The sequence below is a fragment of the Chelon labrosus genome (assembly GCF_963514085.1).
Source record: "Chelon labrosus genome assembly, chromosome: 20".
In the NCBI taxonomy this organism is placed as follows: Eukaryota; Metazoa; Chordata; class Actinopteri; order Mugiliformes; family Mugilidae; genus Chelon; species Chelon labrosus.
In genome coordinates, this window is record NC_140353.1 from 11,878,620 (window position 1) to 11,949,697 (window position 71,078).

At 43.4% G+C, this 71,078-nt stretch overlaps 3 protein-coding genes across 7 annotated transcripts; 2 read left to right on the forward strand and 1 right to left on the reverse strand.

Annotated features, from left to right (window-relative positions):
• Nucleotides 1–15,479: 15,479 nt before the first annotated feature.
• cmpk2 (cytidine monophosphate (UMP-CMP) kinase 2, mitochondrial) lies at nt 15,480–19,312 on the reverse strand. Its single transcript, XM_084569525.1, has 5 exons — nt 18,582–19,312; nt 18,202–18,316; nt 17,609–17,810; nt 17,204–17,437; nt 15,480–16,047 (listed from the first exon to the last, which is right to left on the reverse strand). The coding sequence occupies exons 1-5, from the start codon at nt 19,170–19,172 to the stop codon at nt 15,927–15,929; spliced, it is 1,263 nt and encodes a 420-aa protein (XP_084425651.1). The 5' UTR covers nt 19,173–19,312; the 3' UTR covers nt 15,480–15,926.
• A 1,583-nt stretch (nt 19,313–20,895) lies between these two features.
• On the forward strand, nt 20,896–23,587 carry rsad2 (radical S-adenosyl methionine domain containing 2). Of its 2 annotated transcripts, XM_084569526.1 has the most exons (6): nt 20,896–21,357; nt 21,448–21,609; nt 21,745–21,974; nt 22,060–22,209; nt 22,783–22,815; nt 23,175–23,587. In XM_084569526.1, exons 1-6 carry the CDS (start codon nt 21,030–21,032, stop codon nt 23,337–23,339), a joined length of 1,068 nt encoding a protein of 355 aa, XP_084425652.1. In that variant the 5' UTR covers nt 20,896–21,029; the 3' UTR covers nt 23,340–23,587. The 2 variants fall into 2 exon arrangements, with proteins under 2 accessions (XP_084425652.1, XP_084425653.1); XM_084569527.1 differs by lacking the exon at nt 22,783–22,815.
• A 542-nt stretch (nt 23,588–24,129) lies between these two features.
• Nucleotides 24,130–57,936, forward strand: rnf144aa (ring finger protein 144aa). 4 transcript variants are annotated; one of them, XM_084569064.1, is made up of 12 exons: nt 24,130–24,397; nt 24,984–25,433; nt 26,086–26,120; nt 26,496–29,172; nt 29,411–29,474; nt 45,971–46,121; nt 47,666–47,770; nt 48,516–48,576; nt 50,120–50,336; nt 51,743–51,890; nt 52,343–52,432; nt 54,234–57,936. In XM_084569064.1, the coding sequence occupies exons 6-12, from the start codon at nt 45,987–45,989 to the stop codon at nt 54,363–54,365; spliced, it is 888 nt and encodes a 295-aa protein (XP_084425190.1). In that variant the 5' UTR covers nt 24,130–24,397; nt 24,984–25,433; nt 26,086–26,120; nt 26,496–29,172; nt 29,411–29,474; nt 45,971–45,986; the 3' UTR covers nt 54,366–57,936. The 4 variants fall into 4 exon arrangements, with proteins under 4 accessions (XP_084425190.1, XP_084425188.1, XP_084425189.1 ...); XM_084569062.1 differs by having other exon boundaries at nt 24,131–24,397; nt 24,984–25,213; nt 25,284–25,433; nt 26,496–29,474; XM_084569063.1 differs by lacking the exons at nt 24,130–24,397; nt 24,984–25,433; nt 26,086–26,120 and having other exon boundaries at nt 26,250–29,474.
• The last annotated feature ends 13,142 nt before the right edge of the window (nt 57,937–71,078 follow it).

The following is a 71,078-nucleotide window of genomic DNA, read 5'->3' on the forward strand; positions in this document are numbered from 1 at the left end:
GTGCATTGCCCCCCGTGGAGCAGCATGGCCCTGTGTTAAAGTACATGTAGTGTGGTACGACTGGCATATGGGCACATGGGACGATATGTCATGCTGAACATAAAGGGGCCACGGTTGAGACTGAGAGCAGATGCAGTCCTCCAGGGGTGTGGCTGGCACCGGGCTGCTTTCCTTGGCCACTGTCCATTCTCTCCCACTGCTGCAGAACCTTAGGAGATGCCTTTAATATGGCTTTAAGTCCCACTGAACAGTGGGGAACCCAGAGATCCAATTTAATACCGGCCAGCTGCCCCGACTCGCCTGCTCGCAGTCTGCCATATGTAGGTCTTTCTGTGAGTTAGCGCGTGCGACTGCGTGCACGTGTTTCCATGTTTTAATGATGCATGCACGAGTGCTGTATGAGCGCACAAGTGTCTGAATGTTTTCTTATGATTTACTTCAGATTTATGATGGAAAAAACGTTTACTAGCAAGCAACATATTGCACATCTTGAGAAATGTGCCACCAAATATCTGAACGCCACTGATACCACTGAGTAAGAATTGCCCATTTTCCGGTGTAAAAGATAACAAGGAGGCCAGCTACAGGCACCAGCCACAATAAAATGGATGAAATCACACTCAAACTATGCTCGTTTAAGCCAACACAATTAGGTTTGTCTCACTTCTGGTGAGTGCGCTGTGGTGCACAGAGTGGTTCAAAAAAAAAAAAAAAGTGGCATTCCAGGAACGGAAGGGCCCCACAGTGCTCTTACTCCTTTGGGCGAAAAGCCAAACCCACCTCCTCCTCCTCCTTCTCAAAGAGCGACTGTGAGAGCTGAGGTTTGACACTGGGGCCACTGGAGACCAGCTACCCTAACCTCAGCGGTGACCCCCAAACCACTGCAGGACTCCTGAGGCCACCCTCGCTCAGAACAGGCGGATGACATTTATTGTGCCAGGAATTCACTGCTCCATGCGTGATCTCGTAAGCGGTGCTCCGACTAATGTGTGTGTGCGTGTGTGTAGTTTCAGGTCACTGTCTTTTACAGAGGGGAGCCAGCTTCGCTACATGCGTCATTACTAAAAAAGAAGTGTGGCTTACAAAGAGCCTTTAGAGCAGAGGGGTGCCATTGTTTAAGCTTGTTGACTTTCACTAGCTCCAGTCTGTGCAGCTGATTCCTCCTGATTGATACAAATACACAGTGTGGGGAGAGGTGATGAAAGACAGGCACAACTGCAGGAAAAAAAAAAAAAAATGTTTTGGGTTGAGTGTGTTTGTGCGTGTGTGTGTGCGCCTGTGGTGTGCTCAGAGTAATGATGCGCTGTGTCTGATGGGAAAGTCACATCTTAATGATGGATGGTCGATTATAGAAAGATCTCTTTGCTCGTCCCAGGCCCAATGTGCTCTGTTATTAGCATGCATATAAATGGATGATACCCAGCAGCCTCTTCACTCTCACTTGCTACCCCCATTAGATATGCAGCCCTGTCTCTCCATCAATAAAGCATAGTCATAGTGGGAATCATAGCATGTGTGTGTGTGTGTGTGTGTGTGCATGTGTGGCTACGCGAATGTGACAGACAACAGCTCTCAGCTCGCGTTAACTCTTTAAAGACTTGACCAAGTGTCGCTAACATCTCCCTCCCCTATCAGGTGTCATAATGGTTTCTTTCTCAGGCCTGTGAGTGTGAGTGCATGGGTGAGGAATGAGTGTTTTTCCAGACTGTGATTCTAAGCCCCCTTTTCAGTGACGTCAGGGGTCCTTAAAAAAAAGCCTTGCATTGTTAAAAGACTGAAAACTCATTTCGCAGGAGGAGGGAATGTTGTGTTTAAGGGCACGAAGAGAGAATCTGGTTTCTGTAAATTTGTTTTCGCTGTATGTGTGATCCTATATGTGCAGTATCTTGTGTGTATCCGTGCGAATATATTGTTAGATATTGGCAATATTGCTCCTCAAGCCTGTGACTGTGCATAGTAATACGCATACATTACAGTGTGTGTGTGTGTGTGAGAGAGAGAGTGAGAGAGAGTACACTTTTAGCCAAAAGGCATTCCCTAATTTACTACCTGGCAATCCTCAGTATGGCGGAAGCACGCCATCCAGGGACGCATAAATCTCCCTAACGTACAGGTTATTGCACTTTTTATGTCGAAATTCTGCTCGCCATTGAATGGTACCAACAATGTTTCCTTTAACAACACAATCTGCTCTACACAACCGCCGTTTGTTTTATGGACTATATACATTGGAGAGTTACACTCTCGCGAAGCAACAGACAGGACACGGGGAGATATAGCTGAGCATAATGAACTGTCTCCCTCCCCAATAATCCATAAAGTGACATCAGTGCCATATTTAAGGGGGGGAAAAAGTGAATTATGTAAAATGCCTGCCAGTATTTCCCACCTCATATTGCCATGGTAAATCATTAGAGAGCATCATTGAGATTGCTGCTACAAACAAGAACGTTTCATAAATCTCCGTGTCTATAATTGTGCATATGCCAGTATGTGTGTACGAGCTTCTGTCATTAGGCTATAGTCTCAGAAAACTTCTTTAATGATGCTGATGTGTTTTTCCTTTTGGGCCAATTTAGTTTTTGTTTGTTTTTTGCGACCTTTCGCGTGCCTCACAAGAGCAACCAACAATCTCTACCCTGTAAGCTTTGATTGAGGCATCACATTAACACATTTTTTTTGCTTCCCAGACCACTCTCGAGAAATGATTGGGGATGAATGTAAACAGAAAAAAAAGCTAAACCCCCAAAGTAATTGACAGCGATTGAACTTTCCTTCACCCGCCGTATCTTTCATTTGTGCAGACTACAATATCTGCGGCGCTTATCCGGGCACTTCCTGATGTGTGAGTGAAACGTCGGTGGCTTGTCGCTGGAACTTTGACACCGCTCTCAGCTGGACAAATATGTGGGATGGGAACATAGCGAGGGGGTACGTCATTGCAAGTCATTTGTTACCCCTTTGGAAATGATGTCGGGACATATAGCAGGCTCCGGGCCTCTTTGGTTTGCAGCCACCAGCAGCAGCAGCAAGGAAGGACCTCTGTTTTGCGCGCATGTCAGTGTTAAATGCGCACACTTGCGGCGAGGCAACTGCTGCTCGGGCAGGTTTTTTGAGCACGTGTCGGAGCAGGACGGGAAAAAAAAAAAGACAGAGGAGGTTGGAGAAGAGAGGGATAAGGGGCGGTGAGGAAGGTGAAGGGAGGGTGAGGTGAAGGGCAGTAATGGGGTCAGCCTCAAAGGTGAGGGCTATAATCCATCAGTAACCTTTCCTCCCACACACCATACGGCCAGGGTATGCATCTGTACATGTAAGCACACATAAACACACCCGCACTGACATGCTCGTGTAACCCCGGCATCAAACCCCCGGCCCGGCGTCTGTTGTTTGATGAAAACCAGAATGCCCCACCAGATCGCACAAATCCCCCTTTAACTTTCCAACAACTTTAGCATTATAGACCAAACTGTGTCTGTGTTGACAATATTTAATGCCCGGGGATTATCCATAGGGTTCAACAAAGATTTTAGACCGCCGCTGTCTCACTGTGGGTTTACACAAGCTTTTGATGGATATCCCTGATTCTATTAAGCAGCTGTGTACTGTAGGTGTAGTTGTACCCTCTGGAGTGCTGCATCACTTTTTAGTGCGCTGTGGTTTCATGTTAATTGTACCAGTCTTCATCTAGGTGCCAGCTGGAAAGGATGGAATATCCCAAGCTGTCATCAGCAGCTTGTTCTTAAGTCCCAAAACCCAGAGTGTTCATATTCAGTCAGCTGCCCTTTAATGCTCAGCTGAAAATGCTAAAATGTTTCCTTCTCGTTTCTTCAGTCGCTAAATGAGATGTTCAACAACTACACCCTACTGAGATCTGTAAAGTAGCGACGAGGAAGCCAGAGACATAGCGGAAGACCACAAGCCCGCAGTTTAAATTAAATTTTTAACACAGAAGCTGAAGCAATACTTTTTCCGTCTGACAGTGAATTAAGGAGAATAAGACTGCATGATGCTGTTGGAATAATTCATTCTTTTGTGGTTGCCACATTGCTTAGAGGGTGTACAGGCATTGAAACTTGGCTGGCCTCACAAGTGAGAGGAATGAGAGCTTTCAACCTCCGGCCAGGTTTTGCCTGGAACAAGGCAATCTCCTTCGCTCACAGAGCCTGCATTTTTAATGAGAACATCTGCTCCGGTGGCCCGCTGGTGGAACCCAGGCTTGCTTAATCACACAGTCGAGCCCCTCAAGTCCCTCGCAGTGGGATCTGCTCAGCCCAGTGATCAGACAGAGCTCCACTTTGCACTAGAGCAAAGTACTAGCTGGTAGAGAGGAAGGGAAGCGGGGGAAAGGGGGGGTAGAAGGGACACAGATGAGATATTTGATGCAAACTTCATCCGTAGTGGAAGTTAAGATGAGACAGTCAAAGAAACAGCCAGAGGCCTGAAAGTCTAGTATGTGCAGTCTGTTTGCTACAGGTGTGCGTCTCACCGAGAGGCCAGAATGATAGGGAATATTTTCAAATAGTATGTCTCTCACTTGGCTTGATAACCGTGCCAAGGTGATGTCTGTCTCTTTTTCAGTGTAACCTCATTGTTCAGACTTAGACAGACTTTATTGATCCACATGGGAAAGTGCTTGGTCACAGTAGCTTAGTTGCAAATAATAAAATAAAATAAAATAAAATAAAAACTCTTGAAAAATTACCCATCTAGAAAAATATTGTTTTATAAAATTTTAAAAAATGAATTAAAAAAAATAAATTATAATAAAAAATGAATTAAAGAAAATAAATAAAACAGTATAAGCAAAGAATGTCCAAGATTTCCATGTGTATAAATGTACAAAAAATGGACATAAATAAATAAATAAACTATATAAATACTATATATATAAATGCACTGTATGCATAGGATAAAAGATTAAATAAGATGCAAGTTCAGACTTGTGAAATCAATCTTGCCGTATGACTTTTGACTTTTCTTTTCTGCCCTCTGTAACTACATCCTCTTTTCAACCGCACATCCCACAAAACTACACGGTGGCTGTACAATTTTATTGTGCGAAAACAGAGGAATAGGAGAAGAAGACGTTAAACCACTCTTGAATTGTTTTCGGTGTCTTTAATGAGACGGAAAAGCTGTTAGAATAACGCTTGCGGTGACTGAAACATGTTGAGTAAGTAAAAAAAAAAAAAAAAAGTTTTTCCAAATTTGTCTGCAGTAGTGTGAGAATGGCCCGAGGGTCTTCAAAGCTTCAGTGGAAACTGGGAGGCAGCGTCATCTCAATCTCCACAGATCCTCGGGGAGCTGTGACAGCACAATATCTGTTACGCAGAGAAGGGCCAGATAGATTGATTTTAATCAAATCGTATCTGCCAGTGTTGTTCAAAATGCAATAACCAAAACATGAAGTTTGCTCTGATGAACAGACAACTCTGCTTTCTAACACATCAGAGGAAAATAAGGCGTTTTTCTTTCTTTAGACGCATAATATAATAGACTGAAATCCAAATTTAAAATTAAATCTCTGCTCCACGATGTTGTCAGGCTTTTGCTCTGATGAATAGGTAAAAAAAAATAACAATAATAAGATACAGACTCAGAGAACTTAGGTACAATTTAAGGCACATGTGAGCAGCAAGAAGAGACTTTTAAGGAAACAAAAAAACGTCCATAGAGGAATAAAGTGAATAATTATGAAGCGGATAAAGTTGCTAAAGTGCAGACAGGGTTAGTGTAAACAGTAGTTACAGGGATTATATATTTACACGTTACTGCATGTTATTGTAACACGATTAAAAGGAAATTAAGTCACTCATCTTCCTGATTAAGGGGAATGCTTTGCTGGCATTAGATCATTCTTGATTAGTGTTTACAGTGGAAGGAATTTGGGAGCTTGAGTGTGTGTGTTCAAATGTGTATCTTTGCACATGCACAGTGCATCTGCAGGAGTGCGAAATAGTTCCCAATTGCCTGTGTTTATATCAAAGCAAACTTTAATTTGCAAATCTGCATTTGCACAGGCGCGTCCGCTCACACGCTCCTGAGCGAGTGTGTGCGTGTGACCCTCTTAGCACGTTGGAGTGCGGTGAAATATGAGCTGCTGAGATGCTACGAGACTGCTAGCCTCTGGTTGAACCTCCAATGAGGCCCACCTCTTGCCTCCACCGCCACCAATTAGGATAGCCCCCGTAATGCAACCTGAAAGATGCACTGAGCCTGGCAGCTTTATAAACATCCTCCCCGTACGACTAGCGCTCACAGCCTCGTCTTTCCAGTTCAGCTTTGTGTGTGTGTGCGGGCGTAGGTGTGCGTCAGGCGCGACTGTGTATGTGTGCGTGCGCAGAGTGATAGATCCTCCCTCCCAGGGATGCACTCCCATTCTGACAGTGAGTGTTATAGTTATTGCTCTCTCTCCCCCTCTCTCTCTCTTTCTCTCTCCTGACTACATTATCTTATCTGATTACTCTCTCAGCCGGGATGCGCAGACAGACTGGAGACTGCAGTGTAATATAACATTGCCTCTATATGACTTGTGGTTGCTACATGAGATATGCCACCACACACATCATACCACCGGTAACATCAGACTTCTGCTTGCCTCCGAGGCCCGACAGCTTCATTGTTATTAACCGTACACAAGAACCGAAGCACAGACAGCCCCGGCATATCAATGCTGCAGCAAAACTCTGTAATTACCCCATAAATCAAAGCAATCTCCGGCCAAGCTCTGACCAATTTGTCTGCAAACTTAGATTTAATGTGTGCACTGAGCTTGTCTTGCCCCCTGACTTGTGTACACCTCTGAATAGGGAACTTGCGACGGTGTGTAAAGAACACCATATAGCGATGAATGATGTCTCTTCTTCTAGCGTTCTCCATATTTTCAGCTGAAAGATAGCTTTCCCAGCTTTAGATCATAAAGTGGCAGTGAAACTGTAGCCCGCCATCAGTATACAGCACTATTAAATAATCCACAGTGTTTTCAACGGCCTGTGGGGACGACGCAGAGGATGGAATAAACATTAGAGTCGGGAACAACCCTCCAGTAAGTCTTTTTCCACCATGCGAACAGGTGTGATCCCTGCCTCTCTGCTTTCAAACAATAGTTAGACGTAATAAGAGACATCAAGCTTAGGATTCTGCTACAGGCTGCAGCCGCACATTCTCTTGAAATATATCCAAATCGTGGCCGCCTTAAAGCCGCGCGCCGCCCGTGAATACCGTCTGAATTTTAAGTAAACTCAGCAGCTTTGAGTGTTGCTTTACTCACGCAGCTGAGTCGTTGCATCAGGCATACTGTAAAGCAGAGGAGTTAACTTTAAATGGGCCGCCGTGTCGCGCTGATCCATCCCTCTCAGAGCGGCCTGACGAGCTTGAGGTCAGAGGAGGAGATCAGTCGTTCAGGAGGGCAGAAAATCGAGGTCAGAGGGAAAGAGGAAAAGGGAGTGTGTCGGAAGATAGGAGTGAAAGTGATAGAAAGACGTCGCCCTCACACACAGCTACAGTGTCTCTATCTGAGATGCTGAGTAAACCTTCTGAGACTTCTGTACTTGTCTGTGATCAAATATTCCACACTTCAGAATCTAGGCACACAGTGAATAATCTGTTCTTTAAGGTCAAATTACACTTCTGGTAGTGCTGACTACAGACAAACAGGTTCAGAAGGTTTGTCAATATTCTTATTTATGAATCATTTTTCCCACCGTTTCTGTCCCTCCTCGCTCATTTCCCCATTTGTTTGTGCTCTAGCTGTGGACCTTGCTTTTTTGGCCGCTTCTCCTTGCTTGCACAACACGAAAGAAAGATGGCAAAGCTACGAGACATAAAAGAGCGATGTGTTAACATTTTTGGGCCAAATAAACATGGTGTCGTGTAACTCCTGGAGAGCGGGGTTGGGTGTCGCTGGGCTGACACGGCCGTAAAAGAGAAATCCAATGGACCAGTGAGTTTATAAATTAAAACGCTGCACCGTGCGCATTAATCATGCCAAGATAGAGGGATATTACACCTTGAGGGTGTTTTGGGTTTCTCCCTATTTGTGAAAATCCGTTAGTGTAGGAGTGTTGATGTAAAATGGGTTTTGCTTACATCTATGTCTTACACTGGATTAGCACTCCTTTTTTCATATATACCGTTTTCCACTTCAGAATGGAATGGCTGTCACAGAGATTTCCTCCCCTGCGTGCATGCGGAGTTCAGCGCATACATCTGTAAGATAGACCTAACCTTGTAATACTATCTCTGCCTTTTGTTGCTCGACTTCCTTCAGGGTAACCCAGGGGTCAGTCTTTGTCAGGTGGTTTTGAGATTTACCAGTTGCAATTGCCTTTAACTCTTTTGTGAAGATGACTCAATTGCTTTTGATCTAATACCATTCTTGCAGAGCTCTTGTGGAACGCTCTGCCATTGTGATGCAGCACAGCGCAGAAGCTCGATTTGCTCCATAAGCGGACTCTAAAGCTGTCAACTTTAAAACTATTGCCGCCATTGCCGCGTTGTAGATGCAAGTACAATTGCAGACCAAAAAAAGGAGCAACTTTCTCGCTAAACAGCAAAACTAAGAGGCGCAGTGATTACAGTGCAAATGCCCCTGAGACACACTTGAGTTTGGAAAAGAAATACCAACTCCCTTGCCTAAATATTTCACTCCTGTAAGTGTTTCTATACGTGCATGTGGAGCACAAAATGCATGCATGCAAATACGTAACTACTTTGTCTTCAGGCGAGATATACATTATTTTAAATTAGCTGACTCCTCCGCGGATCCCCTGGAACATTTTAGAAAATGATTTTTTAAAGACAACAACAAGTCATTAAAATGAAAGATCATTTTAAATTCGCTGTTTATTCTCCTCCGTTGCGGCGCCGTGAGAATGCTTTAAATTAGGTGGGGAGGTGAGTACCTTCAGGGGCGCCTCAGTGTGACTGTGTGTGTGTGTGAGTGTGTGTGGGTTTATTACACTGTCTATCTGTCTGTCTGTCCCTTAATCAAATTAATGTTAATGATGCATCAGTCAGAACTCCTACACAACTTGACAGCATGGTGAATATTTAATAAGTGTTGTCACTGTATATTGCCATTAATACTAATGACTTCATACGGTACAAATGAAGGATTAATTCTGTACAAAATGGCATGCACATCGAAGCTTAGAACCTCCAAGGTGTTTGGTGCCAGTGTCGTCAGCTGTGGGATAAAATCCACTGCATTTATCATTGGGATAAGGATGTGACGCTGTATTTAGTGTTATATTTAGACTGACTATATTTTATAATTGACTTCAATCTAATAGGCAGTTTAGGCTCCTATGTCAGTTTGATGCCGTAGCTACGCTGACAGCCCAGATCCTAACGCTGTAGCCTGACGTGCATTTCCTCAGAAATGTCACTACGTGCTGCGGCGACGCAGATCGCAAGAGCTGTGATTGGTCCAGTTGGTAGTAGCATGTTTCCGCTTTAGTATTTCCGGCTGCTTCTCCATCAGTTTTCGAATTGATTGTTTTGCAAACCCATCGAGGAAAGGTTAACGGGGGAGGCTCGGAGATACAAACATTTGTAAGACTCGTGTTGGCGAAAGTTTCCGTCGCCATTGTTGAAAGTGAATCAGGAAGCAGAAACGAAAATAAACCCGGCTGGCAAAAAAGACACAGCGCCAACTAGCATTTGGGTGGCATTGTTACAGAGCAAGCCAGACTGACGAATGCACAAGTATAAATGCCTCGCACCAGCGTCGGCTACGTGCATAGGTTACGGCGTCTATGTCCCGCAGTACCTTAAATGAGCCTTAAGGTCTTACTTGTGATATTATATGCTATAAGTAATGCTGTATTTTGTCCGTTACAAGCAGTAAATAAAACCATACAGTCCCTCTCACAAGACAACTCCTTGCAGGAGCACAAATACCCACCTCAGTCAGATAAAAACAGGTTGTTCTAACTCAAACATGATGCTGCATCCAATGGGCAGGATTAATCATCTCCCTGAAAACAGAGCTATAGTGGGCTGCTCCATCTTGGCCCGGAGGAGACATCAAACGTACTCTCCCTGCCCGCCTGCCTACTGTTTCCCCTGGAGAGACAGAGATGGGTTAGAGAGTGGAGACTGGCCTCTGGTAGTGCAACTCTCTGTGGAGTCCATATTGATTACACCTGCCACCGGCGGCTAGCTAGAGCTGTGTACTCTGACAGCTGGCAGCACAGGGCGAGATGGATAACTGCTCCAGCCAGGCTTTAGCCAGCTACATCATCACTTGGCTCTGCAAAGGGTGTTAAGAAGGCAAGAGGTTTTTTTTTTCTTTCTTTTTTTGATTCTTTCTTTACAGTGCGGTTTACCTGAGTGGAGATGTTCCTCTCATAAATCTTGTTTTCTGAAATTCAGTCCACTCGTTTAGTTTCTGTCCACGAAAGCAGAAAACAGATATGTAGAAGCATGCACGTAAATTGTTTTAATGACCGCAAATGAAGATGTAAAAAACACGAAGCCCTGAAAAAAATCCATAATATCCATTCTCCACGCCGTATTCTACACACAGTTGACCACATCCTTGATTATTAAAGTTTTCTTATCGGCGATGGGCAGCTTTGAACGTGCTTCAAAGTGAGAGATTTATGAAATAATTTCCGCTCTTGAAGCAGCCCCCGAGGTCTGCTCACTAAACTCTGTTTACAAGACAGGAGGAGTGACTCGTGGGAAGAGTTGGGAGGTGAAGCCAGAGTGAATCTTTCTCCCCTGTTAGTTCACAGTCCCTCTTGTCGGCTGCTAGGTACACGGAGTTGATTATGGAGATGAGCAGCTATAAACTCAATATTTTCCATGGTGCAGTGAGAAGACTGTAAAGTAGGCAAAAGCCTCGGCGCTCACACAGGAGAGCCATAGAGTGAGCAAGCTAAATGGGTGTAGAGGGATTCAGATGGCTTAGTCAGGATAAGGAACTGGGATCTAGGGGTATGTTTCTTTTATTTGTGTCTCTGCTCCTCTCCCTTCTTCTCTCTATCTCTCTCTCTGTTTCTATCGCTATGTGCTTTCACACCCCAAAGGCCTTATTTACAGTACTTTTACTTCTCACATTGCAGTCTGTGACAACGACAGTGAGTAACAAAAACTGAAACGTAAGCCTCTCCAAATCCCTGGTCACCTGGTTTGAGAAAATGCAGTCATGAATTCCTAATACAACTTAAGCGAGCCTTTGGTGCGCCATTAAAACTAAATTGGTATACGACATGATCACTTTTACAGAGCTGTCCCGCTGAAGTCGAGCAAACATTTGCTCTGCTTAATGATTTATATTCCTCAGTATTATTCTCACTTTCTTTGCCAGTCTAAGCATTGTAATTTCTTCCTCCCCTGCAAGCACAGCTTCCCCCATCCGCCATGCATCTGTCTTTGGTAGTGTTCATCAAAGACCAGTGGTTCCCCCGACGCCGTTACACGAATCCAGGATCAAGTTGCTCTACTTTTATTTATGTGCGGTGCTGGGTGTTTAAATATCTTCCCGCGATGTGAGAGCTTATTCGTGTTCTGACCCAGCCATTATTTTTATGGCGGGGACCGCGAAAAACCACACCTCCGCGTCTCAGGAGGGGCTGAATCAAAAAAAGTAAGACCAGAATGAGAGAGAAAGGGAGAGGGAGTCAGTCAGTTTAGGTATTTTGAGAGTCAGTCATAAACTCGGCTGTCAAGCGAGCGGCTTCTCGGCTGTCTGCTGATGCCTGATGAAGTAGGAGACATGCCTAAGCATTAATGGAACTGAAACAAAAATAAACCATTCTCAAGTATAAAAAGAGATGCACATACAAAGCTGCGCAGAACTTGGCAGCGTTGCCTTTGATTTATTCCTCTGGGGGAAGAGGAACGGTATATGTGTGTTGGGAGAGGGGGAAAAAGGAACATTCCAAGTTTGCCACAGGAAATCAATTTATTTGAGAGGGCAGCCAGGCTAAAAATAGGGACGCCTCAAACAATAGTGTTGGAATTAATTGCCCAGATTTTGTGAGGAGGCAAGGAAGGCTCTAGAGAGCCGAAGTTTGTTCTGAGTCGTGTTTTCATATGTGTGTTATGGAAATATTAGTCTGGTCTAGTTGTCATGTTATTTTGTTTTTGGCATATTTCTGCTTGTCTGCAGCTGTCAAACAGAACTGAGTCTCAATCATTTTCCTCCCCAGTATGACGACTTACCACTCGTCAACACAACTGCCAGCTGCCTTATTTGACAGGATGATGATTTATCACAAGTTCTCCACAGCAAATAGACAATAACTGTTTTGTCACACTCCACCGAGTTCTAACTGGGTTTTGGGGAGTGTGTGAGGGAGTGCTGTAGGGGCCTTATGGGGGCTGATGTGCCGTTTTTAATGAGATCTCACAGCAGTGTTTAAATATTTAACCGTTCCTGGTGAAGCCTCCCCAACAGCCGCCAGGCAAAACTGGTGAGGTTTCATGCAATCATCACACACTATACAGAACCTATCCCCTGAAAACATCAGAAAATAAGCACAACCTGAATATATAATGGCATTATGAATACGCAGCCCGCTGTGCCTAATACCCACACCTATCGACAGAGACGCTGTCTTTGCCCCTGCAAATAAGCGTTCAGACGCCATGACAATGGGTGAGCCTGATGATGAAAAGCTGTTGAATTATACATCTGTTTTTTGATGGGGTATTTTCAAAACTTTTTTCTCTCCCCCAACCCCCAACAAAGTAATTCCCCTGTCTCGGCCTTGCTTTTGCAATTTTCACCTCGTTTTGAGTTTTGCTGCGTGTTTTTGAAAGACGTTTCACCAGCGATCAGTTCTCCCGCTCCTGCACCCTCCGTGTTTTTACATCCCACCACCCATCATTCACAGCGAACGGCGCTCGAGCGTCTGCCACCACCTGCTGTGCCCATAGACGTGGAGGTGGTGGTGGTGTGTATGTATGTATGTGGTGTGTTTATGCGTGCAGTTATGGAAGTGCGGGGGGCTGGCAGAGTGTAGAGAGAAAATTTTTGTGTGGAAATAAGGCTCAGAGGGAAGAATAAGAGGGGATAAAATTTTTATTTCAGCCTGATAACTCAAACTCAGTGATATAATCTGATTACTTTTCCTTAATCCCATTTAAATGTCTTTAAAGTATGAGCAGGTTATTTTAGTCCCTGATTTTAAATGCCCCTGTAAACACATTTTGGAATTTAGTTTTTGCAGTAACTCGGTTTTAATCATTTTTAATCCAATTTTGTGTAATTCCCTCGCACGCCAAAACCTGCCGGTCGTTAGGGAGGCTGAGGTTGTCTTTAGGTAAGACCTTGGATGGCGTTTGAAGCTTCTCGTGGAATGCTTTATTCTGTATTTGGGGGGGTGGGTGAGGGTGGTATGAGGGAAACATGCTATACCTGCCAGCTGGAGGAATCTGCAGGGACTTAAGCCCACAACATACACAGCTTCTCCCGTCACTCTCGCCACCCCCACCTCCTTTTTCAGTCTTCCCCTCGGCTCCTGTTCCCCCTTTTATCCCTCCCCTCCCCCGCCGCAGACAACCCGTCCCTGTTTAACTCGGCTTTCCCAAAATCCACCATCGCATCCAGCCACTACTCTCAGGCTCCGCTGATTTAAAGGAGCGTTATTAGCCCGCGCTCACCTGCCCATTCACTCTGTAAAATGTTGTTTATTTGACAAGGGATGTATATAGATGTTGCTGTAGGGTCTTTAGAGTTTGGCAGACACTTGGTGCCAAATCATATGCATGACTCCTCTTGCCATGCCGCTTCATGTGGCTGCCAAGTGAGGTTCACTGGGGTGTTTGCCAGGGGACCCAGACTACTATTCAGAGCCCCCACTCGACCACGCTCGCACATAAAAACACCTTCCTTGATGCCCTCACTCCCTCACTCCCTCCCCCAACCTGTACCAGCCCTATGCCCTCCCATTCCCCTCCCACCCTTACCACTACAGTCTCCATACCACACTCATTATTAATGATCTGAGGGACAGCTTTCATTTGATCTATTACTTAGGATGGGACGGCGGCTGCTGTGCTGCTGCATCCCTGCTGGATTTTTAATTATTTCATGGAGGGCTTTCGTCCTCTTCGCTGCTCCTTCTCTGTTGTGCAGATGAAATATTGAAGTTGAGGAGTGTAGTGCAAAGTGGCCCCATACAGGGTGGTGTGTGTGTATGCGTGTGTGTGCACGTCCACCCCTCCGCTCCCCTGCTTTTGTGAGTATACTTGTACGTGTGGACTTCAAGTGCAAGGCCGAGCTTCTAACGCATTAATCGTCAGATGGATCTTAGTTTCCCGCTACAGTGCGGCTCAGACTTTTATCTTGCAACCATGCAGCGGTGAAGTCACAGATTAGAAGCCGGCTGCATTAGTCATTAACTTTATTTCTCAAACCGCAACTTCGGAACGGACATTCAGTGTGCTGTTATGGTTAAGGCCGCCGAGTTTATCCTGGCCAAGTGACAAAAACAACAAGGAAAATAAATGAAAAATCGCAAATGTTTCCCACGAGGAAAAACACTGTGACAAATGTGAAGAGAATTATTTCACTGCATGTGTAATGCACTGTGATTATGGGTCATTAATGTCATATTACTCCCGTGTTGTGGGGCAAGTAATGGCATGATATCACTGTACACTTTTTGTTGCCAAGAATATCAACGCTAACGACATCTGACAGGGAAATGTGGCTGACACCGCAGGCACACGCAACTTTGCATTCAGGTATGTCTGTCCTAATGGTAATCAAAATTCCACAAACTCACCGGGCAGCTTGCGAATTCAGTAAACTGTGCTTGGATACCTCATGCAGGAATCCATAGTCCATAAACATAATGACACCTTTGGTTGGTTTATGTGGCTACATGCAATGGTACGATTTGAATCCACGGCACCTCTCCGCGCAGTAAAACACTGAATCGCTGGGACTGGTAGTAGGAGTAATCCGTGCGCTTATGTGGGGGGAGCAATGGAATGACATTGATATACAGCGCTCCATTAATTGCCATATGAATAGGGTCTGCATTGGTTGGCGCTCTGCTGATGCATCACAGTAAAAGAGATGGGTCACTCTGTCTTCCCCAGCCCGCAGCTTTGCCAAGCTCATAATTACTAAAACCCCCAATTAATCTTCCCATCACACAGGCCAAATATACACTTCCTCCCTATATAAATGAGTTACAGTATATGCTCTTAGTAAATGTGCATGCGCTCATGAGAACATCAAGTCCAAACAGCACTGTGTGATCTCACTCAATAGCTGCACTGTGAGACACTCAAGCTATAAGTACAAGTGGCCTCAGCTGTGTCTGTATTCCACAGCTGAACTAAAGGAAATAGCAATCTGCAGTGCCTGTGTAAAGAAGCAACATGTTCATATAAAGTTTATGTGCACTTATGGAAGCACGCCAGAGCACAAGCATGTGGTGCACACAGTTAGCAAAGTTGTTTGAGACGTTTGTAGAAGACATTATCGCTCAAGGAGAGACCACAAACAGATGTTGAACGTGATTTTCTTTTAATCTGAAACATTTTTTAACAAAATCAAAGTTGCTGGAAATAGAATGGTCTGTGCACTTAAATGAAATGTAACTCAGCAGTGTTTATATGGATGTTTCTGTCCATTTCCTCAATGTCAGGCCAAATAAAAGTACAGCTACAGTACATTGTGTCTGAAGGTTTCACAACAGGAGTTGAATGCACACTTCTTGAAAATACTTTTGTGTGTAGAGTGTCTACATGAATATGTATTTCTGACTGTAGCATGTGGTTCTGGCCCCTGGCCATTCAACCTTTACTCATTGTGAACAGAATCTCTTCTCCACAGTCCAATCTGGCCTCCATGCCTCCAACTATCGCATTCACAACACCTTACTGGCACCCAGTGGTGAAAGGAGGAACTGCATCCACTTGATGCTTGGCTGCCAGCAGGGGAGATGGAGAACTGTTTACAAGTGGCATTTGCCCCTAATTAAAAGCAGCACTTGTTGGAGCACTTGGTCTGCGGAAGGACTAGCATCCACAGTGACGCAAGCTGGGCCGCTGATCCTCCGATAAGCCTCCTCCACTCTGCACAGACACACACACACAGACATTGGTCAACAAGTGAGGAAACTACAAATATAAACAGGACAACTTTGAGTGTTGTGATTGCTCGCGGCTTTGCTGCGCAGTAAGGTGTAAAATAAACTACATCTGTGTGGAACAACACAGATGGCCCAGGGACGGCTATTTCCTGAGACCGGTGAAGAACTGTCCTTGTGTTAGTGATTTACTCACTCCACAGAATCTCTCATTCTTTCAGAGGCAAACCATCAACTCCCTCCATTTTCTAATTCTGCCGGCCCAACATCTGGCCGTCCCGTGTGGATAGGCCATTATGTCAGGATGGAGGATGAATGAAAGCAGCCATCGACCTGTCTGAGCAGCGACTAACTGGGCTGAGTTTTGACCAGCTTAATGGAGCACAGCAGCTCAGCAACTAATCACCTGCTCTTTCTCATCAGCTGCTTCTCCCGCGGGAGAGTAATTGATTGTTAAGTGTTTGATGGATCTGACTAAGACTGAGCCGACCTGACCGTGAATGTACAGTACAGTCCGTACCCATCTGTGCTTTCACAGTGAAAGAGAACTTTTTTACATCAGAGCGTGTAAAAGAGTTGTCCACGTATGCCGGCTTTTCTCCCGTCCCACTCCAGGTCCAGTACAGTAGCATCATCAGAGAGGACCTCAGTCAAATTAGTAAAAAGTTATGCATGATAAATCTATTAAAAGAACTATATTTATCTTACACTGTGTGACTACTATACCAAAATATTAATTTATATTCAGGGACACAAAGTGTGAAAAGGGAAAATCCCAATCTCAACCAATTATGGTGCAAATTTGTGATATCTCGGTCCTTAAACAAGTACCCATTAGTATCAATACAGTTCAAGTAATCTCTTAAACTAAATAACTGTACTAGCGTTGAAAAGATATGGTGATTAATGGATTAGTCGATTGCTAGAAAATTAAATGTCAACAATTAAATCAATTAATTGTTTAAGGAGAAAATGGGTTTTTAATTTTAATGATTAATTGCGTACTTTCAATAACAAACTGACAGATTAACTGTTTGTTTAAATGATCATCTGTTGCAGCCCTGCCCGTTATTTTAAATGACAAACTCAAACTTGTGCGTATTCAACAAATATATTATGTACATGCACTAAAGCGATCTCACCTGAGTCTGAAAAGCCGGTTGTGATCCAGCTCTTGCTCCTCGTCTGTCTTTCCTAGACCTCTGTCCCTCAGCCTCCTCTTCCTCTCCTCGGGGTCCAGGGTGAGTGAGACCACCAGGCTGGGCTGGAGCAGGTCACTGGGCCACCGGTACACCTCCGATCCCTCTCCCGGGAGGTTACCGACTGGGCCGCTTACTGCTGTGGCGATGGCGTAAGCGGCTGTGCTGTGCCAAAATCTGCGGGCGGGTAATGGATGGTGGATTTAAAGGTGAGTGATGGATGACTACCATTTCAGATACTACGTTAAATATTGAGCTGTACGGTTGTTGATCTCTGCGGGATCCACAATTTCTCACAGGAGAAAAAAAGGTTACAAAACTTTGCCAGAACATCTCTGTTGTCTTTACCTGTCAACAATGACAGGTGCCTTCATGCCCTCTTGACTGATTTGTTCTGCTGTGATGTAGTTCCCCAGAGCATAGAAGGCCCTGCGGATGAGGGGCGGCTCCTGGTCAAAGCGGGCTCTCCAGGGGGACAGACACTGGGGAGGGGACCTCAGAAGGGTGGCCCCCAGGGTATCCCTCAGAGACTCGGTCAGAGTGGTCTTACCTGTGACGGCGAGGGGAGGTGGAAGAAGGAGTCACCACACAAACAGAGGAAGGACACAAAGTTCGAGCACATTTTCTGAGCACATAAGGTACAGTTCATCCTTTTTGCTTCATTAAATCAAATAAGGGACTGAATGGAAACTTGAAAAGTTGACATAAAACTCCAATAGTTGAATTTTCTTGAGGTTTGCAAACAGTATTAGATGAGCAAGCTACTCAATAAACCATTTTCATAGTGATGTAACTTCTCTGAGGTCATGACACATGATATTCCATTAGGCGAAGCTCACTGGCAGATAATGGTTTTAGCAGAGAACAACCGGCCATCACTTTAGCAAGACATCTATACATCAAACTGATCACATATTTATTTATGAGGTAATGGCATTAACCTGTGGCATCCAGGCCCTCTATGACAATAACAGGGAAGTCTGGTTTATTTCTGGCCTCCGCTCTGCTGGGCAGCAGCTCCAGCACAGGCTTCGCCTCTGGGATGATGTCACCACACTGCAGGACAGACAAAATCAGTTTGCTGCTGTGAGAGGAGGCAGGAGGGAGTCGTAGACTGCCGTGCACGTGAACACACACACTGCTGTGGGCCACCTGGCCCTGAGAGATAAATGGAAGAAACAAGCCCTTTGTGTCTATTCGTATTCCCTGTCATACCTTCTTCCTCCACAAGAGTGCGTACATTTGCCAAATGGAGTTACGCTGTATTTCTACACTGCTCCTCAATGCAATTATAAAACTGTTCTTTGGAGTTTTTACTCACATTTTTTAAAACATCATAGGCCTCGTTAAAGCTGTAGAAAACATCAGAGTTGATGATGTTAAGAGTAGACGGGTGGTACTCTGGCGCTGCTGATGGTACCACGTAGTAATCATTTGGCATTTCCATCCCTTGGCTTTCTGTATCCGACCACAGGTGCTGGGTCCACTGCTGGCCATCTTCACCTCGCAAGTATGAACACACCAGCACCGGGTCGTGCCGTGTTAAATCACTCAAAAGTCGCTCTATCGGGGGCGAACTCTGAGAGCTGCCTTTTAAGAAATAGCCCCTGATGAGAGAATCCTTGACATTTGGCAGAAACGAGGACATGGGAGACAAATGACACTCCGGAGGCAGGTCTCTCAGCAACTTGTCTTTCAGCTCCCCGTAGAACTTGGCTCTTTGGATTCTGTCCCTGCTGCAGACCAGCAGAGAGTAACACCTGTCATGGTTTTGGACTTCAGCGAACACTCGTGGCACTTCTTCTCCCCGGTGCTCTTTTTGAATTGCAAAATAGAGAGGGGCTCCATCCAGCTCCACTGAGAAAACACGAGAGGACCACCGCGGAAGAAGGGACATTATGCGCCTCGCCATGTTTTGCTCTGGCCGCGCTCGCCGCTGCGCATGTTTTTGCCATAAGGCGTCGGTCGAGCTGAAGGGAAAACGAAAGTAAGAGGAGAAACGAAACTTTCCTCTTAGTCAGAAATGCTGTTGCGCCCGAAAGGACACTGACTCAGCTGATGCAGAGGAATGCTGTCCTTGTTATCGTCCAAGTTGCGTTTCTCCAAAACAAAAGCCGATATGTGTTCTGGAAAGTTGCAGTACTGACAGGGTTGTTGAAGAATGTTTTCAACAAACTAAGAATGCATTCAGTGTGGGCACGGCAGACTTCTGCAGAAATGCATTTGGCTGCACCTGAGCAAGTTGCAGCGTTTATAAGTGGTGCAAGACGCACACTACCCTTAAGTACCCCAACAGCAGTGTAAAAATACTCCATTGCATGTAGAATTCCCACATAAAACTATCATACTTAAGCAAAAGTGCATAGTATTAGTAGCAATATGAAACTACAGTATGAATGCATGCCTTCTTAAACCTACATCTGTACAGTGTGAAAGGCCCCTCATGTTGTTTTGCATGATGTCTATTTAAAGCGTCAATGAGTCAGCAGTATGTTGACAATGCAGGAACAGCAAAACAGTCTGAGGAGGTGTGATATGGGTGATGGGAGATGAAAGAAGTACAAAAAAAAAGTTTTTACTTTACTTTATGTTTTCTTCTAATCTTTGATTTTTGGTGAGATGTTGAATTGTTGTTGAATTTGTTGATTTACTGAAGCTGCCAAATAAATATAGTGCTATGGAAATATAGGTAGCAGATAATGCACATGTGAAGTACTCGTGCAAAGTATAAGTTCCTCAAAAATGTACTTAAGTGCATTACTTGGGTAAATGTGCTTCCAAAATTGGCAGTCACACAAATAATATCATCACCTTCACAGCACTGAGTTTCCAGGAAACTGAAACTGATGTAGTGAACTTGCACACTACATCAGTTTGGTGTGGAAAACAAACTGGACTGGACTGGACTGATAACACTGGTGTAAACACGAAATGGGTGAACAGACTCTGTGCACTGATGGCACTCAGTCCTGCCTTTGACGACTCCGCATTGGCATCAGCCGCCTGCCGTGGTGGGGTCTGAGCGGCAGACAGGGATAGACTCACCAAACGAGCCGGGAAGCACAACTCTGTCCTGGGATGCCCCCTTGACCCAGTGGATGTGGTGGGCGGCAGGGAGGTGATGTCAGTGCATTTATCCGTAACAGACAACATGTCCCACGCATTTATCCATAACAGACAACATGTCCCACCCAGTGCATGGGACACTGAGAGCGCTGGGGAGATCCATAAGTGACACAATGTGTGTAGGAGACATACTTGCAGCTGATGTCAGACTCTTTAACCAAGCCTGCTCCCAGTAAACCACAGACACTCCAGAGCTCAGTCACTTAACAAATGTCAACATTTACTGTGCAATACTTACTGGTATTTATTTTATACTAGTTATTGTTTATACTTTTTATATACTTTTGTATTGTTCGTGCTTATTGATTTTCCCCCATAAGTTACTGTTCTATCTCCTCTGCTGATGTAACACTGCAGGTATCTTATCTCATAGGCTATATCTCAAAAAGTTCAACCTAGTGCTTATTTGAGCCACATGACTTCATTTGTGTTTATTGCATTTAGATAGTGTGTCATTTCGCCTGCAGGACCGCGTATTTCCATCCAGTGTTGAAGTTAGGTTTCGTTTTTGATGTTTGGAAACAGAAACTGCCGTGTCGTTCGCTTGACCAACTCTCCACAGCTATTTAAGACGCGCCCCGCAGCTTTATAGTTAAAACGTTACCGAGCACGGTGCAAACACTGCAGGTGTAATTGTCTGAAAATGCAGCTCTCTTCGGTTATCGCGTCTCCGAGGCTGCTTTTGCAGTTCTTCATCAGTACCATCCAGTGCGTTATTGCGAGCGTCTCTGTAAAAATTTCCTATTGGACGAGAGGAACCTGCAAGGGAGCAAACTCATCCGTGGATTCCGTAGCTGCTGACAGCAAGGATCAGAGCGAAGACCAACTTGCAACGACCCCGACGAGTGTCAACTATCACTTTACGCGCAAGTGCAATTACAAATGTGGATTCTGTTTCCACACAGCAAAGACATCCTTCGTCTTGCCTCTGGAGGAAGCCAAGCGTGGCCTCAAACTTCTGCAGGAATCAGGTAAAGTGGACAAATTGGTAGCTTTATTTGTGCCAAACCTAATACATGCTGTTAAGTTATTAAGTTATTTATTTACATATATATTATTAGGAATGGAAAAGATCAACTTCTCTGGAGGAGAGCCCTTCCTGCACGACAAGGGAGACTTTCTGGGGAAATTAGTTCAGTACTGTAAGCAAGACTTGCAGCTCCCCAGTGTCAGCATCGTCAGCAATGGAAGCATGATCAAAGAGAAATGGTTCCAGAAATATGGTAAGATGCCAAATTGGATAAATTTATTATGACATTATTTTGCAAAATGCATTTTTGCAGTATTTGACATATATTTAATGTGAGGGGGAAAAACAAATTAGATTTATGCTGTTTTTCATTTGTTTTTCCTTCCAGGTGACTATCTGGACATCCTCGCCATCTCTTGTGACAGCTTCGATGAATCGACCAACCAGCTGATTGGCAGAGCCCAAGGCAAGAAGAGCCACCTGGACAACCTATTTAAGATTCGCAACTGGTGCCAGCAGTACAAAGTGGCTTTCAAAATCAACTCAGTCATCAACACCTTCAACATCGACGAAGACATGTCGGAGAGCATCACAGAGCTCAACCCCGTCCGCTGGAAGGTACAGATTGAAATAGAAAGTGTGCAGCCTTTGTGTATGTGTGTATCACCTCGAACGTACTCATCCTCTCATTCTTAACGTTCAGGTGTTCCAGTGTCTGTTGATTGATGGGGAGAACGCCGGAGAGACAGCCCTGAGAGAGGCAGAGAGGTTCGTCATCAGTGACCAACTGTTTCAGGAGTTTCTGGACAGACACAGCAGCGTCTCCTGCCTGGTTCCTGAGTCTAATGAGAAGGTAATAAAAGCTAAAACAAGGGCAACTGGATCTGTAGGGTTTCTTGAAGACGCCTTGCCGCATCCCGGTAGCTTCTTCCGTCCTAAAGACGGGTGGGGAGTTGGGGTTTAAAAGGGAACACCTGTCGGTGTTGCTCATCAGAAACTCGCATGGCTAGTGTCTGTCAACGACCAGATCCTTACCTGTAGTCGGCGGAAACGGTTCGATCCTGGTTCAGGTCTCCAATGAATTGTCAGCCTCAAGGTGGGAATGGAAGCGACTCAGGAAGGCAACAACATACCCACTTTAACCAGAGACGGCAGATTCTGGGTCGTTTGATTACCGTTCATTGGAGAAAGAACCCGGCATCAAACCATTTCCTCCGACTACAGGCAAGGATCTGGTCGTTAATGGACACTAGTGATGCTAGTTTCTGATGAGCAACACCGGTAGATGTTCCTATTTAAACCCTGACTCCCCACCCCGTCTTTTAAAATGCAAGAAGCTCCTCAGATGAGTGGCAAAATGTCTTCAAAGAAAAACTACAAGCCTAATTTCAGCTTTTATAGTATGTCGTTTCTGTTGTCTCCACAGATGAGGAACTCCTACCTGATCCTGGATGAATATGTAAGTGTTTTATATTGTTTTTATAAAAGTTACTCTGACTGATCCATTAAATTAAAGTAAAAATTTGAAGTAAAAGCCTTTCAGTCCACATTTGAGACATATATAAATGTGATTGAACTGAGCTGGGACCATGCCTGCTCCCACTGAACCACAAACACACCAGAACTTGTTATTTAATGTCAATATTTGTTTTGCAATACCTGTGTTACATCTCTAGTGTGCAATTACCACTCATTGTTTGAATATCCAACCCACTGACTTTTGTATTCACATTTTGCACTCATATTGTGTGTCCCTGTTCTGGCAGTGCTTAGAAGTCATGAAGCCCAAACTTATTTCGCATTTCTTTTGTTTATTAGATGCGTTTCCTGGACTGCCGAGAGGGAAGGAAGGACCCATCTAAATCCATCCTCGATGTCGGCGTGAGGGAGGCCATTTGCTTCAGCGGCTTTGACGAAAAAATGTTTCTAAAGAGAGGAGGAAAATACGTGTGGAGCAAAGCCGACATGAAGCTGGAGTGGTGAATCTAGTTTTGATTCACCTCCGTAAAGTATTTGTACAGATATTACTGAAGGATTTTATCTTTATTTATGCACTTTTATAGCTCGCTTTTTGCTTATATGTGGAAAAAAACAAGTGTAACAACATGTTGCATACATATATTATATAAAGTATAATGTAATACAGCTGTTTTTTTGATTTAAGAAAAACTTGAAAGTGTTCTTCTATTTTATTGTGTTTGATGTGGAAAAATAAAGTGAATTTTGTCCATGATTGCCTCCGTGTTGCTCTGTTAAGCACATAAAAGATTTCTGGCGATAGTTTTATTAAATGTTTTCCTGTTAGTGTAAAGCAGAAATGACACGGCTTAACTGGTCACACCGGCTTTTGCAACAATTTCCCGTAAAGGAAGTCCAACTGTGGCTTGAGAATAACTTTGACAATAGAAAGAGACCTTCCCATCAGTTTGAGCAACAACTGATCTACCTATTCCCATGAGTCCAGTCCGCAGACACCACATCATGCAGTCACCACAACAACCCAGACAAGTCTCTACGTGCTGCCTCTACCTGACACTGACAATGGTGATGTAAAATTTTTGCAAACATAACTCTGTAGAATGTCAAGAATTCAAATCAAAGACAATTTTGCATGAGGAAGCCACGTTCAACAAATCTTTCACCTCTGAGTCATTAACATTTAATTAAATTCCTTTCCTGTGAAACTAAAATGAAACTTAATTTTTTCCACGAGTCTGCATACCAGTTGAGTTGAAGAGCATATTTCTAAAGGGCAGGTTCACTGCAGTAAAAGAAAAGTGCTTCACTTGTTGAGTGTCCAGATGTCAGTCTACAACGTTACTGCTACCATCCCAATTTGCAGCAAATGGAAAAATAAAAAGTAGTTTTTGATCCTTTAAGGGAATTGTATCTGAAATATTATATGACAGAGCAGCAGCATTCATTCCACCTTGAATTAAACTTGTTTATTGTGATGTCTGTGGACTGCCCAGACTGACAGGGACGCTCAGTCTGGAAAGAAATGTCTTTTTAGATTTTTTCCAAGTGAAATTTCCAGTGCAGTGAGTATCAAATACTCCATATAGAGTTATTTTTTTTGTATTTTTCATTCAGTTCAGCTTGTTTCCAGAAAGAATTTGTTAATTTCACTTGAATTTTTGTTGTTTTACTTTAACTTTTATTAGTTTTCACGATCAACCAGCTTCCACTGAGAGGACAGTCATGTAGACATGGTGGTCTTAATTCATACCATTCTCATTCAAGCTGTACAACATGTCCACAATACCTCCTTATTGCACAGTATGATTCCAACTAGTTTACTTTTTATTTATTTATTTATTTATTTTGTCCAGGTTTTTATTATTATTTCAATTGATAAAAGTGTTGATGTGGTTGTTGTTGTTTTCATTTTCAGTTTTAGTTAATTGTATTAACCCTGGATTCTATTAATCTATTGTATTAGGAGATTATTTGTTCATGATCTCAAAATTTACAAAATAATCTGCATGGGTAGAGGGAAACGTGCTAGTACAGCATTTGGGCAGCAGGTTGCGCTCCTGCTCCTGTGAGAGGGCAGCAGGTGCAGATCTGTAAGGGGGAAAAAAACTATTTAGATTTATGGTGTTTCTCATGTGTTTTTCCTTCCAGGTGACTATCTGGACATTATTGCCATTTCTTGTGACAGCTTTGATGAATCAACCAACCAGCTGATTGGCAGAGCCCAAGGCAGGAGGAGCCACCTGGACAACCTATTTAAGATTCGCAACTGGTGCCAGCAGTACAAAGCGGCTTTCAAAATCAACTCAGTCGTCAACACCTTCAACGTCGACAAAGACATGACGGAGAACATCACGGAGCTCAACCCCGTCTGCTGGAAGGTACAGATAGAAATAGAAAGTGTGTGTCTTTGTGTATGAATGTACTCATCCTCTCATTCTTGATGTTCAGGTGTTCCAGTGTCTGTTGATTGATGGGGAGAATGCCGGAGAGACAGCCCTGAGAGAGGCAGAGAGGTTCGTCATCAGTGACCAGCAGTTTCAGGAGTTTCTGGACAGACACAGCAGCGTCTCCTGCCTGGTTCCTGAGTCCAATGAGAAGGTAAAAAAAGCTGAAACAAGGGCAACTGGATCTGTAGGGTTTCTTGAAGACGCCTTGCCGCATCCTGGTAGCTTCTTCCGTCCTAAAGACGGGTGGGGAGTTGGGGTTTAAAAGGGAACACCTGTCAGTGTTGCTCATCAGAAACTCGCATGGCTAGTGTCTGTCAACGACCAGATCCTTGCCTTTAGTGGGAGGAAACGGTTCGATCCTGGTTCACGTCTCCAATGAATGGTACTACAACGACCCATCGTCAGCCTCAAGATGGGAATCGAAGCGACTCAGCTGCCCACCTACAACTGAAGGACAAAGGACGCTTCTTCGAGGACAACAGCGTACCCACTTTAACCAGAGAAGGTCGATCGATGGTGGACCCTTCTGGGTCGTTTGAGCACCATTCATTGGAGAAAGAACCCGGCATTGAACCGTTTCCTCCGACTACAGGCAAGGATCTGGTCGTTACAGACACTAGTGATGCAAGTTTCTGATGAGCAACACTGGCAGATGTTCCTATTTAAACCCTGACTCCCCACCCCGTCTTTTAAAATGCAAGAAGCTCCTCAGATGAGTGGCGAAATGTCTTCAAAGAAAAACTACAAGCCCATTTGGCTAGTTTCAGCTTTTATAGTAAGTATGCCTTCTCTGTTGTCTTCAGAGATGAGGAACTCCTACCTGATCCTGGATGAATATGTAAGTGTTTTATATTGTTTTTATAAAAGTTAGTCTGACTGATCCATTAAAGAAGTAAAAGCCTTTCATCCCACGTTTGGGACAGATATGAATGTGACTGAACTGAGCTGGGACCATGCCTGCTCCCATTATTTGATGTGCAATACCTCAACAATAAATGACAATATTTGTTTTGCAATACCAGTGTGCAGTTACCACTGATTGTTTGAATATCCAACCCATTTAATACTGACAGGTATTTATTTTACAATGGTCTTTATTTATACTTTTTAAACTTTTGTATTCACATTTTGCACTCATATTATGAGTCCCTGTTCTGGCAGTGTTTAGAAGTCGTGAATCCCAAACTTATTTCATATTTCTTTTGTTTATTAGATGCGTTTCCTGGACTGTGGACTGCTGAGAGGGAAGGAAGGACCCATCTAAATCCATCCTCGATTGTCGGTGTGAGGGAGGCCATTTGCTTCAGCGGCTTTGATGAAAAAATGTTTCTTCGCCGGACTTGGGAGCTCAGTCCTGACATTCTTCTACAGATGTGTGGTGGAGAGCGTCCTGTGCTCCTGCATCACTGTGTGGCATGGCAGCTGCTCTGCGGCAGAGAAGAAGGCTCTGCAGAGGGTGGTGAAAGCTGCACAGAAGACTGTGGGACGCAGTATATCCACTACCACGGACATCTACACCTCCAGATGCAGGAAAAGGGCCATCTGCATCAGAAGAGACACCACCCACCCCGCACACACACTGTTTGTCCCTCTTCCCTCAGGCAGGAGGCTGCAGAGACCACCAGACTGAGGAACAGCGTCTTCCCGAAGGCTGTGAGACTGCTGAACGCTGGAGGACCCCTGTAGCCCCTGCCCCCCGACAACCAACCACAGATACATTTTGCACTGAATGCAAACATTGTGCACAGACTCTAGTAGTGCACAATTGTCACTTTAATTCTACTGTACATTGCTCAGCTGTATATTGTTGCATTTTCTATTTTCTATATTTATATTACTTGCCTTTTTTTTTATATACTATATATAGTGTAGAGCAGAAATGAAACGGCTAATCTGGTCTCACCGGCTTTTGGAACAATTTCCCGTAAAGGAAGTCCAACTGCGGCTGGAGAATAACTTTGACAATAGAAAGAGACCTTGCCATCAGTTTAAGCAACAAGTGATCTGCCTATTCCCATGAGTTCAGTGCGTGGACACCGCATCATGCAGTCACCACAACAACCCAGACAAGTCTCTATTTGCTGCCTCTACCTGACACTGACAATGGTGATGTAAATGTTTTGCAAACTTAACTCTGTAGAACACAGGTGTCAAACTGATCCGTGAAAGGGCCATGTGGCTGCAGGTTTTCATTCCAACCATGCAGCAGCACACCTGACTTGGCTCAATCAATCAACTGCCTTCACGCAGTCATTTCAGGTGTCTTCTTGCTTGATTGGAACAAAAACTTGCCAGCCACACCCACTGCATGGGTGCTGCATGGTTGGAATGAAAACCTGCAGCCACATGGCCCTTTCACGGATCAGTTTGACACCCCTGCTGTAGAATGTCAAGAATTCAAATCAAAGACAGTTTTGCATGAGGAAGCCACGTTCAACAAATCTTTCACCTCTGAGTCATTAACATTTAATTAAATTCCTTTCTTATAAAACTTTTTTTTTTATTTTCTTTAACCGCAGGTTCACTGCAGTAAAAGAAAAATGCTTCACTTGTTCAAGTGTCGAGATGTCAGTCTACAACATTACTGCTACCATCCCAATTTGCAGCAGACAGAAGAATAAAAAGTAGTTTTTGATCCTTTAAGGGAATTGTAGCTGAAATATTATATGACAGACAGCTGGGATAGGCTCCAGCAGACCCCTGTGACCCTTAACAGGACTAAACGGGTATAGAAGATGGATGAATGAATGAATATTATATGACAGAGCAGCAACATTTATTCCACCTTGAATTAAAATTGTTGACGTCTGTGGACCACCAAGACTGGCAAGGACTCTTAATCTGGAAAGAAATGTGTTTTTCAATTTTTTCCAAGTGAAATTTCCAGTGAAGTGAGTATCAAATACTCCATATAGAGTTTTTTTTTTTTTTTTTTGTATTTTTCATTCAGTTCAGCTTGTTTCCAGAAAGAATTTGTTAATTTCACTTGAATTTTTGTTGTTTTACTTTAACTTTTATTAGTTTTCACGATCAACCAGCTTCCACTGAGAGGACAGTCATGTAGACATGGTGGTCTTAATTCATGCTCCAGTGCTCCAGTGCAGTGAGCATCAAAGACTCCATATTGAGTTCATTAGTTTCTTTTTTCATTATTATTTCATTGTTAAATTTTTGTTGTTTTACTTTACTAAGTTTTATTTGTTTTCACTATCAACCAGCTGTACAACATGTCCACAATACCTCCTCATTGGACAATATCATTCCAATTAGTTTACTTTTTGATTAACAGAGTTTTGAATTTTATTTATTTATTTGTCTAGGTTTTTATTATTATTTCAGTTGACAAAAGTGTTGATGTGCTTGTTCTTTTTTCAGTTCATTTTCAGTTAAAGTTAATTGTATTAATTGTATTAATCTATTGTATTAGGGGGATTATTTGTTCATGATCTCAATATTTACAAAATAATCTGCATGGGTAGAGGGAAACGGGCGAGTACAGCGTCTGGACAGCAGGGGGCGCTCCTGCTCCTGTGAGAAGGCGGCAGGTGCGGGTCTGTCCTCTAGGGGGCAGCGTAGGACAGCAGAGTAGAATCCTCTCTCGCAGACAAATGGCGTCCCTCCAGTGCGAAGCAGCTGATTTCATACCGAGCACGGCAGCAGGGACGGCGGAGAGGTAAACACGCCGCCCCCGGATTCTTCCTGCAACGAGATACTCTGTTTGCTTTTTGCAGGATTTGCGTAGCAGGCTGACGGCTGGACGTTGCGCACTCGTCAGTAATCGAGAGCGGAGCGCTGTTCCGGCGTCCAAACAATCCCACTGTCAAGATAAACAGACCGGAGAGTGTCAGCTGCTGCCCCGGGCTCCCCGCTGCTCTGCTTATCTATCTACGGTGTGTGTTTTCGCTTTTTCGTCGATGCTTGTTGGTGTTGGTGCTTCACCAGGGCCCGGACTCAGGCGCTGCAGGCGACAGTAGCGGGTCAAATGTTTCCACCCCGACGTTTCAGGGATACATAATGAACATGGGCATCACCCCTTCAGAGATATCCTCCTCCTCCTCCTCCTCCTCCTCTTCCTCCTCCTCATCGTCCGCCTGACTGGTTGGCCGAGTCCTCGTTAATCCAATTCAGGAGATCATCTTTTCAACCCTTCCTGAGGTTACACCATCAAGACGGCGCTGTCTCAGAAAGCCAGGTAAGGGTGTTTTTTTTCCTGTTTCGTGCGTGTGTGTGCGTTGATTCAACCAGTTACTGTCGCACATTTTCTCCATTCTTTCCCCAGCTAGGTATGCTTACCTGGCTTGCAGCCAGCTTGAATGTTGGGATGACTTCCCAAGTCTAATTTTAACTCTTTATCAGCCTGCTTTAGAGTAAACAGCTGTAGTCCTTTCTAAGCAAACCACTGTCTGTAGGCTGTTGCTCCAAAATGACACCGGTGATGTATCTATTCTGATTTTATTTATAGATCAGAGTTATTATAAGGCTTTATTATATGATCTGAGGCTTTCCCACAGCCTCAGATCATGTTTGTCTCCAGTCAACAGCTGCGGAGGGTTTTTATCTGAACTCCATGCAGAACGTCAGCTTTCACTGAGCTCTGAAAGGTCACTCGGTGACCTGCTATTTCCATTTTAAGCAGCAGGTCCCCCTCAGGGTACAGCCAGATTTTAGACATAGCTACGAAAAGAGGCTCGTAGACAACCTGAGCATTCCTGCAGTAAGTGTTGACCAAGGCCCTGAGGTGTGTGTTCGCGGTATATGAATATATTACAGATGTCTGTGCTACCTGTACACGGTGTCCTCTCCTCACTCAGTAAGGTGAGCATGTTCGTAGAGACTGACAGTGACCATCTGAGGCACATTTTCCTCTTGAATTAAACAGTTTTCAGGTGGGGTGGTCCAAAAATAGTGCCAGCATCCTGCCGCTTTAAACATTATGGCTGTAAAATGTAATTTTGTGAGTGCAAATGATTACAGTGTGGTGCGATACATTCTATATTCAGTATATAGAAATGCATACCCTGCCATAAACAGGCTTTTAAGCTCACTCCCATCATGTGTTATTGATTCTCTCTCAAATTTCACTCCAACGCCCTTTTCTCTTTACGCACACAAATACACAGCGAAGGAATGTTGCATATATTTGGCTTGGCGTTCCACAGACACAATGTTGTGAAGCACTTCTTCTCAGGAAGAGCTCGCTGCCATCAGGGAATAAACGCACTGCTCCCTCGCTCCCGCTCGCTCGCCACAGATTTGTTCAGCAACAAGAGATAAACGCGCAAAAACGCGCCTTCCCAGCATGACCAGCGGCGGTCTGTGCGCTCCCAGAGGAGGGCGGTGATGACTTTTTGCTCAGCAGTGAGAAGGAATGGGGTTATGATGTCCAGAACTCGGTGTGCCGTTCAAGTCGGGGGGCCAAAAAGACGCGTCCCCACACACATGCTCGGGGAAACGTATACGTACACAGGCATGCACACACGGAGGGCACTCGGTCTCTTTATATAGACGAGCTGGGCCCATGATTGTTTCTGGTGTGCTGTGCTGGCTTCACGCAGCACAGGCCGTCTCCCAGTAAAGACTTCATGTTTTTCTAAGCTCCTCAGAGGTCTGGCTGACCTTGGCATTGCTATGTACTGAAAAATATTACTGCTGTGTTCTTTCAAAAAGAATGTGTCAGTGCGGCGCTGAAAATAAGGTAGACCTAACAAAATATTCACAGTCTTACATTGGGTTGGGCCTTTTTGCAATCTTTAAATGTTGAAGGTTAGGTTTTAAGCACTGATCATGGATTATTAGTTCAGTATCGATGGACCTAATAGATCCCTTTGACACATTTTGGCATTTCAAAGCAGGAATAGAACCGGTTTATTTCATAACGTTAATGGTGGGTGTATTCCTTTATAAATATTGGCTCACTGAGTGGAACAAATTTGTGATTTCCCTGCTATGAAGCATCAAAATGTCCGCTGTGAAAAGTGTCCACAAACCGAGGGAAGTGACTGCAGCACCCGTGTGGCCTATTATATGCGTTATTCTCAGGAATGTATGTGTGTGTATGTCTGTGCGCCGGCGAATACCGTCCAGTTCGTGATGTGTTGGGTTTCATTTTACGGTAATCCCAGAAGTGTGTCAGGGGAATAAACAAGAAAGGCCTGCATCAATCTGAGGCAAGTTTCCATGTCCGGAAAAGGGGCTGTTGGCCTGGTTTGGTCCGCTCTAGGTCACAAAGCAGCACCTAATGTTAAGGAGATTAGTTTGCCTGAGATGGACTTGAGCTGCAAAGTGATATCCATTTAGTGTAAATATACCCGAGCAGTAATTAAAACTCAGTCACTGTCGGTTCGCTGTCGTCTGTAAAGTCTTAGTCGAGAGGTGTCACTAAATTAAAGAGGGTCTGCGAGGGCTTGACGAGCCTACAGCTAAAATGTGATTAGGTAACTGCTCTTTTTAAAGACGCTTAGCTGTCTCAGATGTACGGTACATTAATGCGATGCGGTTTTGTTAAGTCACTCTTTTATTCTTGTAACATTTACATTTCGAGAGAAGAAGTCATTTCAGTGTAATCTGATTTCAGGGGTTGTAGTCTGCCTTTGTGCTGTCGGGTCGCCAAGGATTATGCAACAGCTTAAATGCCATTTCAGCGGGGTGTTTTAAGTGAGCGTTCAGGGAGGTGTGCTGGTCTCCAGGTGTACGGTGTGTGTGTGTGTGTGTGTGTAGGGCTGGGGATTGAGTGTACACAGCAAACAGTCAACAATAGCATCCATTGAGTCCTAAATAGCTCCTGAAAACGCTGTTCATTGCTCAGAGAGCACTTCACTCCTGTGTGTTATGGCTTGCATCCAGCCAGTTAGGATTGTGTCGGGATGAGACGGGGATTGTTATGAGGGCATTATGCGATGCTTGCGCCTTGTGCCGGGCCTCTCCCAGGCGACCGCTTAGCATTTTGAACTGTTCCCTTAGGCTCAGTTCTTTCAGACAGGTAGGGCTCGTAAAGTGAGACGCTGTTATGTAACGCCCCGCAGAATCTGCTGACCGTCTGGCGCTTTCTAAGATTTAGCATTTCAGTAATGTGTACGTTGCACATAGTCCTTGGGGTTGAGTGAGTCTCACACCAGTGAGCAGCATGGCATTTAATCTGGAAAAAGAGCTCATCTGTGTGTTGTTGTTTGATTAAATGGTAGTTTTTTATATATATATATGAGCTCACAGTTGTGTGTTGGCCATACTATTTTGGGTTTTGAACTTATTTTTTTCACATTTTTCACTGTCTCTACGGACAAAGCACTTCAAGGACTTGTGCCAGATTTGTGCCAATTATAGCGAAATCAGCATGTGACCCGTTTTGACCTCAACCTTCAAATAACTGGAATTGAGAATCATTAACAACCGGAGTCAACGGCCGGAGTCGATAAGTAAAAGCTGAGTCAAAAACCCAAACAATGCCCAACCCCAGCTGAGATCCTACCTCATCATCGTGCTTAGCACATATAGTGAAGTTTTACAATTTTAAGCGTGACACACGCATTCACAGGTCTCTTTCTTAAGTTAGCAATTTGGAAAAGAGTCGGGAAGACACATGGCGTCGGAGGAGGCAGTAGTTCCGCCCACGGTTTTCTTAGTCGAACAATAAATCACGTTCCGTGTTCTGCAAAGGACACAACTAACACTTCAGTTCGCGTGGGAACAAGCCAACCCTGCGCTCTTACTACGTCTGTCTTTCTAAACCGACGCTCTCCACCTACATGTAGAACACATTCAGGCTCGTCATCTGCTCGGACTTATTCTCAGAAATGCTGGAAGTTGCTCACTGCAGCGTCAGGAAGTAGGGGGGCGGTGACCGCGGAGCGTCAGCAGCACGCCAAAAACTGGTGCAACCTGGCATTTCATGAAAACATTAACCAATGGCACGTGGGAAGGAAAGCTGATAAATAGGACAGGAGGCCATGTTGGGATGGATTTAAGTGTGGCTTGGCATGCTGTCATTCATTGTGCATGAAATCTAAACTTCATGCTAGCCCTTTGTTTGCTCATAGAATGAGACTTGGAACTAAAGTTGTAATCTCAAGAATTTAGGCATGTTTTCACACAACTGTCCAGAAGCATGTGTGGTTATCACGTACAGCTCTTCATCTAACAGCTCACTGTGGCTGCTTCTGATTATCATTTTTGCACAACTTAAACATGATCTGCTGCTGACGCATTGTCGATAACCAGTCGGGGTTAGTGCTGCCTGTGGTGAAAAAGACTTTTCATTTCCTGTTTCAAAATAAACACGCGCAGTCATTACAAGGGTCAGAGTTAACGGTGCAGTTGATGGCAATGAAATACAATTGTGTTGCATTGCACTATACATCGTTTTTGTTGTTTTATCCCTCCTGATTAGGTAAGGACTTTAAATACATTACAGGAATGACACACATTTTGCTGTGTAGATGTAAATATACTGGAATGTCCGACCATAAACAATCTCAAATATAGGGTTCAAGTTTATGAAAATCCTAAAGACTAGAACTTGGGTATTGTGGCACGGTTAGATAGCTGTTGTTTGACTTTCTGGGCTGTAGTGGTACATGCAGGTATTTTGGGCCGTGCAGAGTGTTTGCTCAGTCTGCCTTTATCATGCCGTGGTCTTTAGTTTTGGCCTGCTGTGTCAAGACTTTAAAAGAGACCGTAAGACTACACCTTTGTCAGGTTATCGGAAAACAACAGAGGTTATCTGTAAATCTGATAACCGTTTCCTGCCTGGCTTATCATTGTTTGACAGTATTATCCGACAGTGAGTGCCTCTAATATGGTAGCTTTACCAACAGACGAAAACTTGAAACCCAGTCATACTTTTTATGCTTTGCATTCATCAAAGTTAATGGACTGCTGTTGGAAATGTGCAAATATCAAGCTTGTAGATGTGACACCATGTTGTTTTTCTTAGTCTTTTGATATGTAAAGTCACACAGAGCCTTTGAAGGGGTTTTCTTTCCTGACTTTTCGTGGGTTCACATCCTTTGTGATTCTGCGGCAAACCCAACAACAGGATATCGGAGCATTTCCTAAGGTAGTGTTTTGGGGCTTCCTCCTTCTCATTCCACTGCGGCAGGACCAAGAGGCTGCATTTGCAGCTCAGCAACAGCGAGGAAGGTGAGAGCTGGATGGAAGCGAAGAAAGCGAGAGACAAATGTGACAAAGCGCTCGGTGAAAGATGATATTTGTGGCGCAGTTGCCACGGAGAGACTGCAGAGAGTGGGGATGGTCAAGTGGGTGCACGAGATCCTGGAATGACACCGACTCCGTGTACTTTTGTTTTTGTCTGCATTGCCTTAACTCAGCAATTACTGAAATTGCTTGTGAGTTGTTTAGGGCACTGCTGGTGAGAGTGTCCTCTATACCCCACAGATTAGACTGTGAGTGCCTCTCTGTTGGAGAGCTTCTCTCTCTCCTCCTGTGGCCATGAAAACTCTATTGTCCAGCAGAGTGACAGCAGCCCTCATCGGGCAGCAGTCACGCTTGTTATTTTAACACTGGCCATGTAGTTTTATCTAAAAAGTACTTCAAGTTGATATGACATGACTCCATTTGAGTGTCTCAAACGGACACTAAACCACTCTTAGCTGAAATGGCACATTTTTACTTGTGCCCCTGGTTACTGCAAACCATGCCGTGGTCTTTTCAGTTCCTCTAGCCTCCACATGTGTAGAAACACAGTATTGTGAAATGGCAAAGTGGATTTGTCCCCAGGCCGATGTAGTCTAAAAAAAACTACACTAGTACAATCTGTACTTGAGTCTGAAGACATGCCATGCACGCACTGAATATTCTTCTTATGACACGTAGAGGAAATCAATGGCATGTGCCATGACCGAGTTTCTCGTGATTAAAGGACTATACTGCCATGTTTTCTTTTAGTTTCTTTTCTTCTTCTTTTTTTTTTAAATCGACTTCATCCAAAGAATATATCCCGCTTATGTCCTATTTTGCCGGAGTTTGGTATTATTATTCCTTTTCTTAACTTAGTACTAAATAGTAACCATGATTTTTAACATTAATATTCCAATTCATTTTCTCATAATGGAATCTAAGATTGTATAAAACCATCTCCAACTTTTGCCGATACGATACTCTGTGAAAGAAGTTAAGGTCGATGCAGTGTAAGCCTAATTAGGAAATGTGTTGTCTACTATATAGTAAGGCTTAACTTCAATGGCTTGTGCCGCATCTGAGTCATTTATCTGAGAAATTTGGTTACACGGTCTCAGAGGGCAACGAGAATGGAAACCATTGCTGTTTTTAGTTTTATAGGTGTATGTGCGCGTGACGGTTTACAACATGCAAATGATAGCTTCTGATCTGAGGAAGCCTTTATTGAGTTCTCGTCTGAAAAACGGATGAGGATGCAAAGACGACACAGAGGAATGCCAACCAACAATCAGATAAACCTCAGTGGATGCCGGCGTCTCGCTGTTTTGATACCAGAGTTTCAGAAAGCAGGTCTGATGTGTTATTTCATGATGCCTGTGCATAACAGGGACGTTTTCATTTTTACAGTGTGTGTGCAACTTACTGGGTCCCACTCATGTGACCAACAAAATTACAGAAATTTCAGTAATTATTTGGACTGCAGTGGGGTGAGCATGAGTGCTGGCGAAAATTTAAATCAAATTACTTCAAATTCAGCAATGCAACTAAGAAAACGTCCAGTTTTTCCCAGTGTTTTGACATAGTCAGTGGCAGGTTAGCAAGCATGCATTTTCTTTTTGTTTCAGAAACACTTCCAGAAACATACCCAAGAGTCCAGTGAAGTCACTTTCAGTCAGCGTGTGAACACAACCTTTATTTGCTGGTTTTCAGCTGCACCCCTCAGTGGGCGGCGCATCCTCGTGTTCGTTGGCTGTATTCATGACAATTAAGACTTTGTCCGTGTAGCGAATCCGTTCAGCCGCCATTAATATACTGCAGTGTTTTTCTCACATTTGGATTCACATTGGCAGGTCTTATTATTAAAGATAAATTGATGTTTAAAAACTGTTTTTTTTTTCTGGCAGAAAAAGCCAAACATAATGATAAAAGCTTAAGCCATTAAAGTTATCCAACAATACTGATGGAGGGATTTTTGCCAGCGGATATTTGTGGGGATCCTGCTTTGGATCAATGTACAAAGAGAATCCTGGATGTCTTTAATAACAAACTGGAAGTAACTCCCCACGTCAACACAAATGTTCAAATCCATCCGAGCAGCGCCATCAGAGAAATGTTCTTTCTCGGATGAAGCCGAGAGTATTGTAATTACTTGCCTCTATGAATAGCTATAAACGACGCTAAAAAATTGTTTTGTTGATATCCACAATCGTGACCCGAGAGTTGAGTCTGATTATTCTCTCTGCAATCTAGTTATAGTGCATGTAAACATAATGGCTAAAGCCGTAAAGCTGTGAGTGACAGCACATTGCCAGCAAAGTCGACCCTTTGCCCAGGCTCTCTGCCTCTGTCAAGAGGAATAGACTCAACGTGGCATGCCTGTCGTCTTCACTTAGCTTCTTCGATAATAATTTGAGCCAAGATGGCTTTCTGGAGGGGAGAGCGAGCTTATTGTCACTGCCTTGTTTTAAGCACTTTGGCGGGATATGACTGCCTGGAACAACAACGTCGCTCCAGATGTTAGAATTACTCCATTATTGTTTGTGCTGTGAAGAACTGTATGTTGTCATTTGTTCAGTACAGTCCCGTCATGCTGCTGTTGCTTTGGACAATAAGACTCTGTGGGCAGAATTGCCCTTTGCCTTAGCCCCCGTCTGAATGCCTTGCTGTTTGCTCACAAGTATGTCTTTGAGTTTCCAGTCTCTTGTGAGATCAGGACAGCTGGATGTGTTGATCTGCGTCCTCTCCTGCAGGTACTGGGAGATCATCTGAGTCGGTGAGAAATGAGCTCATTCCCAAATGCCGTGCAAAACGTTTGAGGAGGAGTCCAGTGAGGAAATATTTCTTCAATGCAGACAAATTAAAAGTAAACATTTTACGACTTGAAAACACAGAAGATTTAAAATTCTACAGGATCTCATGAATATTAATGCTCACTCATTAAGCACTGCTAAAGACTGCTTGCCTAAGAGTCCACTTAGGAGGCTTACAGAGATGTGGTTCTAACGTTTTCATACCTCCAATCATTGGTCTTTCCTTTTTGTTCTTTTACCTCATTTCACTTGGGATGACATTCTTTCCTTCCAATTTTTTTTGTTTTGTTTTTCAGTCTCATGTCTTGTTCTGCGTTATTTCTCTCTTTATCTTTTGGCATTTTTGCCCCCCCCCAAAAAAAAAAATAATCCTCAATCCAAAAAGAGTGTCACTGTCACCACGTCCAAGTGTTATGGAAATTATTATCTGTTTTTTTTTTTTTTTTTGGATAAACCATGATCTGGATGACTGAGTACCTTCACAGACGTGTGGTAATTATTCTGTAGAGGCTGGGACTGACTTAGCCTGGAAACCAGTCCAGTTTTCCCCTCCCTACAATTTACTTTGGGGTGAATTCTTGATCTCCATTGGGAGCTGATTATGCCCCGGCAAATACATCTTCCGGGACAATCAAATCATTTGGTTGTAGGACTATGCAATTTTTTCTCTGTACTGGTTGAAACTCAACCCATAATGAAGTCCAAATGGCGTGTTATCAGGCTTATTTTCTGATAAGGAGTGAGCCTGCCTATGCCAGGCAAGGAACTGATTTAAAATTTATCAAGATTAATTAATTTTTTTTATCACTGCTGCAACACTAGAAGGCATTCATTGTACAACCAAAGCAGCAAAGTGAGCACAGTGCAGTCTAACCAGTCCCTGCTCTTACAGTAACTGTTTATTCTGCACAGAGAGAAGATACTAACCGTAGGGTTGTTTGCAGCAGGATTTTGGCAACAGATCAAGTAGACATGAGACTTTTTTATTTTTTTCTTCATGGCATGACCACTGTCAGTGTCTCTTTAGCCCGAACTGCAACATGGACTTTGACTTGTTGCTAGACACCATGACACACATACACACAGCGTCTCCACACCCCTCACAATGCCAAAATACATTTGGGTGATTGTGTAACTCCTCAGGGCATGGAAAAACTAAGCCTATCACCACTCTTAGCTACCCTCTCAGCTTTCTCCCTCCACGTCAAGGACAGACGGAGACTGTCCCCAACCGCTGTCCATCAACGAAGGCATGTCACACTTCGCTCTCAGCAATTGGGCTGCCCAAAAATAAAGTCTGTGTGTGTGTGTGCGTGCTTTGGGTTATAAATGTGGGTTAGTTGATGGCTCATTGAAACATTAACACGACACAGTCATCCCAGGTGCAGGGTGCATGGCAGTGCACGGTATGAGTTAAAGTGTTGTTTTAGTATTATGTGATGTAAATCAGCCTCGGGCCCGTGCACGCTCGTGACCTACATTGTGCTCAGAAAAGACGATGGCGGGAAATGACGCATCTTAAATAAAGTTTGTTTTAAATGCTGCTTTCAATATATTTCCTGGTTTTCCTAGAATAATGTATGAATAATGCAGAAACTGTTGGTTACTATTGAGGCTAGGACGGAGTTTGTGCCTTTAAACGGTTCTCATGGGCAGAAGATGTGTTGCCATGGATATAGCATTGGGACTTGATAGTCATTGGTGTTTTCCCAGGTCCATTGTTTATCGTTGGCCTTCTTAAAAAAAAAATTGATTTAGCAGGGTTTACTTTGTGTTGTCCACTGCGGTAGTTGTCTAGCGTAAGTTTAAATAACTTCAGTCACGTTCAGTATTTACCAACCACGCTTTAAAGCTGTCACCAGGAAGTGACCTTGCAACGCCACAAAAAAAAATTGTGTAGCACAGCAATGTGCAATGTCGCCTCAGAATGTGACAACTCTGTGGTGACTATGTGTCGATGTACAGTTGGGGAAAAAAAATTTCCCTTCATTAATATCTAACTGTATATCTAACTAATTTACTCTCAGACACCACCGTGCTACAGCGCTTCAGTGTCTGCATGCAAGATCCGTTACAAAACCTTTTGACTTTTCATCCACACCATATATTAATGTGTGCACAAAGACAGAACTGTAGATTTATAAAACTGCGCACCTGCACACGAAGTCTATAGATCCCAGTTACAAGCTGGAAAATATCTTCACTTTGCCACCCATTCAATTTATCATAACGGTCAATACCAATCTCCGACCAAAAACAAGTGTAAGCATCACACGACTGGGGACGGAGAGATTTATTGATCACAATGACATTATTGGTTGAGCTCACTGGTCAGATGCTCTATTTGTTCCTTTATTGGTTTGTAATAATAGTTTCGGTGTGGCTGGGAGCTTATGAGCAAATGGTTGGTGCAACATTTGATCTAAAATAGAATATTTGTTTTCATTTAGGTTTACTTCAGGCATGTACACTCACTAACAGACCTTCTGTTCCGTGGACAACAAGTGGCAGTCGTGCAGCCTAAAGTCATACATGGGATTCCTGGAATTTAAGCCTATATTGCATAGAAAGATACACCGATCAGGCATAACATTATGACCGCATTCCTAATATTGTGCAGGTCCCCCTTGTGCCTCCAAAACAGTTGTGACTCATCAGAGAATGGACATGGACCTTCTCAGGGTGTTGTTAGTGGGGGCCTTTTGGTTCTATGAGTTGAGGGGAGGGGCCTCTGGGGATCAGGCTTGTTCCAGTGCATCCCACAGATACTTGATCAGTTTGGGATCCAGTGAATTTTGAGGCCAGGGCAACACCTTGTGCTGTTTTTCATGTTTTTTTTTTTAGTTGTTCCTAAACTGTGTCAGGCTGCATCCTGCTGGGGATGGCTGGTGGGGGTGTCTGGTCTGGTCTAGGTGGGTGGTACATGGCTAAGTAACATCCACACGAATGCCTGGTCCAAAAGTTTCCCAGCAGAACATTGAATTGTCACAAGATGGTCAATGTTATTTACATCTCCTGTCAGTGGTTTTAATGTTGTGGCTGATTGGTGTGTTTCACCATGTTGCTGGTGTTTCTGTCCTTTCTTGAAATGAGCATTTAACAGACGTTACAGCCAGCACTGCTGTCATCTTTCTCTGTGAAATGAAGCTTCTTTTAGGACAGTTTCATCTTCTGCACCATGACTCATTCCTGTCTCAAGTTTCCAGCAGCGTAAACCTACGGGTTTGACATCAGTGTTTCACGATGCGCAACTGTCACAAAAGCATGCCAGCGCTGATAAAAAAAAACGATGACATGATCACAGTGGTTCAGACAGTTGGGAACCGGTTCTCAATTCCTATCCCTACGTATGACCCGACACCCTCCTCTAATCTCTCGGGGTTTGGGAATGCAGTGATGAGCAGCAGCGGTGGACAACAGGAGGATGTGACATAAATGAAACTTAAAGGCCCCGTTAATTGGCCACAGAGAACAGGGTTGGGGGAGGAAAGTCAGGAAGGAACAGGGGAGGAGCAGACGGCAGGATCACCGAGTACTTATTACAGACACATGAGCTCCCTCGGGTCTCTGAACACAGGCCGGTCTGGGATTCCTTTTTCATTACTTAACAACAAATTAATCTGCTTTGCACCGTACTCTGATTTCAGAAGACCGAGTAGAAGTTAAATTTAAGGTGAAATGAATCGGATGCTTTGCGAGCACACACAAAATCCGGTGAAATACAGCCACAGGAGAGAGTCCAGTGAGACCACAAAGAAATGATTGTAGCCGTATGCCAGACAGAAATGTTGACAAGACTAAACTCGAGACATGATCAGGTTTCGCTGATAAGGCCGGTCGGGGCGAAGGTTTGTTCGCGTCAGCTAGTATCACATCCAGCCTCCCGTTAAATTAATTTAGCTGTGGGCAAAAAATGACACAAGTGATTCCACTGTCCTGGCTTGTCCCGAGATATCAGGTGGAATGTTTCCAGCATCATTCTGGTCTTTCTTCCATCTCTTGCTGAACACAATGCAGTCTTGGCTGTTCGTCCTTCATCTCACTCTCTCCTACTTCTCTAATTGGCCACCAGCAGATTCATGTAAATGAGCTGAAGGACATATTTGTGCATGTGTTGAAAGGATGTCCACGTGTGTGAGGAAAACGAGGTGCAGGCTGCTCTTACTCCCACAACAGTTAATAGTTGTTGGCTTTCTTCCGCACTAACCTTAGGTGAGATAGAGTATATAAATAGAGCCTTACGCAATACTTTAATGTGACATAATATAATTACACACAGTGGAATCTGTCAACCCTGGTGAAAATGGAGAGTCGAAGGATTGTTTTTTTTCCTACATTCTTTCAGCGTTCACCCTCCTCCATAGCAGCAGATGACAAGGTAGAGATTTTACACACTGGTGCATTGAGACTTGTTAGCCGAGTTTAGTTCCTAATGAGTGTAAAGCCTGCATTGGTATGCAGTGTGAGGCTTCATTTAGTACATTTTATTGAAAATGTTCTCTCACTTGCAGTCTCTCCATAAGGGTATTCAGGTGAGAATTAGCATTTGATTGTTTTTTCTTTTTACGTGCGAGGTAGCAGCATTTAGACGGATGCAGATGGAGAAGAGAGTAGCAGAAAAGAACACAGATGGTGCCGTATTAAACTCGTTTGGGCTCGTTTTTATGGAATCAAATTGCGTTCATCTTTCCGTTTTTGACTATGCACGGTATTCCTTTCACCATGCGATGTTTCATCGTCACCAAGACATGTACATGTGCAATATATATACACTTTTTGGAAGACTGCCTGAAATGCGGAGAATAAGAAAAATCGCCATGCATTTGCATTCAGCATGCAAACATTTGAACGCGACGCCTCAGCTAGCTTCTCAGCAATATTTGTCAAGTCTATCACGAGTCATATTGTCATCGAATTATTGCACAGTCTCACATTACATTACTTACATTTGCAGATTTTTCCCCATAATGTGCAGAGTTTATATCAGTGGTAATGGAAAACTCTTAAAGGTAAACTACTGTTATTTCTGGCATAAAATACGATTGTTTACTCACCCATATAACTTTTGTGTCATTTGTAGTCAGTCGGGAGATATTTAGATCTGCGTATATCCATATAGTAGGAGTGACTGGGGCACCGAAACGCAGCCTCTAAATAACACATTGTCTGCCGTGAAACTCGTTCTTTTAACCAATATGCAATTTTTTTGCAACATGGCTGAATATTTTTCAAATTCTGAGTTTGTGGAGGAACCGTAGCAGTAGCAAATTTCAGGTAAACAAGCTGACTGTCGCGGGTGCGCGCGGCACTCAGAGATGACATCATCCAGGTCAGTGGTTAGTAGGTCAATCTACAGACCCCAGATGATTAAAAAACAGATAACTCCGGACTCGACAGGGAATAGCACTAGCGTATGACAACAAAATATTGGTGAAATGAACGAGTTTCGCGGCAGATAATGCGTTATTTAGAGGCTGCGTTTCGGTGCCCCAGTCACTCCCAATATATGGATATACGCAGATCTAAAAATCTCCCAATTGACTACAAATGACACAAAAGTTATATGGGTGAGTAAACGATCATATTTTATGCCAGAAATAAGGTCCAGATTGTAAAAAACAGTAGTTGCCCTTTAAGTTTTTGTGTGCTGGAGTTGATTGCTATTTCACACAACATGTGATGGATGTCATCATATACTTTCTGCTGCAACAAGAAATCCCTTTCACTTATAGCTCCAGAGTGAAGAACATTTCCACCCCTGTTATGCAATGGATTGTTATCGAGTGTGTGTATGTGTGTGTGTGTCTGTCTCTTGAATATGGAGTCATTACAGCATGAATGCTGCTTAGCCAGTTATTAAGCAATAAGCGAAGCCCTTTCAGGCTGATGACTGACGCGTGGTGACCACTGCTCAGGACAGATGTTTGACTTCTGACTCCCACTTTATTGACTTTTAACTCTCTGACCTGACCTTTTCTCTGCTCTGGAAGGATATATTTGAAATGAGGAAGCAGAGAGCAGGAGTGGCTCCCATGCACAGCCCCATTACATGGTATACGCTGTATGTGTGTGTTTGTGTGTGTTTTCTTCAGTGATAATGGACCATCTAGTTAATAATGCAGCAGAAGGATCGTACTGCACCACCTTTTCTCATGAAAACTCATTTATCCTTTGTCGCTCTCTCTCGCTCGCTCCCTCTCTCCTCCTCGGGCCATCTTTATAGAACTATTTCATTTGTCCCCATCGACCCAGTCTGTCAGCATTTGCACAGCCAATATAAAGCCTGGGAGGAGAGAAACAGATTGAAGTGTAAAAGCACACACTATATAAGAAAGTCCTGCTCTGTGCAGTGTGGATTCATGTGGTAAATGAAATCTATCAGTTTGTCATGTAAAAGCCAGGACTGTTGTTGCATACTTCCGACATTGTGTGGAAATTTAATTGGCCCATCCCTTTTCTGCTGCTGTTTATCACGGTCCAAGTAAGGTCTTAAACTCTTCCATTTCACTTGTTGAACCTGCAGAAAGGTCAGACATGATTTATCAGCAACTCATAGGCGACTCGCTCATTAGTAATCAAGTAAATACGGCACATCATTCAGTTCCACTTTTGTCTAATATTTAACCACCAAAGGACGCGCCCACACCCACACATTCCCCAAGGGTCATGTTTGTACATCCTTGGCTCCATTCTGATGACAAATTGCCATTTAAGCTTTTGTTAGAGTTCAGCCCGTAGGTAATAGAGCTTCTCCACTGCTCTGTGTTTGGTCAGCGCGGTGGATTGTGAACAGATGGATGAATGCCAGTCGATTCGAGTGAGTCAGACATGAGGTGCATCTGATTTTTCTTATTTGTCCTCTCTGTGTTTCTCACTTGGCAATTTCTTCCTCTGTCCTCCCACTTAAGACACGATGTGAAGGAGGAAGAACTGAGACAGCCCAATTTTATTAAACGAGATGTTACTCCCCAGTCCGATCATTTAACATCACTCACTGGTAACAGGTGGCCCGCTGGGGAGTTTTTGATTCCTTTTCGTTTGCACAAATTAGGCGATGAAATATTCTGTATATTAACACTTAAACCTGCACGTTCTGACAACCATTTATCTCAGTTAATTGGCCTTTTTAACAATGAGATCTGCAGTTAATCATGCTTACTGGTAGTAATTTCTATTGGAAACACATTATTGAATTATCCTGATTGTGGTGAGGCCAGCTCATTATAACAGATCAGAAAGAGAAGAAATTGGGTTGAGTATCTGGTTTTCCTTTTTAGCTTTTCACTTGGGTATACGGTACATGGTGGTATTTCTGCTACAAAAACTGAGTTACTGGGGATGCAACTCACTAGCGCGTATAGTAATAAGCGCCCTTCCTTCATAGATTCTATCTCGTGGATGCAGTGAAGTTTGCTGCTGCGGCGGAAACCGATATATCAGTGGGATTCAGGTGGTGGTGGTGGTGGCAGACTGGTAATTGAACAAAATCATGTGGCTAATGAACCGCTTTTGCCGTAGGAAGAAATCATCCCGAGGCTCACATTTATCATCATACTCCAAAACGGGCAACATGCCACCACTCGCTGTCGCCATCTTTCTCAGCTCAGCTGCCTGTTCCACCAGCAGAGACTGACCTTTGCCGGCGCCTCAACACAGCATCGCCTCATCCCTTTTACAGAAAGAGGAGCGCTTGTTTTGTTTCCGGCCGTGCTGAAAATCCAACCTTTGGGATTTCTAAGTGCCGTGGCATATTAAAATATCTTGATCTCGCTAAACCTTTGAGAGACAAGTCTGCCATGAGACAGTTTCAACAATAACCGATCCGTGTCTGCCTCATTTTTTATTTAATTGTGTCGGCATGTGTCATCTGTGGGTTACTATTAGCAAGCAGCCTCATGAGGTGGTTCTGTTTTGGATGAAACAGCTGCATTTTCCTCCTCCTTAAAAGATATGCTGTTAAGGAGAGTGGTGTGAAGTGATGCCACATCTCTGCTAAGCCAGAACGCACTGCCTCTCTCTCCTCTCTGGGTAGCACGTTTACGCGGCGCATGAGTCCACGGAGCAATCATGTGAACTCTTCAACCCCTCTCCTCCTGCCTGCCGTCCTCCTCTGTGAACAGGCAGCTGCACACGGAGGCAGACTGCGAACTGCGACTCCTTCCACGCTTCTCTCCCTCCCGTGCACGCACCCTCCACCTCCAAAAATCCTCCTTCAGCCGGTTGCTAAGCAGCGCAGGGAGAGCTTGACGGCGTTGACGTCGTGTGTGTGCGCGGGACCACTTCCTGTAAACAGCCGAGCGGGTGCTCTTTGCTCTCAGCGACGGAGAAGTAGAAAGCCCGACGAGACGGCCTAATATAACCCCTTTTCTGACTCTCACAAAAGAGACGGAATGACGTGCAGCGAAGGAAAAAAGAAAGCGTTACTTCATTCCAAGTGAACATTTCACAGGGAGCCGAGAGAGCGGATGTAGATAACTGCAGGAGTTTCAGGGGCTTTTGAACTGTGTTCCTTTTAATGCCAGAAAGCATGAGGCCTCAAATAAAAATGAGCACAGCTGACAGCGGCTATTTAGGCAGAGAGCTGCTGTAATTTTGCAGACAGCAGGCCTGTTGGTGTGCGTTCACCCGCGCTGGACAAAACGTGCAATTCATTTCTTTTGTCCCTAGCAATATTCTTTGTCTAATTTTGCGTCCAGAGTTTAATTAAACTCATCTACCTTTCCACTCTTTGCCTTTGACGTTGCAGCTCAGTGGCGGTCAAGATGACGACGGCACGGTACCGTCCCACGTGGGAGCTGGCCGTGGACCCCCTGGTGTCGTGTAAGCTGTGCCTTGGAGAGTTCCCACTGGAGCAGATGACCACCATCACACAGTGCCAATGTGTCTTCTGCACACTGGTTAGTTTTCTTTTCACTTGGCGAGCTTCCTTGCTGTCAATGGAATATGTTAAAAAAAAATTAAATAAATAAGTGAGCCACAGAATAACTTAAGAAACCTATAAAGTATAATGAAAGAATATTGATTTCACAGAACAGTACGTAAAGCTGATGCGGAGAAAAAGCCGCAGTCCTTTCGCATTGCACTAAAAAGAAGAAATGTCTCAATTACACTACGAAATGTGATTGTCCAATAGACCTAATAAAAACCTTAAAGGAGTTTTGCTGAATTGAAATCTGTAATGACTTTGGGATCTATTATAAATCTCTCCTGTGAAACAGCTGAGACAGGATTTGTAAAAAAAGCCAGTTTATTCCAGAGATGAGGAAACAATGCCCAAGGATGACCGCTATAAATAGCTGCTACTTCCTAGAACACAATCTGGGTGGGGGCATAATTATCAAAGTTCAGTTTGCAGTACAGTTCATTCCAGAGGTCGACCACAATGTAAGCACAATTAGAGCTGAATTACTCCTTTTACATACCAGTTGATAATGAATATAGTTACTGTGTAACAGTTTTTGCATACATTGAAGAGTCATGTTAAGAAGCTGGCAAGTAAATGACTACAGAGTAATCTTCCCTAAAAGACCTGATAGTGGATGTTCATGGTTAATTTAATCGATTTTACACAAAGCATCTCGCTTAAGCTTGGTTCATACTCCCGCAATGGGTCCAAGCAGAGCCTACGCCGTAGGGGGCTACGCTGGTGAAAGCATTTATACCTTTGGGCTGGTGCATTATATTGTAATTATGCCACTAAAACACTAGTTGGTGACTATTCAGCTGTACTTCTGTGTACATCACACAATGATGATTGGAGCGAGCTGGGATGCTTATGTTGGAACTGGAGCTAAATAACGTCGATCAACAGTTTACTGAAATGACTTCAGTGTAGAAAGTAGAGAAGACAACTGAGCAAACGGTTTGTAAGGACACTGAGACACTTAAACGAGGAAATGCACGTTGGACCAATCACAGCTGTTGCCGTCTGTGCTGCCTTCGTGCATAGTTACAATTTTAAGAGAGGTTTAGGTCAGACCAGGGCGTAGGAACTGGAGCTATGGCGTGGAAGTGACATGCGACAATAAATCTGGATTTAGAGATAAACTGAAAGCAGGACAGTTATCTTTAAATATGTTCGTGCAACATGTTTCAGCAAGCTGATTAAATTCAAATAGTCCCTCTTTGTGTGCTGGTTTCAACAAAATCCTGAAGCAAATATCTTAAATGCTAAACGCTTTTCACATCTAGTTGCTAAGTTTGTCTGATAGAAGCTACAAAGTCACAGTTCATGCATCATCACCACTTCATCAGTTGGTAGTATAAAAAAAAATTGGATTACGGCAGCAAAACTGTCCCTGCACAGTCAGACAGCAAACAGTGATCAATACGCCGGTCAGTGTGTGTTTACCAACTTATCTGGCGCGTGGTCTGTTAATTTTGTTGGACAGACTGACTGGAGTCTGCAATTCACCCCGCTGTTTTGTCCGTTCCTCCTCAGTGCCTGAAGCAGTATGTGGAGCTCCTGATTAAAGAAGGCCTTGAAACTGCAATTAGCTGTCCAGACTCTGCCTGCCCCAAAAGAGGACACCTGCAGGAAAATGAGGTATTGATTAAAAAAAAAAAAACTTTACTTCAACTTCTCTTTCACTCTGTGATTGGTTTCCATTATTACAACATCAGAACATCGCCTGCAGCACAAGATTGGATTTGTCAGTCAGAGCAGCAATTTCCACAAACAATGGACACCAATTATTGTTTTCACACTGGTGCACATGTGAGGAACATGTGAGGAACTATTAAAAGCATTTACAAAAAAACATTCACGAAGTCAACCTGACTACAGTTAATTTAACACCTTTATAATTCCCTAGAGCTCCAAACCTGCTCAAGATGAGCGTTGCACTCCATCTGCTTGTGTCTTTATTCCATTATAATGAGTGCTCCTGTTTTCATAGCAGAAGCCAGTGTGACGGCTAATTGTTTCTCCACGTCCAGTGAGTTCAGCTGATGGGCAAATCATGGTTCAGCCCACCGCAGCCTCATGTTTCTTATCAGTTATTGTCACTGACCTTTGATGGGACCTTAGCTGTTCCTGTCAGTCTTTCCACTCTGCCAGAAAAACCTTCAGCTTATGACAAATCCCACGTGTTCGTTTCTTAGCATATTACGAGTACATTCAGCCACGCAGCAAGCTCTTGCAGCGGTCTCGTAGAAATTAGATTTTGACATTGTTCTGGAAGTGAAATTTTCCTGGGATTGTGTAATTGCTTTGTGCAGCATCTGTCTATAAATACACACAATGACCTGCTTATTTCCCTCCTGCTGCTCCTTCTCCTCTCTCCCTCCAGATTGAGTGCATGGTGGCCACGGAGATGATGCAGAGATACAAGAAGCTCCAGTTTGAAAGGGGTGAGTCAATAGTACGTCAGCGATGGCTCCCGTGTTCTTAAGTGGGTGATGTGTGGGCAATTACTGTCAATCGCAGACACACGTGGACCCGTGCGTCCTCCAGAGATACTGTACTTTACGGTGACTTACAAAAGGATGACGACAATTATGTCTTGCACGTGTAGCTGAACTGCTGCCGGCTCTGTGTGGAGGCAGTCATCCGCCCCCCTGCGGACATTTTTGCTATTGAATTACACCGTGGGGTGTCCGTGGAAAGCCAATAGAAAAGATTCAAGCCATCCGTGTTTGCCCATTAAATTTCGGTCTTCAGCGCTGACAGGTGTTGTCGAGCCATCTGTTTTCTTTGCGAACACGTTGCGGTGTACAAACTGGCCGGTTTCTGTTTACGGATTCAAGACCAGTAACTGTATGTGACCCACCTGCAGGGAATATTTCTCAACCCTGTTAACCTCATCATAGTCTGGCACCAGCTCCCATCAAATAAACATAAAGGGGAAAAGCCTCCCATGTCTTTGTTTTAAAACTCTGATGGAAGTCAATCTGTTATCACAGCAAGACACCTTCATTAAGTCCTCTTATGTCCTCAGTGTGTTGCTACATATTGGATGTCAGCAGTTTACACTGTAATAAATGTTAACTATCTGATGAAGGGCTTGGTTATCGTGGGGTCTAAATATAATGGCTGGTCTGTGTTGCTTTATTCCATGCTGTCAATGTAGACATGCTAATCAGTAAAATTAGAGTTGCGTCGCTACCAGAGACAGCAGTAACCAAGCTGTGCTATCACTCTTTGATGGTACTCACCCTGCAGGTTCTCCACCTACGCAGAAACACAAACTGTACCCAGACCATGCAAATAGCACCTGCAGGAATAAATGCATGAACATGAAGACAAACGCATATTTATGAACACAGATTGGGTGCGTGTGCAAATGAATAAAAAAAAAAAAAAAAAAACTTCTGAAGGAGCTGTTGATTCAGCCTGGATAAGGGCAGTCAGCCGTTTCATCGATGTCCCAGTCCAGTCAGGCAGAACGGTTGCTGTAGCCGTTCCATATTTCTCAGGCTGAGCCAAGAGTGCATGTGGAATGTGTGCTCATAGTTCTTGGCAGAGATTTAAAGAGGAAGGTAGGGCAGGATACAAGGGCAAGTGCATTGTGCTATATGGAACTGGCAAAATCACTCATCTTAAAAATTAGTATAAATAATCAAAAGTGTTTAGAGGAGCCGCGGATATGAGGTGACAAATGGATACAGAATCGATGAACAGTTCTACAAATGAAATGCTTCAGTGTACCCGTACACAAAATATGATCCATGATCAAATATGTATGAGGCTTTCACCAGTTTGCAAGGTTACCCTCCATGTCAGATGTAAATTGATTGTGTCTGTGTAACCAATACTCGCCACAACCCATTGGAAAAATGTAACCCAGAAAACTGCCCCAAAGAAAAACACTTTAATAATTGGTATTTGATTTGGCCGAGCTGACCCAATAAGAGAGCGACTGTCCGTGACCGAGCACTTCTTCTGTGTAATCAGAGGTGCTGCTGGACCCGTGCCGGACGTGGTGCCCTTCCTCGACCTGCCAGGCAGTGTGCCAACTAAAGGAAGCGGACTCTCCAGCTCTGCCCCAGCTTGTCCAGTGTGCTGTGTGTGCTCTCGAGTTCTGCTCCGCCTGCAAGGCTAACTGGCACCCCGGGCAGGCCTGCCAGGAGAACAACCTGCCCATTACCTCCTTCCTACCAGGAGAAAATAGGTACTACTTTAATTTGTTTCTGTTTACTGTCAACTGTAATTTGTGTAAAGCACTTGTCCACCGGTCTTCCCCAACATTTTATGGTCCATAATCATTGGTTGCAAAACCCCTATTGTTTACTGGACACAGAATGTAATTTCTGGAACATGTCACTCTAGTCATGAATTAACTGCATAAGTGGTTAGTAGCAAACTTAAAGGTCCCATCCTGTACCCCTTTTTAACAAAGTAATGTATTTCCTGCATGTCCCCAGTATGTGTTTTTTAAGTTTCAGCTCTTAAAAACACACAGATCATTCGTTTTACTACGCTTTTATATCCCTGTTTTCTTAGCCCTGTTCAAACGAGCTGTTTCAGTGTCTGTAGCTTTAAATAGAAATGAGCTGCTCCTGTTGCCCCATCACCTTTCCTGGAATTGGCCTGTGCCTTTTCTTTCTGGTGTCAGGAATACCAACAGGAATACTAACGTTGCTTATCCCATCATGTGATCTTAAAAGACTGCAAATGTGAATGGCTTGTTCAAACACACTCGTTATGATCGATGGAGAATAGAAACTTATAATAGGATGGTCTTTACTCTTAATTTTGTATCAATTTTGTGTTAGCGTCAGCCATTGCTAAAGCCCAAATTAATATTAAGACATAAAACTACCTGCTGAAACTAAACTGCAGTGAAGCAGCCTGAGATGGGCCTATTTCTCATTTTAAGGATACAGCAAGTGTCCGACGATAGAAGAAGGCGTCCCGGAAACATCAGCTGACCCATTTCTTGGCGATATCCTCTTACTGCGGAAATGTCATTAACTCTGCAGAGCTTTCCTCTACCTGCACAGGTTCAGGGCTGAGCTCAGAGGCCACAGTGGAGGGAGGGTTTTTAGAGGATTAAAAGGTCTGCTCTTAGCTGTGAAGAGCCTTGTCAAGTGTGGGAACTACCCTTGTTCATTTTAAGTACTTAATGAAAGCCAGATTCAGACGGTTTTATTGGTGCTTTGAGGAAGATCGCTGAAGAAAGACTTAGTGGACTTTACTGAAGTTGAAGTCTAAATGCACTAATTCATTCTTCTGTTTTGGCCGTATTCAGGGTAGTGTTGTTGAGGTGTCTAAAATGCGCTATAATACATTTAAGTTCGTGGAACTGACCTTATGATTAGGCCTCCACTGTCAGATTCATGCTCACCCCCCGATTTAAGGAGTCGGCACAGGAAAAATGGCAACAGGCTGATTGACCGCAACAGGAATGGAAGAATAGGCTGAGAACAAGTTCAAGGCCTTTTAGTGATTTAGATTGTTTTTTAGGTCGCTTATTGGCTCCTGAATCAAAGAAAAACAGCGTGCATTGACTTATTTTGGATCTTAATTTATGAATAATAAAAAAAAACTAATTCACTTTGCTTCTCGTCTTTGCAGCTCTTTCTACAAGAATGAAGAGGACGATGCACCAATCAAGCGTTGTCCCAAATGTAAAGTTTACATTGAGAGGGATGAGGGCTGCGCACAGATGATGTGCAAGAACTGCAAACATGCCTTCTGCTGGTACTGCCTGGAGTCTTTGGATGTGAGTTGAATGTTGTTTTTTTCGCATGCACTGGAAAGAAACAGCAAGATGATAAAATTTATTCCAACTGGAAAAAAAAACTACAGATCAATAGTTCATTGGCACACTGTATAATCTGTGCGTGTAGACATTTGTCTCTTCTGTGACAGCAATATCTTCCATTATCAGGAAATTGTAGCTTAACCTTGGGAGCTGATAAGAATGGGATGAGCTGTATTCCCCCCCCCCCCCCCCCCCAAGTAAAATTCATCATAAGACTGATGAAAATGACAGCCTGGGCTGAATTTAAAAACGGGTGACTTATGAGCTGTAGTGCTTTATGTAATCTTAATTGTGTGAGTGCAGACGACCGGATCACTCAGGTCGTGTAAAGGGCAATTTTCCATGAACGGCAACCCGTGTCTTTCAGACTTCTAATGGCCAGTCTTTATCTGTGTGTGTTTATGCGCCAGGATGACTTTCTCCTGATCCACTATGACAAAGGACCCTGTCGAAACAAACTGGGCCACTCCAGGGCGTCTGTTATCTGGCACAGAACACAGGTGAGAACACCCATCCTCCCAAAGGCGTGTCACGCTCAGCAGCAGCATGTGGCCATACACTTGTTCCCTGGCTCTGCCTCGTACTCGCCTTCGGTGACGGACTGCTATTATCTTGACAGCTCAATAGGAAAAGGACAGCTTGATCCACACGCAGCGACAAGTCTGGTGGTCAGCGTCCTGCTGTTAAATCTATTATGTGCACCTTTTTTTTTTTTTTTTTTTTAAACATTTACATAACCACTGTCCCTCTTCACCTTTAGGGAACTAAATAAAATGACATATAAAGGATTGGATACGACACGTAATCCCCCACATGTGAAATTGCATATGAAGGATTAGAGAAGACCTGTACTTTCACACATGTGATAATGTGTTTAATTTTGCCTGACGCAGATTCTGATCCCAAAACGTCTCCTTACTATTTCCTAGCCAAATAGTCTATTCATGGATTGGCACGTCGCTTTGTCCAACATACTTGTTAGTTTGTCAGCATTAGCATACACATTGGCATCTGTTGCCTAGTGGGGCAGGCTGAGTCATATGATTACAGTTCAGCTGGTGGAAGCCAGCTATTGCTTCGCTGCTCAGTGTCTTTGTCTCTCCCCTGCTCTCCTCGTTTCACCAACCCCTTTGCTCTTTCACATCTAAAAAGCCTCCCTCATAAATACCAGATGTACCAAGGCGAATCTATCCTGCGAGAAAAAAAAAAACAACACTTTCTCTCCCTGTCTGCATCTGACGACATGTGGTCTATGTTTCCACAATATCAGCATTTAGAAGGAAGGCCGTAGACCAAAGCATGAAAGGGCGGCATAGAGATCCCTTAATAAGACCACACTGTGGTTCACGCTGCTTTCTACTACAGCACTGTCTGTTTACTAGACTAGGCTAAACTAACAGCATTGATGCAGTATTTAATAAGGAGCAGACCCTGCCTGCAAATGGTCCCCCCAAAAATGCACAGATTTGTGCTCAGAGCAAGAAAAGCATTGTGCTATTATAAGTCACTGCTGCATGTGACTGCTTGTTATGTATTACATTTTGCTGGCCCTGAATTTGATGGTGTCTGGCTCCCCCGTGTGGTGAATCAAGTAACTTGCGACGCGCACACAAATATAGAAATTTGTTTTTGCATTGGCACCATTTTATTCTTTCAAAAAAATGCAAAAAATGCATATAATGGTCCCTCAGTTATTTCCTAATACATATATGAGTTTACTACTGGTAAAGTAATGCTACCTTTGTGCCACTTGATTTGAGAATTGCCTGAATTATGTAACTACGATGTTGGACTTTGCTTGGAATAGTTTAATTGTGTGACAAAAAATTATGGTCGATACAATACAATTGTTTTTCCTGCTGTCAATAAAAAAAAAAAAAAAAAATAAATCTTTACTTTGCACTGCGCAGTGCAACACGTTTTTCAGTCCCTGTTGCTTGCAGAAGTTGCTTATCCTCCCATATTTTTTGAGAGTGACCTGGAGTTGTGCTTCCTCCCCAGGTTGCTCCAGTTTATGTCATGATAACTGGACAGTTAAAGTGGTGGTACATGGAGTTAAAAAGAGAAAACCTGATTTAACTTAGCAGGAAGACCAAACTGTCCAGAGTATATTTAAGGGCTATGTTGAAAAAGGTTTGGGGTTTTGTGAAGCATTGAGTGACCTCTGCTGGCCAACATGGGTCATTGCAACTGCTTGACAATCGACTTTCTAATTTCTTATGTACAATAAATATATTGAGATTTTTTTCAGAGTGCTGAATTTTACAAGTTTCTAATTATTCTTTCTTTGTCTTTCTACAGGTTGTGGGGATCTTCGCTGGCTTCGGCCTGCTCCTGCTAGTCGCCTCCCCTTTCCTCCTCCTGGCCACCCCCATCGTCCTCTGCTGCAAGTGCAAGTGCAGCAAAGGCGACGACGACCCGTTGCCAACCTAAACTCGCCGTCGGAGCGGAGAGCCGCTTCAAGGATGGTCCATCTTTCTTTGTCCTTTTCACCCCTTTGCATTCTTTTCCTCCCACCAGCTTTGAGAGCTTAATTTTTTGGGCTGAGCCTGCAGCAGCCCCAGCCGCTTTGGGATCCATTGCTCTGCATGAGGGAGGCATGGTAGAAGAACGACCCCACACGTTGGTCTGAAGAGAGGGTGCAGGGCCAAAGCTCAGACTTGTCGAGGGACCACAGTGTCCATGTTGGTGGATTGGGTACGTGGAAGATTACGCCACTTATGACTGTGGTTATTGGTGGGTCATTACAAACAAAGGAAAGATCTTCGTTTAAGAAATGCTTTTCTCCTGAATGGACTATGTCGCGCGGGAAGCCACCTTGGAAAGAACTTTTACTCTATCGCTCTGTTTTGTCGGTTTGTCGTACGCAACAAAAGCTTTTCCCCCCCCCGACCACCACACCCGATGTAGCCCTACAGATTCAGTCAGTAGCATAATAGAGTTGCACCACGCATGTTTGGTGTTCACTCGACTTGCACATAGAAACATGATCCCTTTGTCATGTTCGCGACTGAGGTAGAGGTGGGAGACTGTTGTTGCTCTCAGCTCAATGTACAGCACGTCCTCTCGATGATGTCAATGTTTTATAATCTTGCGCTTTTAATAGAACTGTGCTCAGAGTAGTGTCTATGTGTTGTACTTGTTGTTTTCCAGTTGTTAGGCAGACATATTAAAGGGGATTGCCACTCAAATCTAAAAAAAAGAAAAAGACAATGGTTTGGTTAACTACCAGCTTACATTTTATACCCTAATATTATTTTTTTCATTACTGATACTGTCTTTAATGGATTATTCTACATACGCTTCCAGATATTCATTTAACTGTTGCATTACTTACAGATCTTAACACAAGTTTCCCAAACGGAGTGGTGCTCCCCTTTAATGTGAGCATTTATTTAAAGTTTATCAAAGGACCTTGTATCCACATGCTGTGGAACCAAAAGAGATGTCACTCCTCTAACTCTCAGTCCCTAGGTGGTGGTTTAGCCAAATAGAAATTAATAGCCTTAAATTGAGAAGAGCCAAAATCAGGCATTTCCCTGAAAAAAAGAAAAATGTCAAAAGTCAAATCCTAATAATCCCAGGGAAAGCATGTTTAGAGGCATTTTAAAGCATTACAGTCAGTCAGTGAAGCCCTTTATATCCAGATGATTCTATGATGTCATCCATATGCCACTCTGTTAATAGCCATACTGTAAAGAGAAAAGAAAAAAAAATACTGTCGTAAAATGATGTTCTTTGTGAGCTGGGGCCTGTATTTTAAAAGCCTCTTTTAAGCAGGAGAGCTGATCTGCACCAATCCCACCATCGTCCTGAATGATCCCCTTTCTGAGACCTAGCCAATCCCCTTTGGCCAAAATTGCAAACTTGCATATGTTAGTGGTCCAAGTGTCCATGTTTTGTTCAGTTAGACCTCCGACAACAAGCAGCTATTCCTTGCAGGGACGTTAAAAAAAATAAATAAAAATAAAAGCCTATAGAGTAAATACAAAAGAATGTTCAACTTTTGGGCACATGAATATGAAGCTGCTCTGTACTATATCACTTTATCTATGCAAGTTTGTACATTAGCATTCTTACAAGGTTATCCGTTGGTCGTAATGTCTTGAGAGCTGCAGAATGTCACAACACATGTGCACAACATGGCTTTAATTTAATCTGGGAGGTAGTCACTCTATTTGAGCTATTTTTAAGGTTTGCAGGGCAGAATATGGCCAATGTTTCTTTTGTCTTTGTTCTCTAAAATTTCTTTTAAAAGTCCAACAATTTTACAAAAACTGTCCTTGATTGAGCGAGTAAAAAAAAAAAAAAAAAAGTGATAATTTTAACAGATTGTTTAATTCGGTGAGGTCAGTCCCATCATTTGCAGGATTTGCAACCATGCACTTCCAGCATCTTCGATAAGCCATTTACTTTGTCCCTTCGCCTCTGGTGTCATTCAAGCAGAGTTCATGTAGCATTTCATGAGAAGTGTTACCAAAACATTAGAAGTTAACCTGAGTAGCTAATCCAAGCTAAACAGTAGCTAATCATCTGAACCTGTCTTCATAAATACAGCTCTGATATCCACTATAAGAATCCTCATTAGTAGCCTTAATTTTTAAGTACTTTACTTGTAGCTTGTGTTGCTATCACTGACTCCACCTCCTTTATGACAAGCATGATCATTTAATATGAAAGCCAGTTCGATTTTCTACCTTTCCGAGGTTCAGTCTCTTCCCCGCAAACTCCTGAAGCTTTCGTTGTTTTTATGACAATCGTGCCAAGCAGATTTTTCCTGGAAGGGATAAGGAAACTGAACTGTTTTAAAGTACGTGCATTTTGACCAATCCATCCGTATTTGTAATGTATGAACAGTTTTTAACAGGGTGGGAAAATATTTTAATGCTTCTTTATGTAAGTGCTGCCCTGTACATGGGTTTTAATTGTTTTACTCCTTGGTAGGATCTGTGACGTGCGTGGCATGGTGTTTGGATGGAGGCTGAAACGGGCTTTTTCGAAGGTGTTTTCAAAATTCGACGCATCAGGGGTCTGATATCGCCTGGATAAGTTCGCACAGAATATTAAACACAAAGTCTCGAGGCAGGCACAAACTAACGAATCACTTCTGTTTTCTCTTGATTGCCTACGTTTGCCGACACCGCTGAACAGGTACATACTGTATTATGCAACAAACATAAGGGCCAAACACTACAATCACTGCAGTGTCACATTGCATAATAACTCCTTTTTGACCTACAGCGTATAACTGCTTTACACACGAGTCATCAGCACAGGTATTGGGGAAAATTATAATCTCTGAGTATAATGAGTTTAATGGTATTAGTTTATTTTCTCAGCATCTACTATCCTAAGATCCGGTTTGGTTATACGTGCAGCGATTTATATTTTATAACTTGTTGTGTCAAGAGATGAAGCTGCATGATTTTTCTCTGACATGTTAAATATTATAATACTGTAGCCTCTAAAGATCTTTGGAACGGTAGCATCGATGAACACGTCATCCGGCTTCTGTTCTGCTTTTCCCTTTGTTTAGAAAACGACGTTCAGCCATATGATGCACAGTGTCGATCAGCCGTCCTACGTCGAGTAGGTGGGCTTTCGTTTTCTGTTTTTGTTGATTTGTTTGTTGTTTTTTTTTGCTTTTTTTTTTATACACCCGCGTTACATCATAGTTTATGTATTTGTATTATCTGTTAAAAGAGCGTAACTCTTCACGCCTGATTGATCAATGAACAATAATTATCAGTCACCTCAGTTGACGGGATTATTACCAAAAGGAATTGCTGTCCACACTCAAAGACTTCTTTATTTAGAGATGGTAAACAGCATCTCTGGTCGAGTCGGTAATTGAGAGGTAACTGACCTGGGTGGTAACGAAGATATCAGCATTGTAAAATGGCATATTTGAATCAGTTCTGTACAACTTTAGACTCGGCATCTCATATCTACAGTTCCACTAACACTGTGACACCAGGTATTAAAGGTTGTTGTTTTTTTGTGATTCTGTTCTCTTCTTTCATTTACACCGTTACAGTGTGGCCCCCCCCCCCCCCCAAACTTACCCCGATGAGGTCTGGTGGTGCCTTAGGTTGGGAAATGGCGCCCTCTGGTGTTGAAAGTGCAAACCGCTGCTTTCCATTGACAGGGATCTGTAGTACAAGATGTCCATAAATCATTTAAATCAGTTATAAAATAGATTTTCTATTTAAAATCAATCTATAAAAATAATTATTTTGCTTTTTAGTTGAGAAAAATTACTAAAGAATATCGCAAGTATTCATAAACAGAGGTAAAACGACCATAAGATCAAAAACTGATACTGTCACCAAGCACAAGATTTTCAATTTTTCTTTTAAATCATACAATGACTTTTTAATTTAATTTTTTGTATCTTTAATAGAAAATTGAAAATATTCACACCCTCTCATCTAGTCTTTGTTTAACTTGCATCAGGCATCTTTCCTTCATATTCACGGCAGCTCTCTGTTCCCGTCGCTGCTCTTTGTGTTCATCAGACATGTGTCAGCCTTTTGTTAAGGTCTGCCAAAGAACAGGTTGTTCTCTCCCTCTCTCTCTGCCTTTGTGTCTACTTCCTGCCAGATGCTGGATTGGGAGCATTAACAAGACAACCCTGAAAATGAAAGTGCAAACGCTCGGTGATATATCATCCCTCACCAGCTGTTCTCTGTTTGGAAGTCTCTCCACCAATCGCCGGGCAGGACCACAGGAAGTTGCCATCTGTGGGCACCATGGTGACGGGGTTTGTGGATGGGCACGGAAGCTGATGTGTTATCTGGAGCAAATGAAGTATGATGCAGGGACTGGGTGCCAGCAGGTTGAGGGGGGGGGGGGGTGGGGTGGAAATGGAGAGATGGTCAGAGAGACAGGGAGCAGTGTATCACCTGGAAGACAAAGGGATGAACCTCAGAGAGGCCGGAGACAGAAAGCCAAGCTCTAGCACTGAGCAGGGGATGGAAGAGAAGAGACAAGGCCTTTGCACCTGCTCTTTATAGAACACAAGATTCTGCTATCACACGTGTGCTGGCTGCAGGCCCATCAGGCTGGTCGGCTCCAGCTTTACCTTCCAGCAACCCTGCTGCCAAGATGTCCTCAGCATCCTCTCCTCCACTGCTCCATGCTTACCAACCAACAGACTAACCTTTCAGTCGTTATATTATTAACATTACATCAAGAATAAACTGAAATGATGACTCTGGAGTCCAGTGAAATGCACATGAGACTGCTAATAATGCTGTGAATGGCAGGTCTGTCGGACTTATCCACGAAGGATAAGCTCTGAGGAGCTGGGATCAAGTAAACATGTTGGACAAGTTTAGTCCAGTAGTTTCCGACCTTTGAAGAAACAACTCGGGTCTTTGAACTTCAATGGACAGCTTTTTGTGATTAAACTGTATTTTTGTATTTTTCTTTTTTGAGGCATAAAGATATGAAAACTGTTTATGCTGAGAAAAGACAGAAGAAAAGTCTGAAATATAAAATAAAGAATATGTGCAGCAAAATGAAATGACCCTTTAGCCTGACCTTTAGCAGAGTTCTGGACCGACTGTGAACCACTCATCTAGTTCATGTAAGATTTTAAAAAGAACAAGAACGGTGACTCAAAAGACTTACCTCCTGGAAGCCGATCAGCATTCTGCACAGGAAAAACACCTTTAAAAAAAAAAAAAAAAAAAAACAACAGACACATGGAGTTAGGTATATTATTGCTTTAGGTGAGAATTAATGGCTTGACTGATGACTGATCCTGTCACACGTTGCCTAAAGAACCACTTGGTAATATCTCTGGTTTGAACACATTTTGTTGGTATGAATATATATTAAAATGGATATCTGAAGCACGTCTTCACAGCTGAATCTAGCAACTGTTCCCTTTGGAGATTCATTTGCCGCTTGTCCAACACATGGTCTAACATTCACAGGTATTCAATTTATAGTCAAAAAGTGACAGAAGTTGTGATTTATCAAAAAGGCTTCAGTTTAAGATCAACTGATTGATTAACAGATTATTCTTTGCAGCTTTAAATGTATTGATTTCTCCACGCTGCATCACTAGAAACCAGAAAGTAAAGATCATTCTTAATTTGAATTCTCACGCACTACTGCTAAGACCCAGAAAGTACAGCATGATCCACTCGGTGTTAATTTCAAATCTGTTTGCCAGAAGAGGGAACTAGAGTGCTGTCATAAAGCAGCACAGTCCGTCAATAATTTAACACACGCACACGTCTTTAAATCACCGTGAGCCTATCGCTTTAATTTCTTTTGCCCATTTTATGACACAAATGTTCCAATCAGGTCAAATAAATCATCCCCATGTGGTTCAGCACCCTCATTTGCCCGTGTGTGTCACTGGGGGAAGGAAACACTCTTCAGTCCGGTATACAACAGTATACAAACATATTCAGTTCTAGTGGCTCTTTCCTCCATCCTGACATGTCACGCTGGCGGGGGGTGCTCGCCCCCACCACGGAAAGAATGGAGTAAACACACGTTGACATTAGGAGCTAAGAGCTCCCTGCCAGCTCTCTACGGGGGTTAAGGGTTAATATTAGGCATGTGCATTCACTCATACTTGCACGCGGCTTACAGGACTCTAATTGTGACCAGGGGCCATTGTACATCAGCCAGTGACTGACATGACGTGACAGGGTCCCGCCTCTGATCTATTTTATCCCAGCATGTAGTTGTACTGCTCTTTGTCCCTTAAGCCTATGACACCTATTAGCTCTCATTAGCGTCCCGTGGCTCAACAAGATGGGCTCTGGTCTGTCAAATCAACAGAAAGAATCTGTGAATTTGTCGATAGTCTTGCAGTCATTCGCTTAGATTTTGACTTTAGAAAAAAATCCATTCTAGTTTGTAGCTGTCAGCGCTGAGAAAAGTGAATCTGGGATGTATCAAAATACTGAAGCAGATTTGATCAGATTAAAGGAATAATTTGAGGTCTTGCTGAGGTCTGTGTGTGTTTGTCTGCGGTTACAGCGAGGAGGCGGTCAACTCAGCTCGGCACAAAGGCTGGAAACTTTAAAGAGCTAGCCTGGCAGTGTTCAAAAGTTTCTGCGCAATCAGCCTGCCAGCTCACTAGACAACATGATAAATAATTTAATTTGTACAAAAACCACAGTGTCTTGTGGGAGGCCTGTCGTCACTGTGAGATTGCCAGGCAAACGGATAGTTCTGAGCGTTCGTCCAAGATTTTGTGTGTATTAATAATGTTTTTTTTAAATCTTTGGACAGATACACGATACGTTTTCCCACCGGCTTCCAGTCGTTATGCTAAGCCATGCTAACTGGTCACAGGTTTACATTTATTGAAGACCTATACTGTAACTTTTGTATAAACATATATCCCAAAAAGTTTAATTATTCCTTCAATAACACCAAGAAAAAAACGGTTTGGCAAAAGAAAAGGTACGTTCATATCAAATTAATCACTAATCCATTTTGCCAGAAGGACAAATACTATTCTGTCACTCCTAGTTGATTTACACAGGGGCTTCTGCATAATGTCAACTGTCAATACCAATGGCAGTTTGGCTTGCAAACCCCCATCTCTCTTTCTACCCCTTTTCACGTGTCAACGATTTCTCTCCCTTCACCTTCGGTTTGGCTCGACTTACCCTTGTGACACACTTCTGCCTAAACTCATCGACCTCATCCTATTTCAATTCTTCCTCTGCAAACTGTTTTTGTTTTCCCTGCTCTGCTCGCCTCCTCTGCCTCTTTCCCCACCCACCCTCCTTTCTCTCGATTTTTATCTGGGAGAAATTCGCCCTGGGTCATTCACCTGAGCCTCCTCACCTGGCCTCCGAAAGGCCTCCTGGGACGGCAGGGCCCGCCCGGTGAGGATAGCTGTTGTCGGGGGCCGCAGGGAAGCTCAGCAAACCCTGTTTTCTGTCATGTTGACATACCTGAGAACGGTGATGACCCTTAGGGATTTGGCGTGCAATGAAAAGGTAGTCAAATACAAACTGACTCGAGCTGATGAGGATATCGCCAGGTGTAAAGAGAACTGTTGGGAAATTTTGTTCAGTTTGCATTCGGTTTTTGCCGCTCACAAATTGATTTTTTAAAAAATACCTGAGGCTACAGTAGAGAAAGAAGTATTTTCGTCTCTGAATATGACATGAACTTTGTAAAATGGAGCTGGATCAATCTCCAGCCCACTGCTCTTTATGTAATGTCGGTCATGTGTCTTTTAGTCACCGGTGTTGATGTGTGTTTGATTAGCGGGACTGAAATCATCAGCTATCTGAGATGACGTGCTTTACCGAGCCCCTACTGCTCCTACCACCACCACCACAGCTTCCAGCCATGCACCTGTTCCCTCAGCCTGCTCTATCTCTCACTCTCAAACACACACACACACACACACACACACACACACACGTCTGTGCCTGTGGTTTCCACTTGGCTTTTTCTCATTAAAGACTCAGTGAAATTTGACAGGTTTTGACAGTGAAGATTTCCACATAGATCCTGCCGTAGTGACAGATATCCGACAGCTTGATGATAACTGCTGCCTTATTGCAGAAACACAGGTGTCCCTCACGGGTGATGACAATAGGCAGCTCTGAGTGATGGACGGGTTTGATGAAAAGTTACAGAGCTGGAACAAGAGGAAAGTGTGCATGCTGGGACACAAACAAGATACGGATTGTGAACTCGTGTGCGGTCACTGTGAAACTGACTCAGTAACAAGAATACGCGCGTTCATCTGATTTAAACGCTTTTGAAGATGCACCGAGGATTGCTACTCTCGATGCAAGTTTATTAATGAGTGTACCCAACCTCAACAATTCCCCCTCGTCCCCCTCCCGTACTTTAGCACCCAGTGTAATCTTTTGCCTCCTCCTCCACCCTCTCTGCCTGTAAATCAGCTCCTTAGCGCTGCTTTTAATACTGCTTGAGTGTGCAGTCTTTTTAACACGCTCTGGCGTTCACTCCTCTCGCGTGCCCTCTGTCAACAGTAAACTTTCTGAAAAGCGAGCTTAACAGGCCGTGAAAGGGCGGCACAGATGGCTACATCCTAGGTGGTAATTATCAACCACTTCCTCCCAACAAAAAAAAAGAGAAAAGAAACAAGCGAAGGTGTTGCAGACAGGTCAACTGATGCCGCTGACACGTTCGTAGGCTCTCTGGCAGAGCGCTCAAACCGATGTTCGGAGGAGGGCCTTCTGGAGCCCAGACAGCACGTTGACAGAGTCACAGGTCAAGCACAGCCATAAGAGGATGATTTTTGGCTTCAGTGCACATCAACCCGAAGGAGATCTATATTAAAATACAATTCTGGTTGGCTTCCTGATATACTAATCTGCACGCACGGTTTTCTTTAACTGGAATCCCTGATAAGTATTTTAATTGCATTCTAACAGGTTGGTTCTGGTGTTGTGCAATGTATAGTAGACAGGCAATAAGAGCCAATTAGTCTGAAAGTGTTTCAGCTTTCACGAGGTGTTGATAATGGGAGAATTTATGCGCACTCTAAACAAACAAAAGACTGTTTTTTTTTTAAGAGCTTAACCACTTATTTTGCTGTAAATCCATTAAAATTGAGGGTGAAAGCTCATTTGAATCTTTAATTTGGGGGGGGGGGGGGGATTTAATACAGTACAAGGTGATAGGCGAGGCTCTCCCTACCTCCATACAAGCCGCCCGCCACATGCAAAAATATGTAAATGCCGCTCGTATTAGAATCTTTGTCTGGTTGTCATTCTCACATGGGGCACATCAAAGCCATATGACCTGATTTTGCACCTGCTGTTTAATTAAATTTACAAGACAGACACAGTCTCCACTCCCGGTGATATACAAATCTGGCTTTATTACCCCGGCACTGTAATTTACAAGGCAATTTACTGCTGGGCGGTAATGGTGCCTGCCAAAGTGTTCCCTCTGAAAAGATACACAAACATGCACAACAACAAGTTATCCCATCTCCCCTTCTGAAGACGGGATCAAGAATGCCAAGACCGAGCACAGGATGAGCAAGTGTGTTGTTGAGGCCCACAAGGCGTCCACTTTAGTGCATACTTCAAAGTCCAATGTCCTAAACCTAATAAAACTGAATAAAATAGCAAGAACATTTCATGGTTTGTTTACAACAGGAAAGAAAAAACTCTCTCTGTATTTCAGTGTTCTCTAAATATCCACCAAGACCAAGGATACATACTAGTCAACTAGTCAGTTTATCGACTTCACTGCTGTGCCATGATGCTTTAAGCATTATGTCGTCATGTCACTGATCACACGACAATAACAGCATAGATGCCTCCGAGAAGACATGAGGAGCTCAGTGGGTCATTGCAGCAAACTGGCAGCGGTTCATCAAGTGTGTGGAAATACTTCACTTAAAGATGAAGCCCATTCTACCGTGACTTGCAAAATATGTAAGTCGGTTCTGATATACAACAAAAGTACTACTGCAACACACACTCATCTGAAAAGGCATCCGCTAACGCCAGCAGAGGAACAGTCCAAATTATATCAACAGCAGTCACTCACCAAACGTCTTGCGTTAACAGAGAGAAGGAGGCTGCAAATCAACAATTTGCTGGTGAATTTCATTTGTCGAAGTTATTCGACCTTTGGCTGAAGTACACAGAGAAGACTTGTTTCAACCCAGCTACACTATCCCATCTTACAACATGCTGTGGAGTACTATTAAATGCTGGTGCTGACTTGCAGCCGCCTGTTTTTATACAGGCTATACATATCTGCAGGACACATTATATAGTACATGAGCTGTCTGTTCCCAGCATGTGTTTTTCAGGTCAAGAATATGGATGTCATTGTTGCCAAGCATTACTTACTCATGTGATTTTATTACTGATGTCATCACACAGACTTCAGAAAATCTGAACTCGTGCAACCCCTAGCGCAGATATCTCGATTGTTTTTCCAAGACACACGCAAAAGTGAATTACAGTGCATTTGATGTCAAAACCTGCCAGTCAGCAAAAGCATGGACCAAAGCTCAGGGTTTCAGGATGGTGGTAACGCACTTAACAAGAAATTAGACTCATTTCCTACCATGTCGAAGGGGCAACCTTGTTACTTTTTACTGTTATGAACAGTAGAGTAGAAGAGTTGTGTAACAAATGGAAAGTACTTCTGATGAAGCCTACAGGTTGGTTGTGGGGTCACGGGGTTATAAAAACGTTATGTAAAGTATGTAACTTGCAAAACCAGGTGTTTGGTTTTGCAGGATTCCCCTCTGAAGCAAGACCCCATGTTAAATGGGTCCTATCCGCCTTCCTCAGCTCATGTTCAACTTTTTGGGATAATCCAGGAGTTAGGTGGACTCAGGCTGCACCTACCACACTGAGCTTCAAAGACTCCAGTAGACTTAACCACTAAGTCTGACACAGCTGTAGAGTGGCATGTTAGGCCCAAACTAACTAGCGAACATGTGAGAACTGAACACCAGGCCTTGTGCTGCCGTTCCCCATCAAAGCACCTCCAATCACGGCAGGGAATATAAAGTCTAGAGAACTGATATTGATAACAGTAAACACAGCTGTACTCCTGATATTCAATCAGTTGACTGATTTAAAGCAAATAATTATAAACGTCAGGATATTAAATGCACCGAAGTTCATGACTTGGAGTAAACAAACTCTCATTAATTCTCATTAATTGTTACGTAGCAACAAGAGGCAATTTTAAGGTTAGCAATGAGCACAGCTGTGTTGCAGCAACATAAACAGTAGAACAGCAGCTCCGTATATGTGGCAAATTATGACACAAAGATTAGTAAAACCCATAAACCTGCCTTGAGTCAGAAATTAGCAAAATTTGCATCTATCAAACATCATAACTTCTCCCACAAGTAACACTCATGAGAGAGTATTTTCTGTATCTCATTAATAGTGATAATCTTCTCTAGACTCTGGTCCTGTATGTAACAATAGTTCCCACCTCTCATGCAGTGTGTTTAATTTATCTTCTCATTTGCCTTGTTGTCACAGAAGTAGTGGAACAAGTTTATCCATGAGTCACTCACTTATTGTCAAATTATCTTGATTCCCCTAACATCTGGCACAAACACTTTGTGGGTGTTTTTCACATGTAGGTGTTTTTCTGTTTTGCGTGGAGTGGTCTGTTCAGGTGTTCAGCTGCACTAAAAGAATACTTGTGTGTCCTGACATATTCGGTTTGTGCTCAAGTCACTTATGGCAATAATTAATTTTCACTTAAAATCCGAATTTGAAAATTTCTCACTAGGTAGACTGGTAGAAAAAAGATTAAAACAAATATTCAAGGCAATAAATAAACCAAAAATTTGTTTTGAAAACTAAAACTGAATTCGTTTTTGCTGTTGAATGCTACACTACCAAGGATAACACTTCACTAAGAAGCTTACGGTGAATGAGACATCCAGTGACACATTATGTGTCAGGGTGGTGCTGAAGCTTCGGTTTGGCCTTTCAGGTCCTACGGGTTATGAGTTTGAAGTGCAGCACCATAGAACATCTAAAGGTGTGCATGTGAACATGCATGTGTGTGCACGCTAATTTGCGATTGCGTGTGAATCTGAGACATGCAGTAGAGTGTGCATCTCAGGCAATCCATAATAGATGATGAAATTTGGCAAGCCGTCCGGCCTTATGGTCCTTTCCTCCTCCTGCAGCTGCTTGTTTTCCCAGAACTCATCTGTGCTGCTGACCAAGAGTTGTGTGCGCATGTGTATCTGACACACAGAGAGAGAGAGAGAGAGAGAGAGAGAGAGAGAGAGAGAGAGAGAGAGAGAGAGAGAGAGAGAGAGAGAGAGAGAGAGAGAGAAACTGCGTCCGTATGTCACTGTCTTTGCCCACAAGCACTCCACGAGCATCTTTCCATTCCTCAATATGTCAGACTTGAATATGAAAACGGGCAACTTTTTCATCACTCCACCACCATGCGCACATATGGCCACAGAGCTGATGGTGAATGTCAAAGTTGAGTGGAAAGGCCAAGGAGCGGTGACACAGTGACAAAGCTCCACCGACTATAATCCGAACCACGCTCTGGTGACGGACACAGATCACAGTCCAGTTTCCTACGTCAAGACAAAATCTACTTGGATATCTAATATGATCTAAATGGCCATCTGCAGGTACTCATCTGTTTCAACTTTAATTGTAGTTAACTGCAAGAGTTGTTCCTTCCTACAGAATAGTTTGGACATTTTGGGAATGTCAAACTGTCGCCAAAGCCGAACCCTAACCCTGCCTCACAGCCTGTCAGGTCATCAGACTTTTCATTACTGAAAGAAAAAATGTCTCAAACTGTCAAAACAAGACAAACCTTGTTACATATAAACCTGAATTGTCCCTTAAGCAGTATTAATAGTCTGGACAACAAGCTCAGAGAGCCGTCCTGCGTCTGCTCTAGTTTTTCGATCAAGATTTGTTGAGGATGGTCAGTGATGTATTGTTGTAATTTATAAAGCATTTTCAGCCGGTATGGTGGCCGCGGGCCTTCTGGATAAATTGTTTCAAAGTCATTGACCCACAAAGTTCTAAGTTTCTCCCTTTCCAGCATCCATACAAGCAGCAGAAAATAGTGTGCCATGATTGATGGGATAGGTTGGGCTGCTAAGGTGGGATGCCTGTGTGCAGGCTGTACAGCAGCTGTTTTCTCCAAGCTCGAGGAGAGCAGAGACGGAGAGAGTACGTGTGAAAGCGAGAGAGAGAAAGAAAGAGAGAGAGGTCGAATAGAAAGCGAAGGGAGGGCAGAAGGAAGGAGAAGGGAAAATGCAAGTCTACCTTCCTCTTGCCCTTCAGGCAGACCAGGTGTCTGTAGCTCCACGCTGAGTCGAACCTCAGAACCTGGCACGCCTGCTCTCAAACAGGTCCTCCTCATCGCTTTCCCTTTCCCCTAGGATGGCCGCAATTAACACACACAGAGAGTGCACCGAGTAGAGAAAACATGCCGAAAATGACAACGCCCCAAGCCACAGCACATGGAAAGAAAGGGGAGAGAGGGAGGGAGAAAGAGAGAGAAATGAGGGGAAACAAAAAGAGAGAGAGAGGGAGCCAGAGAGGCTCACCAGAGAGCTTGTTTTATAAAGGTGCAGGTGCAGGATTTGAGTGACTGCCAGGCTGCACTCTCCTTTTGGTTCCATATTAACGTTGTCAGCTTTTTACCTCACCTGCACTGCTCCATTCCTCACCATGTTCTGCTGTTTGCTCATTTTCAAGTGCTCCCCTCACACCCAGACTCTACGCGATACACAGCGGTACAAGAAAGTTTGGCAGAAACTTTCAGCCTCGCAGCCATCCTTTCCACATTTTGGAAACGTTTCCGCAATTCTATATGAAACTAACAAGGTGCGATGGAATCAAAGCTGACGGCAAGACGGATTCTAGCACTACGCTGCCGGGTAAAGGTCAAAGACGCACGGGCTTTTTGACAAGATGTCATTCAGTAGTGGTGAGTCAGGTGTGGTGACACTATGAATAATTAGGCGTCTGTGCGTTAAAATTGCAGAGACACAACACTGCGTGTAAGTCACGGCTTGTGCCATGCGGGTCTGAGTCAGAAGTTGCAACTCAGGAGGATCGTATGAGAGACAGGACTGCAGCTCACAATTTGACTCAGCTGCTCCATCATCACAGCAGGTATCTTTCAAATCCTGACAAATAGATTTCATACAGCTGCTCCAGTACACTAGAAAATGCTTTTCCGAATGTAGAAGAAATACCCAACGTCTGTGCATGCCACGAAGACAGATCTGTATTATTTAACATAGGTACAGCTACTGTACTTCTAATGCGAGGTAGGGAGTCATAAAAACGCAGATTTATGAAATTAATTGAGACGGGAAAGGACAAGCTATACTGATACTGATATACTGAAATAACTAATCGCGTAGTGCATCTTTTCATTTGACTATCAATGCCCGACAGGTAGTAACAAAAGCTTTCTACTCTACATTTGTAGATCTAAAGCCCTATCTGATGAGTATGGCTTGCTGACACCATAAGAGTTTATTTTCTGAGATTAAAAAGAAAAAGCTGTACCAGTACTATAAAGAATACTACATCATTTTCACAAGCGAAGCAGGACTCCAGATGAAACTGACCTTCATGTTTGGAATTATGTGCCTGTCCCAGATTTAACAACTTCTTTTGGCAATGGAAACATATCACATATAATAGTTTGGTTTCTTTGAAGTGGGGTTGTATAAAGTACCTATCCACAGTCTGGGTATTACCTGAAGTACACTAAATTTTGAATATTAGCACTGCTTTACTGTGCTGTCAGAAAGCCTTTTCTGATGGGAAATTGAAGCCGTTATATTGCTGTCTTTAAAGCCTCCAGACTCCTTTGGCAAAAAACAATAATTTTACCCTGCAGAAGACAAGAGATACTACTGCCTGTGAAACTCTGGAGTTTTAACACGTTGATCAGCTAAAATCACACAATAACGCAAACTAACTAGCCAAACATCTAGTCAAAAGTCTGGTAGCTTTGAAGAGTTCAAACAGCAAAATATTGTAAATATTCTGCAGACTTTATATAAATTTCTTTTGTTTTAGGGGGCTAAAATAAGGTTTGCTGCTGACCCAACTGACTGTATGTACATCAATCAGGCATAACATTATGACCACTGACAGGTGAAGTGAATAACACTGACTGAACCTTGTGACAATACAATGTTGTGCTGGAAAACTTTAGGACCTGGCATTCATGTGGATGTTACTTTTGACATACACCACCCACCTAGGCCAGACCAGGAACCCCCACCCCATAGCTGTGACACTCTTTGATGCAGCCATCTCCAGCAGGATGCAGCCTGACACAGACACACACACAAAAACGGTTTAGGAACAGCTAAGAAAAAAACATGAAAAACAGCACAAGGTGTTGACCTGGCCTCCAAATCCACTAGATCCCAAACTGATCAAGTATCTGTGGGGATGCACTGGAACAAGTCTAATCCACAGAGGCTCCTCCCCTCAACCCATAGGACCCAAAGGCCCCCACTAACATTCTGTTGCCAGACACCACAGGACACCCTCAGAAGGCCCATGTCCATTCTCTAAAGAGTCACAACTGTTTTGGAGGCATAAAGGAGACCTACACAATATTAGGAAGGTGGTCATATTATTATGCCTGATCGGTGTATGGTTATGGTCAAGACTACGCTATTGAGAGAGGTCAGAGTCAACCAAAACAATGGCCTTTAAAGCAACAGAAGGAAGCTATGAAGTCGGGCTTCCCAGTCGGGTGACACATCTCTGTACTTTACATTCTGTAAGTGACCCTAGTGACATACAAGTGGTCACAAGTAGTCATGTGATCAGCTGTTACTGTGATATATATTGTAAACTATATACATATACTACTTACTGAATTTGAAATAACCTTTCAAAGCAGAAATACATGGTCAAGCTCAAGCTCTAGCTCATTTCTAGAGAAAAAAAATTACACACAGCAGCTGTTTGCTGCATCACTAAAGAACAGCTGGCAGTACAGAAACACCTAACCATAGGCCCATTGAAAATATCACTGCACTGGCCAAATCACAGTGAATAGGCCTGCGTGTGCCAGTGCGTGTTATCTCTAAGCCCCAGATTCTACACTTCTGCTGCTATTAGAACCTCAATACTTATCTGTGTAATTAAGCTTTCAAGTCATCATTTAATCGCATAATCTATTTATTTTTGTCCCTACAGATGTTTGCCTTCATACTGAGAGCTACTTTTAATCATAGAGACAGATGTCTCTCTTGACAAAAGCAAACCTTTAAATCTGCTGAAAGGCATATGCACACATGCAAACAGTTATCTTGGTTCATTTTGACATTTATATGGATTCTTACTGCGAATACTAAGATTAAATAATACTTATTCCATCTATTACTGAATTTTGATGGATGGAAAGCGGAAATTAAAATTGTATTGGAATCGTTATTTAGTTATTTTATCTTCTGATTGCATAATAGTATCACTTATTGTAATATGCATCAGACATCTACTCAGATTTCTATAGATTAAGAGGTAGAACTTGCTTTTTGTCTTAACTGTACTCAGATTTTTCATCCTGATGAAAAATGTTCCAGTCCTCTATAAGGCCATGCTTGACAGAAGCTGAGCTTGGAGAGGAAAAAGTTTCACAAATGGCCAAATGTCA

What these genes read in the sequence shown, in the direction of transcription:
- cmpk2 (XM_084569525.1), bottom strand. Translation starts at nt 19,172, where the DNA reads ATGGCGAGGCGCATAATGTCCCTTCTTCCGCGGTGGTCCTCTCGTGTT. An exon ending in CCTATGATGTTTTAAAAAAT is followed by an intron (nt 18,317 to 18,581) that starts GTGAGTAAAAAC and finishes TCTGTCCTGCAG; the next exon opens with TGTGGTGACATCATCCCAGA. An exon ending in GCACCTGTCATTGTTGACAG is followed by an intron (nt 17,438 to 17,608) that starts GTAAAGACAACA and finishes ACCCGCCCGCAG; the next exon opens with ATTTTGGCACAGCACAGCCG.
- rsad2 (XM_084569526.1), top strand. Translation starts at nt 21,030, where the DNA reads ATGCAGCTCTCTTCGGTTATCGCGTCTCCGAGGCTGCTTTTGCAGTTC. An exon ending in CAAACTTCTGCAGGAATCAG is followed by an intron (nt 21,358 to 21,447) that starts GTAAAGTGGACA and finishes ATATATTATTAG; the next exon opens with GAATGGAAAAGATCAACTTC. An exon ending in TTCCTGAGTCTAATGAGAAG is followed by an intron (nt 22,210 to 22,782) that starts GTAATAAAAGCT and finishes TTGTCTCCACAG; the next exon opens with ATGAGGAACTCCTACCTGAT.
- rnf144aa (XM_084569064.1), top strand. Translation starts at nt 45,987, where the DNA reads ATGACGACGGCACGGTACCGTCCCACGTGGGAGCTGGCCGTGGACCCC. An exon ending in AATGTGTCTTCTGCACACTG is followed by an intron (nt 46,122 to 47,665) that starts GTTAGTTTTCTT and finishes GTTCCTCCTCAG; the next exon opens with TGCCTGAAGCAGTATGTGGA. An exon ending in TTCCTACCAGGAGAAAATAG is followed by an intron (nt 50,337 to 51,742) that starts GTACTACTTTAA and finishes TCGTCTTTGCAG; the next exon opens with CTCTTTCTACAAGAATGAAG.